Source organism: Myodes glareolus, chromosome 4 (genome assembly GCF_982192425.1).
Source record: "Myodes glareolus chromosome 4, mMyoGla1.1, whole genome shotgun sequence".
Lineage (NCBI taxonomy): Eukaryota > Metazoa > Chordata > Mammalia > Rodentia > Cricetidae > Myodes > Myodes glareolus.
In genome coordinates, this window is record NC_142029.1 from 66484142 (window position 1) to 66556230 (window position 72089).

The following is a 72089-nucleotide window of genomic DNA, read 5'->3' on the forward strand; positions in this document are numbered from 1 at the left end:
AAATTCAACACCCCTTTATGATAAAGGACTTGAAGAGATCAGGGATACCTTCTGACTGGGAGAAGATCTTCACCAAGCCCTCATCAGACAAAGGTCTCATCTCCAAAATATATAAAGGACTCAAGAAACTAGACACTAAAACTCTAATTAACCCAGTTAAAAAATGGGGTGCTGAACTGAACAGAGAATTTTCAACAGAAGAAATTCAAATGCCCAAAAGACACTTAAGGTCATGCTCAACCCCCTTAGTGATCAGGGAAATGCAAATCAAAACAACTTTGAGATACCATCTTACACCTGTAAGAATAGCTAAAATCAAAACACCAATGAAAGCCTATGCTTGAGAGGATGTAGAGTAAGGGGAACACTCATCTATTGTTGGTGGGAATGCAAACTTGTGCAGCCACTGTGGAAATCAGTGTGGCTGTTTCTCAGGAACCTGGGTTTCAGCCTCCCTCAGGACCCAGCAATTCCTCTCCTGGGAATATACCCAAGCGATGTTCTATCATACTACAAAAACATTTGTTCAACTATGTTCATAGCAGCACTATTTGTAATAGCCAGAACCTGGAAACCACCTAGGTGTCCCTCAATAGAAGAATTGATAAAGAAGGTGTGGAACATATACACTTTAGAGTTTTACTCAGCGGTAAAAAAACAATGACATCTTGAATTTTGCATGAAAATGGATGGAAACAGAACATGCTTTACTGAATGAGATAACCCATACCCAAAAAGGTGAATATGATGTGCACTCACTCATAAGTGGCTTCTAGCCATAAATAAAGGACATAGAACCTATAATTTGTGATCCTACAGAAGCTAAATAAGAAGGTGAACCAAAGAAAATCATATAGTTATCCTCCTGAATATTGGAAGTAGGCAAGATTGCCAGGCAAAACTTTGGTGCATGGGGGGGCGTGTAACGGGAGATGGTTAGAAAGAAGGGAGAAGGGGAAGATTGAGGAGAGCTTGCAGGAATGGGATGGGTGGGATGGAGGAAGGGTGGATATGGGAGCAGGGAAGTAAATATCTTAATTAAATGAGCCATTTTAGGGTTGGCAAGAAACTTGACTCTCGAGGGATTCCCAGGTCCAAGGAAATGTCCCCAGTTTGTTCCTTGGGCAGCAGAGGAGAGGGTGCCTGAATTGGCCTTGTCCCATAGCAACATTGATGAATATCTTGCATATCACCATAGAACCTTCATCTGGTGATGAATGGAGATAGAGATAGAGACCCACATTGGAGCACTGGACTGAGCTCCCAAGGTCCAAATGAGGAGCAGAAGGAGGGAGAACATGAGCAAGGATGTCAGGACATGAGGGGTGCATCCATCCATTGAGGTGGTGGGGCTGATCTAATGGGAGCTCACCAAGGCCAGCTGGACTGGGAGTGATGTAGCATGTGATCAAACTGTACTCTCTGAATGTGGCTGTCAATGAGGACTGAGTGAGAAGCCGAGGACAGTGGCACTGGGTTTTGATTCTACTGCGTTTTTGGAGCCTGGTTTGTTTGGATGCTCACCTTTATAGACCTGGATGGAGGGGGAGTATCTTGGACTTCCCATGGGACAGGGAACCCTGACTGCTTTAGGACTGGAGAGGAAGGGGGAGGGGCAGGGTAAAGGGAGGTGGGAAGAAGTGGAAATTTTTAATAAATAAATAATTTTATAAAAATCAATTTCATCTCATAGAACAATTCTCTCTATCAGGGCAGTTGCATGTTTACATAAGGCAAAACAACCTTCTGACAACCTTCATAATTTTATGCAATATGAGATATAAATGCTTAAGAGTATAAATATTCATTACTTCTTCAAAATATGGTACTATTATAACTTACTGTTTTATTACTAACTTTGTATTGTAGTATCTGTGAAGAGGATTTGAAATAACCATTGACATTTGTATAATAATGTCATAAATGTATGTCCAGACAATGTTAAACTACTCTTGGGAATATTTCTGGGAACAGGAATTAGCTCAGGTATGCTTTAGATTACATGAACAGACTCGTAGCTCAGAGTATACAGTGTGGAAAACATTTTTTCTGTAAAATAAATATTTATCATATTGAAAAAAATCTATCCAAATTTTTCTCTAAAATGATAAAGAAAAAATGTTGTGTGTCTATGAATGGAGGCTTTGCTTCTTTTTTATTGTTCTCTTCTAAAAGTTTTGGATTCTTTTGTTTCCCATTCATTCTATTTCTATATTCTATTAAATGTCCTTTAAAATGTCATTTCTTCAGTTAATTTCTTCACTGTTTGCTACTCTGGATCATATTATTTAATGACTCAATAACTATTAAACCTCCAAAGTTTTATGCATTGTTTTCTAGGGTTTCTCATCATGGTTCTCGATAAGGGCATTTGCCAGGTCATACTAGTCAAATTTGTTAAGACATTTTATCTTTTCTAAAATTATTCCTCTTTCCTAATTTATTCCGGCTGGTATCCAATTGTGTTCCTGAGAAGAACATGCTGTTTAATGCAATATTCTATTTTTCTACTGTAATATTTTCTAATTTTATTCTATTTTGTGATCTTTCCTTTCTTGGAAGTGTTTTATTGATCTTTCTATTGCTTTATTCTTTTTCTTTCTCCTCTCATTTCACACTTTTATAGAATTGCCTTATATTTATTTTTCCACCATTACTTGGTTATATATTTATAATTTGTATGAATTTTTTTTCTCCGAGACAAGATTTCTCTGTAGCTTTGGTGCCTGTCTTGGAACTAGGTCTTGTAGACCAGGCTGGCCTCGACCTCACAGTGATAAGTTATAAGAGTTAATAAGAAACATGAGCTACTAGGCCAACCAGTTTATGATTAATGTGACCTCTGTGTGTTTCTTTGAGACTGAATGACTGTGAAACCGAGTGGGACAGAATTCTCGGTCAACATTACAGATTATAGATAACCGTTGGATTTAATTTTACTTGTAATTTATTAGTTTCTATTAGAGTTTTGGGGGTACATTTTATCAGTATTTAGCCCAGAATTTTCTGGAAACTTTTTATGTGCCATGAATTAAATTCTACTTGATAATGCTACAGAACCCTTTCACTAGCCCAGGCCAGTGTACTTTTCATAGGTTTAACTGGATATGCTATGATACTGAAAGATCCTGGATGTCCATATGTAGCCTCTAGACAACTAGGAGTATTCAAATTGAGAAACAAAAATAAATCAAGGTCAAAAGGTAGAAACAATAGTATTGTTAGAAACTATAATATACCAATTATTGTTTCTTCTGAAACTGAAATTATACTACCATATATACGGTCATATTAATATCACCAAAAACATAAAACAAGTATATTCTCTGTTTCAGATAATTATGTTAGGCATTATAAAAAACTGAAATTTGAAATTTACAGCAATTTACACTGGGTCCAGTAAGTTTAGCAAAAGAAATACTGTAGACTATACATTGAATCTAAATATATTTTCATTATATTTTATTTTCAATATATGAAGAATATGGACAAAATCCTTTCAGAAATCCATGAACACTGGAACTTACAGGTGAGACTTTACTATTTTTAGTTTACAATGCTTTCCTTTTTCCATTTCCCTTTTCCTTTTCTTAATTAATCACCAGAAATATCTGACGAAAGTATTCTTTTTTTCTTTGAAAGTAATTTTATTAAATTATAAAAGTTTCCATTTCCGCCCTTCCTGCCAACACCCTCCCACTCCCCCCACTCCCTCTCCTCCTTCCTCTCCATCCCAAAGAGGAGTTAGGGTTTCCTGCCCTGTGGGAAGTTCAAGTTCCTCCCCCCTCCCTCCAGGTCCAGGAAGGTGAGCATCCAAACAGACTGGATCCCAAAAATCCAGTATGTGCAGAGGAAACAAGTCCCAGTGTCATTGTCAATGGCTTTTCAGAAAGACTGCAGGCCAGCCACATTCAGAGAATCTGCTTGGATCGCGTCCTTGTTCAGTCCCAGTCCAACTGGCCTTGGTAAACTCTCATTAGATCCGTCCCCTTGTATCAGTGGGTGATCGCATCCCTCGCAGTCCTTATTTCCTTTTTCATTTTCTTCATCCTTCTGCTCCTCATTTGGACCTTGGGGGGCTCAGTCCGGTGCTCCAATGTGGGTCTCCGTCAGTATCGCCATCCATCGTCGGATGAAGGTTTCCTCTGGTCTTGCCTTCTTTGCTCACGTTCTCTTTACTTCTGCTTCTCGTTTGGACGTAAGGAATTAAGTCCAGTGTTCCGATGTGGGTCTCTGTCTCTATCTCCATCCATCGCCAGATGAAGGTTCTATGGTGATAAGCAAAATATTCATCAGTATGATTATGGGCCCAGGCTGTTTCAGGCACCCTCTCCTCTGTCCAGAGAACAATCTGGGGATCTCTCCTTGGACCTGGGATCCCATTTATAATCAAGTCTCTTGTAAACCCTAAAATGACTCCCTTAGTTGAGATATATTCTTCCCTGATCCCATATCCACCCTTCCTCCCTCCCCCCATCCCAGTTCCTCGAGCTTTCCCCATTCCTCCCCTATTCCCTTCTCTCTAACCTTCTCCCCTTCCAACAACCCTCCCCCGCCACCCCATGCACCCGAGGTTACCTGGGATTCTTGTCTATTTCCAATCTCCAGGAGGATAACTACATGATTTTCTTCAAGTTCACCTTCTTATTTAGCTTCTCTAGGATCACGAATAATAGGCTCAAAGACCTTTAATTATGGCTAGAATCCACTTATGAGTGAATACATACCATATTCCTCTTTTTGGGTTTGGCTTACCTCACTCAGTAAAGCATTTTCTATGTCCATCCATTTGCATGCAAAATTCAAGATGTCATTGTTTTTTACCGCTGAGTAAAACTCTAATGTGTATATGTTCCACACCTTTTTTAACCATTCTTCTATTGAGGGACACCTAGGTTGTTTCCATGTTCTGGCTATTACAAATGATGAATATTTTGCTTATCACCACAGAACCTTCATCTGGCGATGGATGGAGATAGAGACAGAGACCCACATTGGAACACTGGACTTAACTCCGTAGGTCCAAACGAGAAGAAGAAGGAAAGAGAATGTGAGCAAAGAAGGCAAGACCAGAGGGAACCTTCATCTGATGATGGATGACGATACAGACGGAGACCCACATTGGAGCACCGGACTGAGCCCCCAAGGTCCAAATGAGGAGCAGAAGGAGGAAGAACATGAAAAAGGAAATCAGGACCGCGAGGGGTCCGATCACCCACTGATACAAGGGGACTGATCTAATGAGAGTTCACCAAGGCCAGTTGGACTGGGACTGAACGAGCACGTGATCCAACCAGATTCTCTGAATGTGGCCGGATTCTCTGAATGTGGCTGGCACGGGGTCTTTCTGAAAAGCCATTGACAATGACACTGGGACTTCTTTCCTCTGCATATACTGGATGTTTGGGATCCAGTCTGTTTGGATACTCACCTTCCTGGACCTGGAGGGAGGGGGGAGGAACTTGAACTTCCCACAGGGCAGGAGATCCTGACTGCTCTTAGGGATGGAGAGGGAGAAGGAGAGGGAGTGGGGGGAGTGGGAGGGTGTTGGGAGGAGGGGCGGAAATGGAAACTATTATAATTTAATAAATTTCAGACAGTTGAAAAAAATGATTTTGGAGAAGTGTTTCATAAATTATAACAGAATCATTACTATACTCCTTTAAATACTTAAAGAAATAACATGAAAGTCATTGGGTCGCTTCTGCTAAACTTCAGTGTGACAGTGTGGAAGGAGAAAAGGAAACAATGCATTTCTCTGACGAAGGTGATTAGGAGATGGGTGTTTAATTTTGGTTAAAGTACTAAGGATACTCACTCCCTAAAGACCAGGCATTGATTCATTTTCCAAGGCAATAAGGATATACACTGGTCTAGCATGTACAAGCCATCACTTCAGTCCTTTTTGATATCTTCAGGCCCTTGAGAGAGATATCTTGTTCTTTCTATTGATATACATTAGCTATTTTGGCTTTAATCATTCTAACTGTACTGAATTCTCACCTTCACACACTTATGTATTTTTTTCCTTCAGTACTTGTTCCTCATAGACCTCTGTTACTCTTCAGTAATTACATTCAAAATGCTGATGAACTTCTTACTGAAGAATAATGTTGTCTTTTTATGGTGTACATGACCCAGCTCTACTTGATTTGTTTCTTTTTTGGCATTTCTGAATATTACATGCTGGCAGAAATGGCCTATAATCTTTATGTGGCTAACTGTAATCCACTCATGTACAAATTTGCTATGTTACCTAGGATATGTTTCTATTTTATGCTTGCTTTAGATTTGATGAGACTTTCTGGTGCCATGATCCCCACTGGTTGCATGCTTAGACGGAACTTCTGTTGCTGAAAACCCATCAACCACTATTTCTGTGACCTCGTACCTTTGCTGCAGCTCTCCTGTACCTATACTTATGTAAGTGAGATAGAGAGTTCACTGTAGTAGGAAAGGACATTTTTGCTCCTATTTGCATCATTCTTACTTCCTATGGCTTTATTCTTTGCACCATATTCCAGATTCCACTGAGAACAAATGCAAAACCTTTAGTACATGCATTTCCCATTTGTTTGCTCTTTTTCTGTTTTTATTATCAAGCACATTTATGTATCATCAGCTCTCCTCAGCTGGGCCTATGGATGAGGAAAATTTCCTCCATCTTTTATTTTTTTTTACTTTTTTATTTATAAAAGTTTATTAATTTATAAAAGTTTCCATTTCTGCCCCTCCTCCCAACATTCTCCCTCTCCCCCCACTCCTTCTTCTCCTCCCTCTCCATCCCTAAGAGCAGTCAGGGTTTCCTGCACTATGGGAAGTTCAAGTTCCTTCCTCCTCCCTCCAGGTCCAGGAAGGTGAGCATCCAAACAGACTGGATCCCAAACATCCAGTATATGCAGAGGAAACAAGTCCCAGTGTCATTGTCAATGGCTTTTCAGAAAGACCCCGTGCCAGCCACATTCAGAGAATCCGGCCACATTCAGAGAATCTGCTTGGATCACGTGCTCATTCAGTTCCAGTCCAACTGGCCTTGGTGAACTCTCATTAGATCAGTCCCCTGTATCAGTGGGTGAACGCACTCCTCACGGTCCTGCCTTTGACAATAACCCAGACATCTAGCGACGCTTCACAACCACAACTCAAAGAAGAGAAACACACAAACTCTACTACACACACACACACAAATAATAACTGGAATCAACAACCACTGGTCATTAATATCACTTAATATTAATGGACTCAACTCAACTATAAAAAGGCACAGACTAAGAGATTGGATACGAAAACAGGATTTAACATTCTGCTGTTTACAAGAAACATACCTCAACCACAAAGATAGATATCTACTCAGAGTAAAGGGTTGGGAAAAGGTTTTCCAAGCAAACGGACCTAAGAAACAAGCGGGTGTGGCCATTCTAATATCTAACAAAATTGACTTCAAACTAAAATCAATCAGAAGAGATGGAGATGGACATTTCATACTCATAACAGGAACAATTCAGCAGGAGGAAGTCTCAATCCTGAATATCTATGTCCCTAATATAAAAGCACCCACTTATGTAAAAGAAAAACTTTTAGAACTCAAGGCAGTCATCAAACCACACACACTAATAGTAGGAGACTTAAACACACCTCTCTCACCAATGAACAGGTCAATCAGACAGAAACTCAACAGAGAAATAAGAGAATTAATAGAGGTAATGAATCAAATGGACTTAACAGATATCTATAGAACATTCCACCCAAATAGGAAAGAATATACCTTCTTCTCTGCAGCTCATGGAACCTTCTCGAAAATTGACCACATACTTGGTAACAAAGCAAACTTCCACAGATACAAAAAAATATTAGTAACCACCTGTGTCTTGTCGGATCTCCTCCATCTTTTATACTATCTTGGTTCCCATGATGAACCTCTTAATGTACAGCTTGAGGAACAATGATGTTAAAGTTGCCCTAAGAAGAACCCCAATGTATTGATCAAAATTCTATGTAACCTTTGGCAAAGTAAAACTTCAGAGCAATTATCACTGCCTAGTGTTTTTTGGAGTACAGCTTTCTTGTCACATTTCTTTCTACCATAGGTTCATATATTTGAAGTTACATTTTTTGCACGTTCTTCGTTTTTAACGTATACTTTATTAATAATTGCTACAAGCCAAAGAATCATTAAGTAATTAAACCAGTCTCAGTTTACATGATCAACCCATCAGAATCATACACATTGTTGGAGGAATAAACCAGGATACTAGGAATTTTGGAATTGTGTGACTATATGTTTTTGCTATAGATTTTTCATTATAGCTAAACCCTTTCTGATAGAAATTTGAGATTTATCCCCCACAGTTCAGCACTATTTGAGCTACATCTGAAGTGAGTCACACAGTCAAGAAACCTTCTTCCCACTACCAGGTTTTTGCTCTTCTCTCCTTTGTAAATAAAGAGATCTACCTTCCTGTAATTATTTTTATTGACAGGCATTTATTAGTTTTCAGGTTCCAGGTTAAAATATTCTATTTAAGACATTCTCAAATATCCAAGGTCATATAATTACTTCATGTCCAAAACTGTTATATCATAGCTGCTCACACAGATCGAAAAAAGAAAAAAAGCCTGTCATGGCTTTACCTCACTTTTAGTAAGAAATTTGATGAGCTAAACTAACCTCGAATTAAAAGATTACTAACTTCTCACCTCACCTTCACTTCAGTTTACTGGCGACTTTAATTTATAAGATTTACATCTTGTATCTTACTCTCAGGAAAAATATGACTTCTACTTCAGTAAGAATAAGAATCCTAATGGTGCAGAGACAGATTCCTAATGAAATTCTGAATCTGATTAATTGAACTTTTTAAAGTGATTCCCTGCTCAGAGTTAGTGTTGGAATCACCAGCAGTAGTCGCAAGAAGCCTGATTAAGCAAGAAGCAAACAACTTTGGATGCGAGATATAAACTTTTAGGATACTGGCTGCCTTTATGAGACCAGAGTCTTACAGCTTGAAGGAATTGGGACACAACTGACAAAAGACAAAAAAAAGGTGAAGAATAAAAGAAGGAAAGGAAGAAAAAAAAGAATGAATGAAAAGATGGAAGAAAAGAAAAGAGAAAGTTAGTCATGATTTGGGGAAAGGAGAACCCACATAACATGGTTTTCAAATTGCAAACTGACTATTGGTATACTCTGAAGAATTATAAACTTGTCAGACCTTTTCATTATCTAATCTCAAGATTTATCATAATGAATCAGATGAATTCTAGATGAATTTGATGTTATCTCTTAATCTTCTACTCCAATTCTCAACCAACCTGAGGCAAGAATAAATCTTACATAAATGCTATAACATATATTTCCACCCAATTAGAGAATTATTGGATTGCTTCACAAAGAAAAAAATGATAAATGAGAATATATGACGATAGAAACAGTCTTCTCTTATGCAATCTATTACTTTACTTGAGTTCTCCCCACACAATTATAATTGGGGACTGAGGACTTGGCCACTTAAGGCTGGCCATAGATACAAATTTATCTCTGTTAGAGCTGGGAATAATGCTAGGAGATTTTGTTTACTCCCCAACATAACAGAGAAAATCATAAACCTAGAAGAGTAAGCCCTTTCCAAGAAAAGGTGTTCCTGAAACTTAGGTGGTCACTCCAGGTCTTAACATTTTCTGTTCTCTCTAACACATTCATGACCAATTTCACTTGAGTACTTTGATCACACAAGATAAAGAAGAAATGGAATGTTGTAGTCTATCTCATATTTAGAAGGATGCTCATATATGGGAGAATTAGAAAATCTATGAATCACCAAATTTCAGAGATTCCTTATCATTGTTATTCAGTTAGTAGAAAAGAGAAATTTTTGTATTCCTAGGTTTTACATCCTTTGATTCTAGGAAGAGAATGAAATAAAGATTTAATTCCTGATACATTTGAGAAATAGTTCTAAGCTACAAGTGATATTTTGGGATTAGACTTTGATTGGTCTCCAATAACAGAGGAACTAACTTTATTATGATCCTCACACTGACACTAGATAAAACAATGGGTTCTTTAAATTTTATTTAATTAAAATTTTCCCATTAATTTTACAAACTAATCTCAGTGTTCCCTCCTTCCTCTCATCGTCTTCTCTCCCTCTGACTGCACCTACCCCATCCTGCCTCCTCCTCCTCCTTCTCCATTCAGAAAGGAGAAGGCCACCCACTGGCTTGAAAAATGCATGGCACATCAAGTCGAGGAAGGATCTAGTACCTTTCCCTAATCAAGGCATGGCTAAAGTAATCCAGCATGGAGAACAGGTTCTTATTCATTTCAGTGGAACTGAAATGGTTTAATCCACTTGTTCATTAATGGGGTAGAAGTATAGTTACTCCCTTCCCAAGAGGATAGTGTTAGAATATAAAAATGAATTTAGATAGCTGTATTTGCAACTAGGAGCAGGATATGCCTTTATTTCCTTCGAGACTTAAAATTTTTATGCAAGTTTTTCTTCACGGAGAATACTTCTTCTTATAGAGACAGAAATATAACCACTCCCAACTTGTGCAAATCTCTTTTTAAAATGTTTTGTGCACATATACATATATATATATGTATACATACATACACATGTATATATAATTTATATAGTTTTTTTTCTGTTCTTTTCTCTAAAATACATCTTGACAGTAGTCTCCCCTACTTACTCACCTTCTCTCTCATAAGAATGGCATTCATCTGGAATACAAAGGACAACAAATGCTTGGGTGGATGTGGCAAAGGAGAAATCCATACAAACAGTTGATGGGGTTGTTGAATGGCTTAGCCAATGCCAAAACGAATGTGGAGTTTTCTTAGCAAACTAGAAACAGATCTAACATATGACAGTTCATATACTGCCTTGAGAGATGTGCCCAAAGGATTATAACTTTCTGTTGTGATTTTGCATTTTCACATTCATTGATCTTCTAGTCACAAGGGATAGGAAATTGAATGAGCCTCGATGTCCACCATCTAATCAATGGATATTTAAAATGTATTATATTCACAATGGAGTATTACACGGGTATAAAGAAAAATGAAATTTTATTTAACTTTAAGGATAGGAAATAGTTCAATTTTATTTATAATATATTGCTTATCTATTTCTTCTCTATTTTATCTATTGTAAATAATGTTCTTTGTATTCAGATTCAGTCATAGGAGATACATTTTAAATTTTGTAGTGATGGGGATCAAACTTGGGCTCTTAAACTCTCATACATGTGCTCTAACTTTAAGTTATGTCTGTCTTCAGTTCTGGTGTTTAATATTTGTGTAGCTTGTCCTCAGCTTCACAGTGACTGTACAGAATTTATGTTCTTATAAACATTCAGTTGAGGTTCTAAATTATTAAATCTGCACCAACAATTGCTTTGTCTTTTTTTTTGTAGTAAGCAACAGGATATGCAAAATTAGCATCTGGTGGGCCTTTGGTTTTAATGTTCCAGTGGCTAATTAAGGTGAGCGCCTTTAAGCTGCTCATTGCAAATTTGCATGTTTCCTTGTCGACATGCATGAGTATTCCATGGCTCTTTTCATTAGCAGGTTGCCACTGCATGGCTAATAGAGTTATCGATATAATCTATGGTTGTAAAATATTTTCTGCTGCTCGATGCTGCAGCAATTAATTTTCTCATTGCTGTGACAAAATTCCTGGTTATGACAACTTAAAGATAAGAGGTTTATATTTGGCTCACGGACCAAGGTAATGAGTGTCAGGGGAATAAAGGTGGCAGAAGGGATGGGCAGCTGGTCATCCTGTGTCCAGAGTCAGGAATGAGAACTGACTGCTGCTGCTGCTCAGCTGAATTTCTCCTTTTCATTCTCTCTGATGTGCCAGCCAGTGGAAAAGGCAACCTAGATCCAGGATGTGTCTTTTTATCCTGTTTAAAAAAATCTAGAAATTCTTGGACAACATGATGAAGAGGCTTTCTCACACATGATTAAAAACTCGCTCAAGACAATGGTATAAACACTCATAAGTGGACAGTTTTATTTACATCAAGGAAATCTCCCCATACTGAGACCCATCTATTTTTATATGTTTGTGTTTTTCGCATGGTTGTACAGAAGTCATTGCCACATGTGGGTCTGTGAAAATTTGGATATGTGTTTTCCTGCAAACACTTTTGTTTTTAAATCTTTACTCTGGGTATTTGTCCCACTCGAATGAACTGATAAAAAATGTATTTAAGGGTTCAGAGCGATACAGAAGAAAGGTAAGATTCAGACAGCAATATGGCTTTCAGGACCCCATCAGTGAATCTTTGCAGGGAAAGAGACTTAATTTTCTCACTGTCTTCATAGTTCTCAATCTAATGACTTTCTGGCACAGTTTCTGTCCCATAACTACTTTTCTTTAATTACTAAATCCTTAAAACACTCAAATTCTTTCATTTTTAATTTTTCAGCTGAACTACAATTCCTACTGCAAAAACAAAAATAATATTAAAAAAGAATCCAAGATAAGGTAACCATTGCATCAACACTAGAAACATGTGTACTCCACAGACACATCATAATAAAGTTTCAAAGCTGAAATACTCTTCTATTTTCATTTTCCTAAATAATAGCAATACAAATATGCAAAATTATGTGAATAGCATGTTGGAAACCTGGAACTGTTAGATAATTCTTCACCTTTCATTAATATACTGATTTCAATAAGTCAAAACAGCCACATTGACAACTGAGATATATGTTACTTTCCAATGGAATATTTAAAGAATAGAACAGAATCAGATGTTTGAATTACACGTTCAAAGACATATAATCAAAATGAGAGACGCATATACAACCAATAATAACTTCCTAATATTACTTCATTTGACATTTTGAAGACCCATATTAATTTATAAGAGGAAAAATTATATTTGTGTTGAATGAGGGTAATAGGTAAGTTCTTTTAGCTATATTATGTTTAAATAAGAAATAGAATAGAAATATTGGAAGTGACAAAAATGTAGAACACAAGATCTGGAAATATTAAATCAAATACAGAAGATTCATTTTCTTTTTATTATTCAAAAAAGTGTAGGATTTACAAATATTCCAAGGTTTTTTCCTTGTTGAAAAAGTGAAAAAAGGTATAATGTGTTAAAAATAAAAAAGAGATAAGTCATACAGCTGAAGCATTGTTCATGAATAGAAATTATTTCTAGACCCAAAGTAAGAGGAATAAAGACAACCCCGTACAATCAAATGTTCTTGCTAATCAAAGTTTTCCTCAAAGCAAGTTTAATAGCTTTGTTCCTCAAGCTATAGATTAATGGATTCATCATAGGAACCACATTAGTGTAAAATACAGAAGAGATTTTACCTTCATTCATAGATCTTGATGAAGAAGGTTTGAAATATGCAAGTGAGCTTGAACCAAAGAAGAGAGAAACAGCCAGAATGTGGGAACTGCAGGTGCTGAAGGCTTTGGACCTGCCCTCAGAGGAACTTTTGTGGATGATGCTGGAAAGGATGAAACCATAGGAGATAAAGATAGTTGAAACAGAAACAATGAGGTTGATGCTTCCAACAACAAGAATTACCAGTTCATTGACATATGTGCTTGTGCAGGAGAGCTGGAGCAAAGGAGGAACATCACAGAAGTAGTGGTTGATGGTGTTTGAATCGCAGAAACTCAGTCTCAGCATGCATGTAGTGTGAGCTATAGCATTGGAAAATGCAATAAAGTAGGAACCAAACATAAGGTTCAAACATAGTTTAGGAGACATGACAACATTATACATCAATGGATTACAGATGGCCATATAGCGATCATAGGCCATTGAAGTCAAAACATAACACTCAGAAACAGCAAAGAAAATAAAGAAATAGACTTGGGTCATACACTCCATGTAAGAAATGACATTCTCCTGTAATATAAAGTTCATCAGCATTTGGGGAGTGAACACAGAACAATAACAGATGTCTATAAAGGACAAATTAAAGAGAAAAAAGTACATAGGAGTGTGCAGGTGAGAATTCAGCACAGTCAGAATTATTAAACACAAATTTCCCAATGCAGTGACCAGATACATTATTAGGAACAGAAAGAACAAGGGTATTTGGAGTCCAGGCTGCTCTGTTAATCCTACCAGATAGAATTCAGTCACCACAGAGACATTTACTGTGTCCATTATTCTCTAAGGGAATCAGCAGACACAGAAATAGAGTTGGACTAGAAAATAATCTGCACTCTTCATTAGTCCTTCGCTCCACTGAAATGATTGTTCAGAATGTTTCTTCTAGGGTGGACTAATGACATAGAATCACCTGGTGCAGCCACAAACAAACCATCTTAAGTTAGAAAGCAATTGATAATAAATTTCATTATTATTTCTGAAAAAAATCACAAAATAAAGAATACAATAAAACAGCCTTTTCCCATCTCCAGCCTTCCCTCAGTAGGGCCCTCCCTACAACAATAATAGTGCATTGAGATGCCTAGACAGTATATTTTGGTTTCTGTTGCAGATCCACTTTGCTGTGGTGTGAATGAAATACATGTGGCTAAACTAAAACTAAATGAGAAAGAGAGAAGCAGGGCAAGAACATTTCTTGTCCTATTGTCACAGAGTAATTTGAAAGGGTTGAATTCTGACCTAGCAGAAGATCTCCAGTGAAGATGCTGCAAGTCCTGTTGCCAGCATCTCTTAACATTCTCTGATTGCCCAAATGCTTTTGTCAGCCATGTTTACTTGATTGTCATTTTTCTTAGGAAAATGGAAATTTCTTAGGGAGAAATTTATCAATGCACATCACATATTTAGAGAGACATAATAAAGTGTTTGGATTCAGATGCAGGGGCAGTGGGGATGATCTCAGAAGAGTTGGGGTATAGGAAACTTTAGTTAGAATATATTAGGTAAAAAAATCTCTTCAAATAATAAAACAAAAATAAACAAATATTCATTTAAAATATGAAGGCAGAGGAAAGAAGAAGCGTTATTAGTATGCCTGGAACTCAGAACTCACGAATTTTTAGTCTAAACCTTAGAGCAGTCTTTGTTTCCCATTTACCTGTTTATCTGGATATATATTTCAGATTCAAAGGTTTAGGTTTTTAAATTCAAAGAGGTTATACACAAGACTTAAGTTTCCTGTACCAATTTCTGAATTACAGAACATTATTTATGATTAAGGCTCTGAACAGTTTCTGGAATTAGAGAAAGGGCCCTTTAACCTCAAAATGTGTGTTTGTATAAGCAGGCCAGTAGCATGTCCGTCTCTTCCTTAGGAGAACATTTTAATCAAAGAAATAGCTAAGGAAAATGTATTACCTCCTGGATCATGATTCTAATATCCTGAGAGACCCATGATTATAATCATCCTTTCCATACACTCTAGAGAATATACTGTCTGCAGTATGTATATTGGGAAAGACTCTTAACTGTCCAATTATCTTGTTATCTGAAGGGCAATCTGAGTTTGGGGATTTCCCCCTCTTGCCTCCTCAATTAAGTGAAAACTGCCCACAGGTGTAGCTGCAGATTGTAGTCTGTGTGTGAAATTTTTAGAGTTTGTAGTAAGTCACCTCCGTGCTATAGTTCCAGAAACATCACAGATAGTATTTTCCAGAGCTTCTTCCTTATTCCCAGCATCCCTCAGTCATCAATTAACATCATAAAAATTAACCGAATTTATAACCACTTTTTTCCTTTATTTTCGGTGCTGCATATCTATATGTAAAAATTTGTAAATTAATCCAATCTCAGTAAGATAAACACTATTTTCCCTCTTTATTGTTAATAGATTTTATATACAAGTGTGAAATTTATATTTACATAAGCTACAAATATAGAGGATCAAGTTGGGCTAATAAATAAACTTGGGTGCCAATATGAAAGAGATGTGAACACATATGGTAGAAATATAATCAATGAATCAATGGTTTTATATGAAAATCTTGTTATGCCACATATTACTATTTAATATGCAAGTTTTGATATGTAATAATGTGACCTTAAATCATATATTTTCAATATTATATACAATATTCATATATAAAACTTCTTCAAATGCTTTTATCCAATGTAAAACATATAAAATATAAAAAATAAGCCTTTTGAAAATATGAAAAGGTACAATACATATTTAAAAAATATGTGTATTCTATTAGTAAGACTGCAGGCAAACTTTATACACTAGGAAACATATACAAACAGGATGATTACAAATTTGTTTTGATAATACCATGTAATAAAAATTTAATTGGCATACATTAGCTTTTGTATTTTCTAAGCTGAAGGGCATTTTCTTTTGTCCCTAAAGTATTAATAAATCTGTGATACTTAAAGTGAGCTTTTATTCTGGGAGATAAATAATATACAATGAAGAAACAGTTTGACAGATGCCTTGTCTATCAGGAATCATTACAGACATTGTCAAGAACCTCTCAAGTTTTTATTTATTTTATTGGATGTAAATTGTTCCCTAGGTATTGGTTGGCATGTTTAGCTTCAGTTCATCCAATTGAGACTGCATTAGAGTTGAAAAAATAAAACATAAGTTAGACTTCATTCACTTTAAAGAGTATCTAAATATGTTCCAATTTTCATACACATTTGGAGGGAGCATTTCTAATAAAAACTTAAACATTTGTAATTTATTTAGATATACACATATACTGCATTATTACTTTAAGGTACTGTCTTCAAAATTTGTCCCTTCTGATCCAATTATAAATGCCCCACAGTGAATGGTGCTGATTTTAGGTGCACACTAAACACTAAATGTATGTCCTCTTATACTCACTTAAAATCTGTCTGAGACTCTTCTAGGACTGCAAACATTATAGCTGTTCCACACAGAAGTAATGATATAATTATTCTGAAATTATTCAGAAATAATTTCACCTTAAATTGATATGTCCCCATTGAAATGTATGAGTTCCTTTTAAAAACATATGAATCTCAACAGCTATTGTTGAGAAAACTATATTGACCAAATCAAGGTACGACCCTCTTAACTTGAAATCACATAAGCCTACAAATTTTTTGGGATATCTGGAGTACCAAACATTTTGTTCAATGTAGGTGTTTTAATGCCTGGTTAGCAGTCAAAGTCAACATTGACCTTCTCTATGGTGTCAATGTACACATCCTTTCTAGTATAGATAAGCCACCTTGACAAGGTTATGGTTTTCCTACCCTATTTACAAAAGGTCAGGTTTCATGGACCTTTGGAACACTCAGTCTATAATTCCCACCCTTCCCAGTGGGGTGGGAATGTGTCTTCCCTATTATAAAGGAAAAAGCTTTAATATTTACCTTGGTTTCATTGTGTTTTACAGTAACATGAGAGAAAATGTGACACTGGATTATTCTTTTCTTCAATTTTCTTAATTTGATCTTAGTAAATATACTCATGTGTTCACCATACAAATTACAAAGGCCCAGTCACTCTGAGAGTTTCAAAAGCATCACCTTTCATTAGCACTTTATTCCCATTGACAATTATGTGTAAACAGAATCTGAAGTACAGTTGGATAAATTTACAACAAAACTTTACCATTTCCACAGTTCTCATCCAATATGACATGTGAAGTATTTAAGAACAATGTTAGTAAAATCCTTTGGTGGCTGTTTTCTCTCATTTTTATTAAGAAGAAGCACATATTTTTCTCAAATAATGGAAAACAATTCTAAAATAATCAATGTGGGATCCTCACCCCTTATTCTCAAAGGGGCAAGAAGAAATTTTCTAGCAGAATGTTTTCCCAGGAAGATAGTGGTCTTCCCCTCTCCCACCCAGGATATTCTGAGCACAAGGTCACTTAGCTCAGCCCAGCCAGCCACCTGGTACAGGCTGATAAAGATGGCCTAACTCAAGAACAGTGGCCTCTCTAAAAACAAGAAAAAAGCTAACTTAACAGAATGTGAGGGAGCAAAAGTTCTTGTACCCATGCCAAAGCATCTTCAAAGATTCTATTTGTAGTTATGCCTTTAAAAGCTTACCCTACAGAGGAGATACAACTCTTCTCTACCTTGTTGTAACAGGGATGGAGATGAGTTCCAAACATGTTTGTATTATGCTGATTAAACCTTGCTTATTACAGTCTGAGCCTCTCTGGTGGTCTCTCTCTGGGGGTCGTGATCTAGGCACAACAATCAAGTAAATCCACACTAGAATTACATTTTCCCATTGTTCATGAGGTTTCCTATTTTGCACTGGTAATGTGTCTTTGAAAGTGTAACTTAGAACAGTTGGTCTCTTCTCTACATCATCACCTGGAGAGCATAGCATCTCCTTTATTTACCAACATGACAGATATATCAGGTTCATTAAAGACAATCACAAAAATCTCATTTTGTACCTACATGTATTATGTTTCTGTTGGAAAAATTTTTGGTATTTACATATGAACATATCAGTATAAATTGCACTGTTACCATGTACTTACAGTATGTTCAGGACAGCAATGGGATGAGAAATTTAAGATGCAATTAAGAAATGAAGCTACTAAATGATATAAAGACTTCCCATGTTCCTAGATTTTTAGCTTTAATATCGTGAAACTGGACATCATAACAAAGCAATCTCCAGATTCAGTAACATCTCCATCAAAATCCCGCTGCAAATCTTCATAGAAATTGAAATAAGTAAACAAGGAAGCCTATCCTTCAAACAAGATGGAAATGGAATACTGACTGTGAAGTAAAAATAGTGAGAAAGAGGCAGCTCTGCGTGAGCAAGAAATTCATTTACTTCAAATCAAACCAAATCCAAATGCCCATCGTTCGATTGGCAGGAGAGAAAGAACAGCAGGCAGCCTATGCAGACCCCAAACCCACGTGTTTCTCCTCAAGGAGCCCAAATAAACACCCTGTGGGGGTGCTCCTGAAAAATTTATATTTTCTGGTTAGTTTTGCCAACTTGATATAAAATGAGTCACCTTGGAAGAGACAACCTCAGTTGAGGGATTGCTTCCATCAGATTGCTTGCAAACTTGAGTTTAGGAGCAATTCCTTGGTACATGATATGTGTGGGAAGGTGCAGTTAATTGTAGAAAGCAATACTCCTGGGCAGGTGTAAGGTTTGTAAGGCGCCCTGATTAGCCTAGCTTTTGCCGGTGGACACCTTCCTAGTACTTCGGGCGGTGGTGCTGGTGCAACCCTGCTCTGTTCTTGAGGATATGTTTCCTGGGAGGGCGGGAATGGGGAGTGGGGGGAGGAATCGACCTCCTGGCTGCCTTCAGTGACCCTGCAGGGCTTCATCAATGACACTGAACAGGGCAACATGAGCTCACAGAGGGCCTTGACCCAGGGCCCCTAACTGCTAAATGTGAGCTCCATGTCCTTCGCCTAGACCTAGGTCGAGGCCATAGCCCAGACAGAGCAGCGGAGCACCGGCAGCTCTTTCTTCAAGAGAAACAAAAAGAAAACAAAAAAGAAAAGACAAAAAGCTGAGCGGTGGGCTGCAGGCTGGGCGACAGACGGGACAACGGCAGGGCCTTGAGGCCTGACGATTTTGCAACGTGAGGCGCACGGGCCCTGCCTGCAAGGCCTTAAGGAAGGATGAAGATGAGTGGAAAGAATTTTAATGAAAAGAGGTTGATTACAGCGGACTAAGAGTTCAGGCAATACAAATAAGTGACAAGGAAGATAATGAAAAGAGAGAAGATCCAGGAGACAACTGGGAAGAAAGCAAAGGTAGAGCAGAAAAATCTTCATGTTCCAGAATAAAACAGCTCTGGTACAGTGTCTCCTGCTTCAGAAATAGTTACAGAAACCTCGAAGTCACAAATGCCTAGTGGTGTACATCGGCCTCTTGGGGCCAGGCTAACCATAAGGAAAATACCACAAGGACCACCAGAAATATAAGGTGACACACAGTTCTGATCTCTCCAGTCCACTGTCAAGCACCAAGAGAGACAGAAAGATAAAGAAATGGAGAAGAGTTTTGAAGTAGTAAGACCCCAAAATAGAGGTAGGGAGGAGGTTTCAAAAAATCAGGTCCTTAAATTTCAGCTAGACAACCAGTAGCTTGTGCTTGAAAATAAGAAGTACGGCTACACATGGTACAGTAAAGCTGTGGTCTTTGCTAAGCCTTTCAAGACAACTAGACCACAGTTATCCACCACCAACAGGAATTCAGCGTCTCATTTCTGGATCTACAGGGACTGATTGACGAAGACCTCGAATCCAGTGACTGTCCCTGTTGCACTATAAAAGTTCAAGAGTCACAACTGATCTTGATGTGTGTTGAATTTAGGGGCGTTTTTATTGTCTTAAATATTTGTGAATTAGATTCAGCAGTGTTTCCATAGTTATCCTGCGTATAAAACCAAACCTGATTCCAGTGGTCATTTCAACATCTTTATGTTCAGATACCAAGCCTTTGCAAGGTTAACTACCTCAGATTTGCTGCACTTAGTTGTGGATTTCATGTGGGTCACAACTTCTGCATAAGTTACAGCCATGAGTGTCAGTGTGAACGTTGAAAGCAACTCTATTGGATTCCTGTCAGGAAGCCTTCAGAAGTCAGCCATCTGGGTTCAGATCTTCTGAAAATTGTGAAGAGTTAACTGCCTTAACCTGGTCTGTGCCCCACTCTAAGGAATACTCTGTAGGCTGTGGCTATATTAGACTTCCTGAAAAAAAAAACCACTGTCAAAACTGATGTGTTTGGATCATAGGTGTGATGCTATAATTTATAATTTAAGCTTTTAGTCATAGTATGAGGTGACTACAGGTTAAATTCAACGAATATTGGATCCTCCAAATGGGGGTGTTTCCTTCAATACCCCCCCCCCTTTTTTCAGATAGTGCTAGTTCTGTTCCACATGAAGACCTTACTTTGACTTGGAGTAAGTTCTTTGATCATACTGTGTGGTGAAATAGCCTGAATGACACACTGGAACTGGGAAATGCACTGTGAGTTGTCAGTCCCTAGGTGGATCCAGATAGCCTTTGATACAAAGGGCAGCAGGTGCCTGAGGCTCCACTCGAGGTGCTGCTCAAGCCTTCTCTAATCAGGTCTAAACTAAACTGCTGTGCACAAAGTGGTGTCTGCTCAGGTGGGAAGGGGTTCACTGACCTGTCTTAAAAATAAGTACAACAGGTGCAAAACTTTGCCAACACCCTGAGATTGCTAAAGCAACACCTTACAAAGCAAGCCACTGAGAAGCATTCCTTTATTTTCTCTGCCTCATTTCCGCTTCCATGCTCCGCTTTCATTTCCCCACAGAGAGCCTGTGTGGGTCTGACCTGCATTTTCTGCATATGTGTTTGTTGTTGTATAACTTGGTGTTCTTGTGGAACTACTAATAGTGGGAGTGGGGGCTGTCTCTGAACTTTTTGTCTACTTTCTGAACCTCTTTCCTCTTTGTTTGTGGCTTCATTCAGTTTAATGTGAGAGGATGTGCTTGTTATATCATATTTGGTTGATATCCTTGACAGGCTTGATTTTTTTAATGAAGTGAAAGGAGGAGGATTGTATCTGGGGGAGAGGGAATGTGTAGGGGAAGCACTGGGAGGAGAGGAGGAAGGGAAAACTGTTGTTAGGATGCAGTATACCAGAAAAAAAATAAGTAAATCAAACAAACAAATAGCAAAAGAAATAACAAAACCAAAAATGTTTTTATACCCAGTGAGAGACTAATGGGAAAAAACTAATTTCTCATTTGCTAGTTGTTATTAACTATAGGTAGATCCTTAGTTAGGAATGGTGACATGTGTATACCTCTCTCAGTATTAGTGTCTCATCTGGTACAGATGTATTAAGGCCCTGTCTCTGCAGCCGCAGTCTCTGAGTTCATATGCACCTTGCTCCTACAGTGTTTAAAAGAACTTACTTCATTTGTGTTCTCCCATCTCTTCTTCTTCTTAACACCCTTGTACCTTCTCTTTGGTAGGGTTCTCTGATGCCTGAAGTGAAGGGATTGATGGAGAAAGCTGAATGAGAGCCGACTGTTCCAAGGTCTCTCACTCATTGCAGCGTGTTCAGCTCTGAGCCCCGGTATTTATTCCCTGTTTAGGGATGACCATACTACCGGTTGTCCAACAATTCAACTGTATATAACACATTCCTAGAACTGGAGGCTTCTTTGGTGAAAAATGTATATTTTTGACTCTTACCTGTTATATGGTGATTCTGTTTAGACTTCCTATACATACATACACACACACACACACACACACACACACACACACACACACACACTCTATTCCAGTGCCCGCTCAGCCTATCTAACCATCCTGTTTCCTTGTCTTAGGGTGGTCCAGTCCTCTCTCCAGTCCATTACTCCATGCCTAACCACTGTATTTATATGTGTGGGCTGCTTATTGAATACATCTCTAACACTGACATATAGTAAAATGTACTACACATCATTTTGTCTATTGGGGTCTATGGTACCTAAGTTAGAAAAATCAGCAGGCTACAGAAAGGAAAATATTTCTACCAATTTCACGTCTAATAGAGACCATATAACCAAAATATGTAAAGAACCCCAAAAACAAACAAACAAACTGAACATTAAGAAAACAATAGAAAAAAAGAGAAAACAATAGAATTAAAAAACGGAGCACAACCTGTGAGTTGGTGGCACATGACTTTAATTCCAGTACCTGTAAGATAGGCTCAGAGAGATCTCTGTGAGTTTGAGGCCAACCTGGTTTATGAAGAGAGTGCCAGGCAGCCAGGGATACACAGAGAAATACTGACTAGAAAACTTAAAAAGGAAATGAAGAAATAAATAAATAAAAATAGAAAAAGAAAAAGAGAGTGAAAATATTCTCAGGGCATTCTCAAAACAAGTGGCTGAGAGACAAATAAATCTTAAACACCCTTAATCATCATAAAAATGCAAATCAAAACTACATTGATATATTCTTCCCTGATCCCATATCCATCCTTCCTCCCTCCCCCCATCTCAGTCCCCCGAGTTTTCCCCATTCCTCTCCTACCTACTGAAAACACCTTTGACAAAAAGAAAAGAACCTCCATGACAAAGTCATAAAAGGCAAAGAATAGATAGACCATGCCGCACCATAACATCATCTGTATATGACCAGTCTGTAGTACACACAATGCTAAATGGTGTTTTCAGTATATTTGAAGGTGATTGTCTGATTTCTATCTGTGATGACTACATTTTTAATTTTCTGAGCTCAACCAACCATGTCTACATCTTGGGTATAATGCCAAATACCTCCTTATGAATGTTGATATTTGTGTGATCTTTAATTCACCTTTAAAAAAATAAATTGAAAAATCGAATCTTCACTCATACTACACATCCCCTCCCTCCAGTCCCAATATCACAGTTCCATTTCCCTCTCCCACACATCCACTCTCTTTATTTCTTTGGATAAGAGCAGACTTCCAAGAAGGAATATCAAAACAGGGCCATACAGTATACAATAAGGGAAATCAAAAGTCCTCATATTTATGCTAGACAAGGTAACACAATGGGAGAAAAATTGTCTTGTAGTCAAAAGAATGAGAGGAACACCTGCTCCCATTGATAGGAGCCCCACAAAATCTTCAAGATAATAATTATAACATACACACCTGGTCTAGACCACTGAAGGTCCCTCGATTGCTGCCTTCTCATATGCAAATGAAAATTCACTGAGCATAAATTCTGTGCTGGCTAGTTTGTGTCACCTTAACACAATCTACAATTATCTTAAAGGAGGGGACCTCAATTAAAATATAATACCTCCATAATATCTAACTGTAGGTGCATTTTATTAATTAGTTATTGATGGAAGAGAGCCCAGACCATTGTGGTGGTGTCATATCTGGGCTGTTGTTCCAGGGTTCTATAAATAGATCTCATAGTAGTTTTGATTTGCAATTTCCTGATGCCTAAGAGTGATGAACAATTTTTAAGTGTTTCTCTGGCGTTTTTCTTTTCTCTTTTGAGAATACTATATTTATAGCAGTACTCCATGTTTTCTTTTCTTTTCTTTCATTATTTTGGTTTTGCAAACATGTTTTCTCTCTGTATTCCTGGATGTCCTAGAAATAATTTCATAGACCTGACTTCCCTCAAACTCAGAGAGTTTCACCTGCCTCCAGAATGCTGGAATTAAAAGTCTATACCATCACCACCAGAGTTGTACTACATTTAAATTTGATTATTTTGTGATGTTTTAATTTTATGATGTTTTATTTCTTGAGTTCTTTATATATTTTGGCTATGATGTCTCTCCTAGATGTGAAGATGGTTAAAAGTATCTCCTATTATGTAGCTTGATGATTATCATGAGTGAGGTAATATGGACCCAAAAATACAAAATGGTGTTTATTCACTTTTATGTTCATCTTACATCTTCAATAAGTGATCTATAATTAATATGAACACAAGGATTAGGTATCAGATAAGTGAGAGTGGAGAGGATTGTAATACCATAGGAAAGGGAGATAGGATAGATAGTTATGAATGGATGAGGGGGTACTGGAACAAGAGGGTCAAATGGGGAGTGGGAGGAGAGAGGGAGATAGGGAGGGAATAAAGAAAAGAACACTTAAAGCTAGGGCCATTTGAAGTGCGTGTGTGTGTGTGTGTGTGTGTGTGTGTGTGTGTGTATGCAAAGGTGTTCTAAACAGAATCATCATGGAGCATGAGAGCAGTGTAACTATTGGATGCCGTCCATTAAATAGGCATACAATTCCTATAATGGGTTATATCTATTGAATTATGGGCCAATGGGGTACCAAGAGAACTGTTAAATAGAGAAGAAATTCAGAAACTCAGAGCTGGACAAGGTGCAAAGAGTGAGAGACCTTGCAACACTCAGCCCTCATTGGGCTATCTTCATCAATTCCTTCCTTTTAGGCCTCAGGAAACTCTACAAAACAGGAGCCAGAAATGTTTTTTAAAAAAACAAGATGTGATGGGGCTGGAGAGATGGCTCAGCGGTTAAGAGCATTGCCTGCTCTTCCAAAAGTCCTGAGTTCAATTCCCAGCAACCACACGGTGGCTCACAACCATCTGAAATGAGATCTGATGCCCTCTTCTGGCCTGCTGGCAGACAAGAATATTGTATACATAATAAATAAATAAATAAATAAATAAATAAATAAATAAATATTAAAAAAAACAAGATATGATGGAAAATACCAATTAGATAAGTCCTTCTAAACACAGTAGGACCAATGCACATATGAACTCAGAGACCATAGCAGCCAGTGCAGGATCTTGGGAAGTTTGCACCAGATGAGGTTCCAACACTGAGAAAAGAGACAAAATTTCCCAGTCCCAACTTAGAATCTCCCTACAACTGATAACTGCTCACAAATGAGAAATTAATATATTCCTACATAATCTCACTGATACACAAATTTTTTGATTTTTAGGTTTTTCTGCTTGTTTTGTTTTTCTTTTCATTCATTTACTTATTTGCTTGTTTGTTTATTTATCTCTCTTATATTGTATCTTGACAAGTTTACCCTCCCTTCTCTCCTCCAAGTACATTGCCCCCACATGACCTCCCTCAGATACTCTCCCCTTCAGTTTGTATTATAAAACTGCAGTCCGATAGCAAACAATTGTGGCATATCAAATCATATTAAACCTAGGCACATTCTCTCATATTAAGGCTAAATGTAGAAAACTAGTAAAAGGAACAGGATCCCAAAATCAGGCTAAAGAACCAGAGGCAGGCCCCACTCCCACTGTTAGTAGTCCCACAGGAGCACCAAGCTAACACAATCATAACATATATGCAGAGTGTGTACATAAGACCCTTGTCACCTTCCTGATAATCCTTTCAGTTTCTGTGAGCCCATATATGTCCTGGGTAGTTGATTCTGTGGGTCCTTTTCTTTGGTGCCTTGACCCCTAGGTCTCATATAATCCTTCCTTACACTTTTTGCCCAGCTCCACTTCTTTGCCTGTGAGTCAATGTATCTATTCCCATCAGTTGCTGTATGAAGCCTCTTCGATGATAATTATGCTAGACTCCAGTCTTCAAATATAGCAGAGAATCATTAGAAATCACTTAATTGAGGTTGTTTTATTCGGTGTGGTGGTTTATTTGTTTTTTTTTTAAATTTTGTTTTGTTTGTTTGTTGTTTTGTCAGTCATGTTTGGTTTTGTTCTAGGTTTGGGACTATCCATTCTCTGGATCTTTGCCCTCCAGGCAGTGTAAGGTATTGGGTACTTCTCATGGTGTGGGTCTCAGATTGTGCTAGTCATTGGTTGGCAACTCCCATAAGTTTTACACCACTTTTATCTTTTGCAGGTAGTATCAATTGTAGGTCAAAAGTTTTATGGCTAGATTAGTGCCCCAGTCTCTCCACTGGAAGCTTTGCCAGGCTTCAGAAAATGGTTGGTTTAGGTTTCATATCATTTTGTAAGGTAAAGGACACTACCAACAGAAAAAACTTACTTATCAAGAAACTAGACTAAAAAGACACAAATCATCTAATTAAAAAATTAAGTATAGATCTAAATAGACAATTATTAACAGAGGTATTTCAAATGACCAGAAACACTTAAAGAAATGTTCTACATCTTTAGCCATCGGGAAATTGAAAATCAAAATTTCTGGTGGTAGTAAAAGGTTGTACAGTAACTTTGTAAATCAATATGGTTTTTCTTTGGAAAACTAGGAGTCAGTCTATCTCAAGACTCAGCTATACAACTCATGGGCATATATCTAAAGGACTCTCCACCATACCACAAGGACATTTGTTCAACTATGTTCATAGTAATAAGTTCAAGAAACTAGAAACTACCTTGATGTTTCTAAACCAAAGAATATAGAAAGAAATTGTGGTACATTACACAATAGAGTATTACTTAGCTGATAAAAAATAACATTCTGAAATTTATAGGTAAATGAATGAAACTATAAAGATCATCTTGAATGAGGTAACCCAGACCCAGAATGATCATCATGGCATGTAATCAGGTATAAATGGATATTAGCTGTAAAGGATAACTATGCTTCAATCCACAAACCCTGAGAGACTAACTAAAAAGGAGGTCTCAAGGTGGAACACATGGATCTCCCTGGGAAGGGGAAATAGAGTAGATTTCATGGTTTGACTGGAAGCAGGTGGAGTTGGGAACAGGATGGTCTAGGTATGGGGTGTAGAGGGAGAGATTACTATGAGACTTGACAGGAATTGTTGGCATTTCAGGGTTGCGGTAGAAACCTAAGACAATAGAAACTTCCAAGAATCTATGAATGCGACCATAATGAACACAAACATTCTTAAGGCTAAGACCAATGCCTAGAAGTATATGACAAACACAAAACAAACTCAGTGCTTTTATTTGTTTGTTTGTTTGTTTGTTTTTAGTCTCATAATTCTGTCTGGACAATTTTTTTTTGCTTCCAGTGGTATATTTGGAAGTATTTTTAAAACTTTCCTCTGCCATACAAACATTTTGCATATATATTATGGTTTCTGAGTTTGTTTTCTTCAGGGATGTCTGTGTGTTCCAGTGTTTGTGTCTGTGTGTGCTTATGTGTCTCTCTTTGCATCTGTACATTTATTGTGGGGTTTTTTGGCTTTGTTTTACTTGTCATTTTCATTTGTGCTGCACTAGTCAGATTTATTTTTATTTTATCTTATTATTTTCTTGAGATGTTGTTTTGTTTTCTATTGGAAAAGAACAAGAAAGGATGTAGATTTGAGTGAGTGGGCAGGAAATATCTGTGAAGAGTTGGGGAATGGGAAACTATGATCAGAATATATTTTATGAAACACTATTTTCAATTAAAAAGAAAAGAAAGAACACATCTTGATAAATGCTGCTTTTGATGTTGAGAAAGAGGACCACAATGTAGTTTGTGTGCAAAAATAGTCAATCACTTTGTAAACCAGTTTACAATTGGGAACCGTAAATAGAATGATGGGGAATCTCAGCCAATCACATTCTGCCTAAGGTGTGGCCATTTTGGGCTATAAAAGATCAAAGTGCCTTGCCTCCTGGCCCTTTGGTTTTTCGGCTCCATTGATGTTCATGGGATCTCGGGTCTTGTAAGTTTTCCCCTTTTGATTAAAAGCTAAATCTTTTATATAGTATTGGTCTGTTTATTCTGTTGATCAACCACACCCACTACATTGTGGCGCCCAATGTGGGGCTTCTTTTTTTTTTATTCCTGTGGAGCCTCCTGGTAGCCACACAGCTACTGGGAGCCAGAGGCCCCTCCCCCCTCATGATTCTGTCCAGAAGGCAGAAGTATATGCCATTCTTATGGTGCTTAGGGATTTTAAAGAACCTCTTAATATAGTTACCGACTTGCAATATGCAGAAAGAGTTATCTTGCATGTTGAAACTTCTGAATTTATACCTGATGATACAGAACTGACCTCATTGTTTATCCAGGTACAAGACATGATCAGGAACAGGTTTTGCCCTATGTATATAACACACATCCGATCACATATGGGTCTGCCAGGTCCTCTAGTACAAGGTAATGCAGATATGATCAATTATTGATTGGTAGTGTGCTGCAGGCATCTGATTTTCATAAAAAACATCACGTCAATAGCAAAGGCTTGAAGAAAGAGAGATCGTAAAGAAATGCCCTACTTGCTCTTTCTATAACCAAACACCACTGCCTGCAGGGACTAATCCAAAGGGTACTCAAAGGAATGAAATCTGGCAGATGGATGTGTTCCACTTTGCAGAATTTGGCAAATTAAAATATGTACACAACACCATTGACACGTATTCAGGTTTCCAATGGGCAACTGCTTTAAGCTCAGAAAAAGCTGATTCAGTAAACACTCATTTATTAGAAGTTATGGCCATCATGGGTATACCTACACAAATAAAGACGGATAATGGTCCAGCTTATGTTTCTAGGAAAATGAAATGTTTTTTTTGCTTATTACAATATTAAGCATGTTACAGGTATACCATACAATCCTACAGGTCAAGCAGTTATAGAAAGATCAAATCGAACTATAAAAGATATGTTGAACAAACAGAAAGGGGTGGAAAATACCCCCAGAAATAGGTTACATAATGCTTTATTAACCTTGAATTTTCTCAATGCTAATGAGAAGGAGACAACAGCTGCAGAAAGGCATTGCATAATGGAAAAGTCTGCTGAATTAAATCAACCAATTTATTTCAAGGATGTGCTGACCTCAAAATGGAAGCCAGGAGATGTGGTGCATTGGGGAAGGGATTTTGCTCTTGTTTCCACAGGAGAGGAAAAATTGTGGATACCATCAAAATTAATTAAGGTTCGGTTTGAAGAGGAGAAGCCTCTTGGAAGAGATAAATAACATCTCATTCACAAGGATAATAATCACACCAAAGGTAAGAAAAATATATAGGTTGGGGGCAGGGTTCTCTTCTTATCTCCACAGGAAAACACTCATTTTTAAAGAATTCAAGGGACCCTGGATATTTGAATACAGATGACTAGAAACCATCTACAACCCAAAGAGGATCAGTAATAAAACCAAATAGTTTAGGTAAGTATTACTATTTTTTAATATGTACTAATGTGCATTTATTTATAAATATGTAGAGCTGGTTTTGGAGTTGGACTATGGCTCAGTCCCTCTTCATTTTCAAGCCTGTTGATTGGAGATATCCCAGAGTTTCTACCTCATGTCAAGAGCCAAGATATGGGACAGAATAATAATAATCTATAAATTTTCTTTGCCTTTCCCCTCATCTGTTTCTGTCTTTATTAATATATATGTCTGTATATGTCTTCATAGATAATGTTTAACTTTCCCGTAACAAACAAAAAATTTTCCTGCAGTAATCTTTAAAGTTTCTAGGATGAAGATGGGGCCCCACAACATCAACTCCACCTGGTTACTATAATGTCATAATGTTGATAGCACTACTTTTAGACCTGTTTTTTGGTACCAGCTGCACAAGACAGTTCCAAATAATGCACAATTTTAGACAACACTCTGGCCAGACCTCCTCAAAACACTCAGAGACTATTTGCAACTTTCTCACACCAAATGTTAATACTGGGATTTTACCATCATTTATTTTCACAGGACCTCCTAAGAAAAACGTCGCCCCTATGACAGCTGGAAGCAATTTTAGAGGACGACGTCCCTTCTCCCAGTAGAGTTTGCCCTTAGGTTTAGGGACATCATTTAGGGGTTGGTTATAATTGATATAGGGATGAGGGGATGGGGGAGGTATCTTATAGGCTCAGGGGTGTTTATCATTATTTTTGCATAAAAAAGGGGGGATTGATTGGTGAAAGGATAATAATATATTGGTATTTGTGAGTTATTGTTTTTAGAAAATTGTATTGGTGTTGATTTTTGTATATTGATATATTGAATATTGTATGTGAGTATGCTTCTACCTCTATTTGTATTGATATATATATATACATATATTTACATTTCTACCTCTGATTAAGATATTTATATATTGTTTATGTAATGATATACATTGTTTACATTTGGAGGTCATTGTCCTCATTCATTACACAGTTGTTTATTCACTTAGTCATCAAATTAGAAAGATATCGAGAATTATACATCAATAGTCATATATGTTTGTCATATTTATATTTAGGCTAATCAGGTTTGTTAGACATTAAGTATAGATAGTATAATCTTCAACCTCTTTGAAGAGCTTTGAAAAAATGGCGTTTAATTTAACTTAGAATCTCGTGCTAGCAAGACACATCACTCCTGGCATCACCGCTCTACTCCTGAGAGAACATTGAGCACCAAAGACACTTCACTTGGAGCTTGTCTTCTTCCTGGCAGAACTGGCCTTTGGGCAAAGAAAAAGCCCATACCTCAACCACTGACAGAATTACAGAATATCTGTAAATGGATAAAAACACGATTGTCATATCTTGCCAAGACAGGGTAAGAGATTTCTAAAAGGTTCCTTGCCTTTAAAAAATGGCATGTCAGTTAGGTTAGGCCTTAGCCAAAGTTGGGTGACTCAACATTGCAAACGAGACTTTGGGTGATTGCCCAGGTAATCAGTTGTCTCTTTCATTTGTTGCACATTTTGGAAGTTTCTCGCTTGTACTTCCTGGCTGCTTGAGTAAAATTATTTCCCTTCTCAGATCTTTGATGAAGTTGAAGATTAGATAGTTGTAATTACCCTCTACTTTATTTAGACTCCTTGAAATAGAATGTTTAGTAAAACTTTTGTTATATGTTTCTTGCTTTATATTATTTGTTGTTTGTAATTTTTTTATATTTGATATCTGTTCCTACTATATATAATTGTATTGGGTTTAGTTCAATCTTGTTTAGACAAAGGGGAAGATGATGGGAAATCTCGGCCAATCACATTCCGCCTAAGGTGTGGCCATTTTGGGCTATAAAATATCGAATTGCCTTGCCCCCTGGTCCTTCGGTTTTCTGGCTCCATTGGTGTTCATGGGATCTCGGGTCTTGTAAGTTTTCCCCTTTAGATTAAAAGCTAAATCTTTTATATAGTATTGGTCTGTTTATTCTATCAATCAACCACTCCCGCTACAATAGAATCATAAGATTTAGGTATGCCACATAGGTATATGCAGAAAGAATTTTATTCCTAACACATACATTCTAGCAGCCCATGTGCATTTCCTCTATTGTCAATACATGGTAAAATTTAATAATCTAGATATCCATGAGGCAATAATTATATAATGAAAATGAGTTTCTTATAGATAATTGAATATTATTCAAAAATTAAGAAATATTAAATTATTTAATATGTATAAAATGGATGTTACTTATTATACTAAAATGTGATATAGCATATGGTCCAGGATCAAATGTTATAATGGTTATATTATAGGGATGGGAGTAGGGGCAGAGGAAAAACTAGGATAAGGGGTGAGAGCTAGTAAAAACCAAGGATATATGAAGAAACCACATGGAAGCCCTCAACTTTTAAAGGTACTTTTAACACAAAATTTTATAAATATTTACATGAAGGTTCAAGCACAAGTGGATAAATGACAGTCCTAGAATCCTTGATTTGTCAAATAAAATTCCAATGAATGTTATGGAATTCTTCCCTAAAAATGTCTACAAGGAAGGATCTATAGGCTTCAAACAATACAGATTCCATCCTTTGCATAATTCCCAATAGCTTAAGACTCTCTGTACCTTTGTTTATAGAATACAGATAAACTGTCTTTGGACAGAACTGGACGCATCTTTTATGGTGACTAATTTTCATAGTATTGAAAGCTGCAATGTATGCAAGTGTCATAGAAAAAGACAAATAATAAATTAATGATAGTCTTAAACTTGAGGGAAAGAACAATTGGGAGTTGAATGTGCAAAGAGACATAATTGAAAGATTTTCCTACTTCATTAGTAGTGGAAGTTAAATAATGGTATAGTGCTCTATTATGAAGACATTCAGTATCAATGAAGTATTTACACACACACACGTTAAGAAGATAAACTCAAATATTTTTGGATCATAAGTGAAACCTTTAAAGATAATACTACTTTTAAAATAGTAATACAGTTTTCTGAATAGCTAAATAAACCACAAATAGTTAAGGTTTTACTAAAAATGATTTCTCCAAATGTGTATACGCATGTGGGTACATTTAAATACTCTTTAGAATGAATGAAGCCTAATATATATATTGTATCCTTTAAAGTTTATTACAGTCTTGGTTGGATGAACTGAAGCTAAGCAGTCAAACCAATAGGCAGGAAGCAAATTTTATTTAAAAAATGAAAGTTCTGTGAAGAATTATGGAATAATTCACAAAATAAACAAGCCTCTATCAATCTATTTTATTATTGTTGTGTATAATTTACCTCACAGTAGAAAGGCCAAGTTTAAGCGTCACAGTATCCTGGATTCTGCAGAATCAAAAGAGAATGTCCTTCAGCTTAGAACACACAAGATTGTGTATCCTAATTAATGTACATTTTATTGTATGGTATGAGCTATATAAATTTGTAAGACATCCTATTTGTATCTGTTTCCAAGTATATAATGTCTGTCTGCAGTGTCAACTTCAATATTATTAATGTTCAAAATATACATTTTATATATTTATTGTAAATATTATTATGTGATATAAGAAGATTTTCATTGACAAAAAGATCTACTTCCTCCTTACCCGCTCACATCTCATTTTACAGTACCATACTTCTTTGCTTATTAGACCTTCTTGTTCTTCTACATTCATGTCATATTTACATATAAAATTGGATGTATGTATATAGGATCTGTTAAAAACAATTTCCTGAGACTGGATTGATTTCTATATTATTGCATATGTAGAAGATCACTTCCCGACACCCACCTGGCTAGATTTACCCGAAATAATTGCACGGAAACTGTATTCTTTTAAATACTGCCTGGCCCATTAGTTTCAGCCTCTTACTGACTAATTCTCACATCTTGCTTTAACTCATATTTAGTAATCTGTGTAGCACCACGAGGTCGTGGCTTACTGGGAAAGATCCTAACCTGCATTTGTCTCGGAGGGGAGAATCATGGCGACTGCTTCACTTCCCTTCTTCCCAGCATTCTGTTCTGTCTACTCCGCCTATCCAAGCTGCTCTCCTATCAAAGGCCAAGGCAGTCTCTTTATTAACCAATGAAAGTAACACATAGATAGATGACCCTTCTCCATCATGCATATATATGTGTCAATTAAAATAAAAGAGGTCATGAACTTAGGGAATTTAGAGGGAGTTAGTTTATGAATAGAGTAATGCTTTCAGTAAAGGAAGGGAACTGACAAAATGATCCATTTATATTTTATTTTATTCTTCATTATTGTAAGTCTTCAGTTTTTATTTATTTAATATTTTCATCTTTTAAAATTAAAATATAATTACATAAATTTTCTACTTTCCTTTTCCTGACCCCAACCCCTCCCATGCACAGCCCCTTGCTCTCTCTTAAATTTAGGGCTTATATTTCCATAATTGTTGTGACATATATTTATGTTATTGCTAAATACATTAAATACAATCTCTGGGCCCATATAATATTACTTCTTTATATGAGTTCACAGCAAACAATTTGATACTTGATAGTCAATTGATGAATGTTTCTTCTCTAAAAGAGACAATTTGTAACACTCTCAGTGTTCTTGGGCTGTCTTCAGTTCTTCATCATGGCTTGAGACCCCCTTAAGACTTTCCCCCATGTTAATGTGTCTCCTCATGTTATCATTGTCAAGAATGCACTTTTTCACTGGCATCTGTGATGATTCTGGTTGCAAAACACTGTTAGTGACTTGTACAGTATTCTACAACTTAAAGACACAGAATTTATTAAGTCAGGAGCAGGAACTAGGGGCAATTCTCACTCAACTGTAGGAAACAAGAGAAGAAAAGTGCCAAACTCAGATTTCCCTTTAGATCTCAAGATAATTGGGGAAACTAAAGTTTGTCTTTCTATCTATACTGGGAGTTGCATGTTCTCTAGAGTGAAAGGAACAGATAAGTGTAATTGTGAGTCTCTGAGGAATTTAGGATCATGTCTCAGAGTGTAATATAATTTCTTCTTTGATTTAAATGTTCTCATTTGTAGAAGAGCCAGGATATTCTTCTGCCCTAATTATAAGCACATACGTCTTGAGGTTAAAGTGACTTTTCTCTGCTTCCAGAAAAGACTCAAAACCTTAATCACAAATAATGTTCTGCAATTCAGAAATAGGTCGACGAAAATTAAGTCATGTGTATATCTACTTTAAATTAAAGTATCTGGAACCTTCAAACAAATGTGTATAAATTAATTATTTATACACATGAAACTGAAATAAATTGGAAAGTAAGAGGTTTGGAATAAAAATTGTGAGATTCTGAAATTAAGGTATAGCAACAAATCTCTCTCTCTCTCTCTCTCTCTCTCTCTCTCTCTCTTGAATATTTGTTTTAATTTTCATTTTGTTGAAAATATAATTTTTCATATAATATATTCTGATTACAGTTTCCTCTCACTCAATTCCTCATAAATCCTCCCCATCTTCTCTCCCTTCTTATTCCATACCCTTAAATCTCTTTTAATATATAATGGGCTTCAGCAAGTGTATTCTTTTTCCTGTACCAAATGAGACACAGGTAAAACATCCAGAAGAAAGAATTCAGGAACATCAGATGGTGTTAAGAGGCACTTATTGCCAGTAACTTGCAGCATCTCCACTGCAGCTCTACATGGTCAGAATTCAGGTCTTCCAGATTTATGACTTTGTGACATGAGAACAGGCAACATATTTCCTCTGTCCTATTCTTGTTCTTTTCATTTTAAATTAAGCACATGTTTTACATTCACACCACAGCAATGGTGAATATGTAGCAGCAGCCAGCACTGTACTTTCCAGGCATATTCTACCAATTTTAATGTTGTAGTCAAGGAAAACAGGAGACGGTGAAAGGTTGAGCCCTTCTAACTACAGTTTTCTTCTTTTTCAAAACTACTAAAATTTGGTACTACTGGATTTCAGACTTGGGATTTTTTCTGGCTGCAGAAGATGATTCTATATGATTAGTCTGGGCTAGAAGAAACATTTCCACCATATAACTCATAGGTGGGAAGGATCCATGACTGAGTATGGATCATCCTCTAAGGCAGCTCTATTTTCTGTTTCCACAGTTTGACTTACAGAAGAATGGACGCAGTAAATGTCTCTTTGGTGACTGAATTCATTCTGGTAGGATTAACAGGAAAGCCTGAACTCCAAATACCCTTGTTCTTTCTGTTCCTAGCAATGTATCTCGTCACCGAATTGGGAAATTTGTGTATGATAATTCTGATTGTGCTGAATTCTCACCTCCATACGCCTATGTACTTTTTTCTCTTTAACTTGTCCTTTGTAGATATTTGCTATTGTTCTGTGTTCACTCCCCAAATGCTGATGAACTTTATATTAAGGAAAAATGTAATTACATACACAGAATGTATGACCCAACTCTATTTCTTTATCTTTTTTGCTACTTCTGAGTGCTATGTGTTGACTTCAATGGCCTATGATCGCTACATGGCTATCTGCAATCCACTGTTGTATAATAGTGTTATGTCTCCTAAACTATGTTTGATCCTTATGTTTGGTTCCTACATTATTGCGTTTTCTAGTGCTGTGGCTCACACTGCATGCATGCTGAGACTGACCTTCTGTGATGCCAACACCATCAACCACTACTTCTGTGATATTCTTCCTTTGCTCCAACTCTCCTGCACAAGCATATATGCCAACAATCTTGTAATATTTGTTGTTGGGACCATCCATGTAATTGTTCCTACTTCAACTATCTTTACCTCCTATGGTTTCATCCTCTCCAGTATCTTTCGCATCAGTTCCTCTGAGGGCAGGTCCAAAGCCTTCAGCACGTGCAGCTCTCACATCCTTGCTGTTTCTCTGTTCTTTGGTTCAGCTACGCTCGTGTATTTCAAGCCTTCCTCAGCTGGGTCTATGAATGAAGGAAAAATCTATTCTATCCTTTACACCAATGTGGTTCCCATGATGAATCCCTTAATCTACAGCTTAAGGAACAAAGATATTAAAGTTGCCTTTAGGAAAACCCTAAGCAGCAGGAACATTTGACTGGTCAGGGTGTATTTAATTTCTTATTCTGGGCACAAAAATTGTTTCTACTTATGGGCAATATTTCAGATGTAGAATTTACCTCTTTTTTCTTTTCTAGACAATATGCTACCTTTTTTCCAGTTCTTGAACAGCCTGAGACTCTTGGAATAATTATGAATTCTAGGCTTTTTTGTATCATAAAAAGAAATGAGTCTTTTAAATTTGATTTAATATTGTGATAGCTTGTCTTCTTAATTCTTTGTCATTTCTTCCATTTTATATTGTATTTCTTATTCAAAATAACGACATGAAACAACTTATTAATTTCCCTCCGTTCATTGCAAGCTTTTCATTTTTATTATCATAATATAAAATGGCTTCTCAATTTATCAAATGAAGAAACACTATTATGCTAATTTCCACTCTATGTAGGGGTGCCTCATTTTGAAGTTGTTTTTTCTGAAAATTTAATTCAAACTACTGATTCTGATCTTGTCTGTCTTTCTTCCATTGGCAAGCAACATATCCCTTCAACTGACAATGTGATCATTAAGATTTATTGGTGATCAATAGCTTAATGAAAGTGTATAATTTCCTGGTTTCAAGCAAGATAATTTTTTGCAATAAGTTTAGTTCATATGCAAAACTAAAAATAGAAAATTTTGAACGTTTTAATGGTCTAGTGATTCAAGAAATGATCTAGAAAGAAAAGGTGCCAATCACAGGCTTTACACGACAAGGCACAACGACAGATAATGAGTAAATAGGACACTTTTCCTGCTAAGAATCATGGAGAGGTTCTGAAAATCATGTTATTATTTAAATCTCAACTTTCTTAAGTAGAGCATTGCAAATATTTACTGTGCTTTTTTCATTTTACATTATTCTTAACACTTACAATGACAGCACATTAAAACATTTCAAATGATGGTGATTGTTTTATACCGAAATGAAGACAGAATGTATTTGTTGATTTCAAGTAGAGTGAGTACAGGTAAGTCAAGGAATAGAATGAGTGGTTATTGAGACACTAAATAGGAAAAAGACTTGAGACAGTAAAGGGTGGGCAGATGAAATGGATTCTTTCTATGGATTCTTTTTCATTTCTGGAAATTTCTTGAAATATTGAGTACTGAAACATCTCTCTGGATAGGTTGAAAAGCTTAAGATAATTGACAAAAAGAAAAGTTTAACATGAAGGAAGATCCATAGACAAATAAATCGTTTCATTGTGGTTGATTTTATATGGGATTCCCATATGGAATTTCTTTACAAGATAACCAATATATGACAAAATGGATTGTGCAGATATTATTTCCACATATCTCCTGAAGAGCTCAATTTTTCTCTTCTGTGAATCAACGTGAGTAGATAAAGTATTTATAGTCAAGCACCATTTTAAATTATTCACCTGAAACATTAAAAATTGCAATAACTATTGCAAGATTTTTCATTCTAAATAGAGGTTGTTCTATACAGTGTATGGGAGTTTAGTAAAAATTGTGATTATTAAAAAAACTCTCTCCATATAAGGAGAATGATATCATCTCATATATCAATGAAGCATCATAAACAGAAATAAAACATGCACATGGTCATATAGGTGCCTATGACATCAGGCAGACATGACTATACTCTTCTGGAGGATAGACATTTGCCACTGTTTATTGAGGTGAGCTGTCCCAGGATTGTCAGGAATAAACAAACATTATATTTTGTACTTTTCACTTTTTCTTTTTTATTACTTGGCCATTGTGATGATAACAAAACCTCACATAGCTTTGAAATTATAAATCTAAAGGAACAAAGCCAGGAAATTATTTTAAAATTGTCACAAAAAGAGATTGGTCCGCAGAACAATCATCAAAACACATGTGTAACCATGCTTGATGGAGAAAGTACTCTGTTGACATGGGATTCCCCTTTGTATGCTGTGAACATCATTGGTTAATAAAGAAACTGTCTATGACCTGCACAGGGCAGAGTAGAATTAGGTGTGGAAAACTAAATTGAATGCTGAGAGATAAAAAGGCAGAGTCAAGGAGATGCCACAGAGCTGCCAGAGGGGAAAGACATGATCTGCCGGCAGGAACCTTGCCAGTAGGCCATGAGCCTTATGGTAAAATATAAAATAATGGAAATTGGTTATTTCTAGATGTAAGAGCTAGCTAGCAATAAACTTAAGTTATTGGCCAAACGGTTTTGCAAATAATATAGATTTTGTGTCATTATTTCGGATTAGGGAAGCCGGGAAATGAACTAAAGGTATCTTACTACACTCAGTAGGTCAATGCCAGCATGGTTAAGTTAGCAAGCTATATAAGAAAAAAAGCTGAGGAAATATGTCATTGAGTCCTTGCTTATTATGTGTTAATCCTTGGATTAAAAGCTAAGTACCACAGGAATCTCTAAGAAGGAATGATAAGATGTGCACTAGCCATATTTATCTACATATGCACATGACCATTATAAACTTTCTTAATCAAAATTTTGCTATAGTACTTGCTTTATATACCCATATATTATGTTTATATACTCATGTAAATATCCTGATTTCCACTATTATATGTTCTTATAAAACTTTGACTAGAGTGTTATTTATGTGAATAATGAAAAGAACTTAAGCAACCATGAAGAATAAAAACCCAAGTATATGTAATTAACATTTATAGTAGAAAATTGGATCTCACAGAAGCAAATAAAGATGTCAAGTAACACTGTAGAGAAATATAGACTTGTTCATGGCAGAGACAACTAGTTCATCACACCTGAGGATTAATTTTCACTTACATCTATTTAAGGAAGGAAGGCAGGCAATGTTCAGTTCAGTTGAACAGATTTGCAAAGTACAATAAATATATTATTTTATATTAATACTGTTTTAAGAAGAGTATGTTCTATTACAATTTATAGAACTTCATTTTAACCTCTTTTTTATAAGGTTTTCCTTCAGTGAAATTCTTCAAATATTTCTTAGAAGAATTACTTTAATTATTGCATGCAAGGTTCAGACCTAGGGCCTCACATGGGCTACTTTAATATGCTATTCCATTTGTTAACGATATAATGAAAAACTTAAGAAGTCCATATTCCAAAATTGTATAAGATACTATTATCATAATCAAAGGCCTCAAAGTATATATGCTGAAAACTGACTAACATTGATAAAATAGTTGGTGTATAAATAAACAAAAACATCATAGCTTAGGCATGCATTGGTTGATGTCTTGTGCTCAGATACACGAAAGTACAGTTGCACATGCCCTTGCAAACTTGTATTTGCACATATATTTATGCACCCACAAACACATATAACTAACACAAAACAGTAAATACTAAAAAAGTAACCAAATTTCTTAAAAGTTTGTAGAAGAAAACCACAAAATTCTGGTTAATGAAATTAATGGGATATGACCATCTGGAAGCATAGGTTTTGTACATCCGTCAGAAAACTTACTACTATTATGGTGTCAGTACATTCCAAAGACATCTGTAGAGTCATTGCTATCCCTAGCATATCACAATGACATTGTCAATCTTAATATTCATAGACAATCTCAAAGGATTATGAATATGCCAGGCCATTTTGGAAAATAACAAAACTAGATTACTATCACATCTACATTTTAAAACTTGTCAGAAACCCTAAACCAAAACAGTGCAGAATGGAAATAAGGGCAGGTAATCAGAGAAATGGTATAACACAGACAGCTCAGAAACAAGATCTTAGATGAAGGGTTAAGGAATGTTTGAAGAAGTTTTCTAGACTATGTGTCATGGGGGATGGGCAGTTTCTTTAACTGAGAAAACTGAATTCAGACAAGCAAGAAAATTATATTGAACCCTAACAGACACTGTATATTACTCCAAGTGAGTAAAATACCCAGAGTCAATATTTAAAATTGAAGTGTTTATAAGAAAATTCACTGCCAAAAATTCACAACCTTACTTGTAGTGATCACTTTTGTACAATAACATGAAAGCAGAGGCAGCACAAAAAACAGAGGAGTCTCACCATGAGCAGACTTCTTTCATGTGAGTAAAACTGCCCATTTACGAGGGTTTATAACATCAGCTTGAGTGGGTTGGTAATCACTTGGTCACTTGGGGGACAACCTCCTGGTCATGTTGTCCAGTAGTTTCTAGAGTAGTGAACAGAGGTGGAAAAATAAACTGTGAATCTAAGTTGCATTATTTCATGAACTGACTTTCCAAACTGAATAAGAAGGATAAATGAAGCAAAAACAATGACAATCTCTTCACTTTACTGACTGGCGACAGTGCGACCGGCTGGTCATTACTTCTGCCACCTTGATTTCTCCTTCACGATTCTCTTTATCTTGGTCTGTGAGCCATATAACCCCTACCTTTCCTTTAAGTTGTTATTACCATGTATTTTGTCATGGCAATAACAGAAGTAACTGCTATGGTACTGAGCAGAAAAAAATATTTTGCAACCATAGAATATACAGATAATCCATTTAACTCCACAATTGCAACCTACTAATGAAAAGAGATATGAATTACATGTACATGTCTATAAAAAACATGCAAATATGTAATTAGTTCATTAACAGTGCTTACCATCATTAGTCAGGAGGAATATTAAACCAAAGTGCCAACAGATGCTAATTGTACATATCTTGTTGACTACTATTAAAAAAGAAAACAGAAAAAATAAATTTGGTGAAGATACAGTAATTTAGAATCTCATGTCAATGTTTACAAAAATATTAATGCAGTATAGTCACTGAAAAGCTGAAGAGAAACTAAAAGATTAAACACTAGTGCTGAAGATGCAACTTGAAGATAGAGCACATGTGTGAGAGTTTAAGACCCCATCTATGATCACCAGCACTACTAATATTAAAATATAATTCTTCTATGATTGATTGTTAATATATTTAATAGCATATTATTTATAATATATAAAAACATGGGAGGAAATTGAACATCCTTAATAAATAAACAAAATAAGGTAAAGTTGGACTATTTTTGATCCTTATAAATAAATGAAATTTCAATATTTTAAACCTGAAAAATATTTCATTTTATGTATATAACACATTTTCAGTATCTACTTAGCAGATGATGGACATCTAGACTGATTCTGTTTTCTATCTTTTGTTACTAGAAAAACAATGAATGTGGGTGTGTGTGTATCAAAATAGAAAGATGTAAGCTCCTTTGGGGACATCTCTCAAGGCAGGATATGAACAATCATATGGTAGATTGGTTTCTAGTTTGTTGAGAAAGCACCAGAATAGCTTACACATTGATTGCCTATTCTACATCCCCATCAACAGATTATAAGTGTTCTCAATATCTATCCAAGCATTTGTTTTCCTTTGTATTCCAGAAGAATACCATTCTGACTGGAGAGAATAGGGGTTTTCTGACTAGGAGAGGAAGCAGTGGAGGCTATAGTCAAGATGTGTTGTATGAGAGAAGAATAAAAAATTGTATACATACATTTATACATGTATGTATACATATGTATATATATATTTAAAAGATAATTTATGAATTTGTGGAGGTATGTTTTCATCTACATAAGAGCAAGCATATTCTCTATAGAGAAACTTGCAAGAAATTCAGAATTTCTAGAGAACTAAAGGCAAAACATGATCCAAGTTGTAAATAAAAGCACCTCAATACCTTTATATATTCAAATGCTATCTTTTTGGAAAAAGAGTAACTATATTAACCATGAAAACTGATATTTTATATATTTTTTATGTAGTACTGTATGTCATAAGATGATTTTCATATAAAAGCACTCACTGATCATATTTCCACCATATGTGCTCATATGTCTTTTTTCATCTCTGCACCCCAATGTTAGAACCACTTTTCCCCTACATTCATGTTATATGTACATATAATGTTCATGCATGTACATGAAATTTGTTAGGCACAAGGAATAAAAACTGTTTTTCTTAATGAGAATAAATTAATTATAGATTTTTTTACATTATAAATGTAAAAAAAGAGGACATTAATTTGGTTTATTTTAAATGGGTTAGTTGGTGAATAGGGGATGTTTGGAATAAGGAAAAAGAATTGAGAAATAATCATATATATTTTCTTATATTCTTTTGGTTAAAACATTTGGAGTCTTTTTAATGTTTCTATCATTTAAAGTTAACATAAAATTAATAACATAATTTTCCATTTTTCTTTTTCTTCCTTCATACCCAATGCTCTCTCTAATCTTCAATGCTCTATTTTCTTAATTGTTGTTACACATTCACATACATGCACACGCACACACACATACACACACACCTTTCAGTTCGTATAATGTTACTTTGTATGAGTTCATACCTGACCACTTGACACTGGATAAGAAATTGGGATTTGTTTCTTTCAAAAAAAGGGACTATTTTTGTTGTTGTTGTTTTGTTTTTCAGGACAGGGTTTCTCTGTGTAATAGCCTGGGCTGTCCTGGAAGTAGCTCTTGTAGACGAGACTTGCTTTAAACTCAAAGAGATACCTCCTGTCTCTGCTTCCTGAGTGCTGGGATTAAAAGAGTGCTCCATCACCACACAGCCCAAAAAGATGATTTTTATCCATCCCAACATTCTTTTTTTATATGCATGAATATTTTACTTTGTTTTTTTTTAAAGTAATTTTATTAAATTATAAAAAGTTTCCATTTACGCCCCTCCTCCCAACGCCCTCCCACTCCCCCACTCCCTCTCCTCCTCCCTCTTTGTCCCCAAGGGAAGTCAGGGTCTCCTGCCCTGTGGGAAGTCCAAGTTCCTCCCCCCTCCCTCCAGGTCCAGGAAGGTGAGCATCCAAACAGACTGGATCCCAAAAATCCAGTATATGCAGAGGAAACCAGTCCCAGTGTCATTGTCAATGGCTTCTCAGAAAGACTGCAGGCCAGCCACATTCAGAAAAACCGGCCACATTCAGAGAATCTGGTTGGATCACATGCTCGTTCAGTCACGGTCCATCTGGCCTTGGTAAACTCTCATTAGATCCGACCCCTTGTATCAGTGGGTGATAGTATCCCTCGCAGTCCTTCGTCATTTTCTTCCTCCTTCTGCTCCTCATTTGGATCTTGGGGGGCTCAGTTCGGTGCTCCAACGCGGGCCTCCATCTGTATCGTCATCCAACGCCAGATGAGGGATCTATGGTGATAGGCAAAATATTCATCAGTATGGTCACGGGCCAAGGCCGGTTCAGGCACCCCCTCCTCTGTGTTTTTTTTTTATCTGTTAAAAATTTCCACCTCCTCCCTGCCTCCCTTTTCCCTCTCCCTCCCCACCTCCTCCTCCCTCTCGAGTCCAAGGTCCTCCCCACTTCATCCAGGTCTATAAAGGTGAACATCCAAACAAACCAGGCTCCCAGAAAGTCAGTCCATGCAGTAGAATCAAAACCCAGTGCCATTGTCCCTGGCCTCTCAGTCAGCTTTCATTGCCAGTTACATTCAGAGTGTCCAGTTTGATCACATGCTCCATAACTCCTAGTCCAGCTGACCTTGGTGAGCTTTGCTCTGCGGTCAGATTGATGACTATCTTAGATGTCACCATAGAACCTTCATCCAGAAGCTGATGGAAGCAGAGGCAGAGAGCCACAGTAGAGCACTGGGCTGAGCTCTCAGAGTCCTGTTGAAGAGTGGGAGGAATGAGAATATGTGCAAGGAGATCAAGAACATGTTGGGGATACCCACTGAAACGGCTTATCTGAGCTAATAGGAGCTCATAAATTCCAGTCAGAGAGGAAAGGAGATAGCATAGAAGCAAACTAGGCCTTCTGAATGTGGGTAACAGTTATATGGCTGGGGCAGACTCTAAAGCCACTGGTAGTGGGACCAGAATTTAGCCCTATTGTTTGCACTGGCATTATAAAATCCATTCCCTTTGTAAGGATATCTTGCTCAGGCTAGATATAGTAGAGAGGACTTTTGCCCTTCCTCAAAGCAATGTGCCTTACCCTCTCTGAGAAGCAGATGGGGTATGAGGTAGGGGAGAAGTTGGAGAGAATGGGAGGAGGGGATGGAGTGGGATCTGGAATTGGTATGTAAAATAAAAAAATATAATTTGTTTTCTTTTATAAAAATAATACAATAAAAAGAATTTAAGAAAATAATTTGAATAATTTAATTGACAGATGATTTTTATAAAAGGAATAAAAATACTCTCCTTAAACAGTATCAATATAAAATAATTTTATTACACCTCACAAATACATACAAATGAACTGAGCATTCATTGTCTTCCCTCTTTTAACAGACATAAGCAAAAATTCCTTCTTAGGTGTGGTGAGCACGTTTAAGAGTCTAAATTTCTCTGCAGTTTTACATTGCCTCTGTAGGCTAGCTTCCATGAGACCCATTATTATACTATGAAGGCTAACTACATACACTTGGGACTTTATTCTCATGAGTTCTTAAGTTTGTTCACTGTTCATATAAATAATAATCTGATCATAACCTTATGTCAATATTTAATTGGGAAAATCAGTACATATACAGGAGTATATAAATATAAGATTATATAGAACATTCTGGTGAAATGGGAAATCTGTAATGATCATGTGCTTATGCGAATAAAATATGATTAATACCCCTGAGCCTAGATTCTTCTTAGGGTTTTTTTTTGTTTCCAGTTTTATGTTTTACCTCAAGGATTAACACTAAGCAAGCACTCAGCACCGATATATTTCATCAGTTTTTTTCTTATGCGAGAGTTTTCTAAATTACATATGGTGTTCTTTACCTACTGAGGACTTGCCCCATTAAGTGCAGATACTCATACCTTCTAATGAATATTCTATATATCAATTCCTTATCCTATGTTGAAAGAACTCCCTACCTTCCTTTGCAGTTGCAGGTCATAAGTGAGGCCTCAATATCTCCCAATTTCCCAAGTAAGGACAAAGAGCAAGTGGAAAGTGGACAATCTTGTGTTACAATGGTGTTTGTTTGTCTTGCTCTATCCTTGGACAATGAACACTGGCAAATGTCTATTCTGCAGAAGTGTACACAGTCATCCCTGCCTGATGCCACAGGCATTTGGACCATGAATATGTTTTACTACTATTCATAAGGTTATATTGATATGAAATGTCATCATTCCCCTTAGACAGAGATTTATTTTTGAACATACATAAGATTCCACTGTCTTCCCACACAGTATGAAGGACATCTTCTATCTAGATTGGAAAGTTTTGCCACTTTAATGCAAGTTTTATGTTTCATGTGAATATTTTAAAATGAGTTCTGAGTATAAACACTTCATCGACTATGTTAATTTACAGAAGAGAATGCTCTTTACAAAAGCACATTTTTCAAGAGTTATGTAGAAATAATGTCTGCCCTTAATATCTTCATTGTACCAACACAGTCCATTTGGTGATGTTTTGTTTATTTTGTAGAAAAATTCCATATGGGAAGATCACATGAAAGTCAACTTTGATGGAATGATTTACTTGTCTCCTAACCTTCCTTCAGGTTAAACTTTTCTTTACTGTCAATTAAACTGAACATTTTAAACTATCCAGAGAGATAGTTTCCACAATATTTCCAAGAAGTTCCAGAAAAGATAAAAGAAGCCATAGAAAGAGGATTCCATTGTCTGCTCTGCACTGTCTGGAACCTTCTTCCTAACTAGTGTCTCAATAACCACTTGCTCTTTTTTCCTTGACTTAGCTGTCCTCACTCTACTTGGACTCAACAAATACAGTATGTCTTCATTTATCAATAAAGCAGTCTTTATTAGCCAAAATATTACTGATACACAGTCATTGTGGGTGTTAAGAGTAATGTGAGATGAATAAAACAAGTGATATGCGTAAGAAAGTTGCAATGATATGCACAGAAATTTAAGATTCATATAATAATATGATTTTTCAGAACCTTGAATGATTCTTTGCAGGGAAATACTCTTATTTACTCACTGTCTGTCTTCTTGGCTCCCTGTTTAATGACTTTGTTGGCACAGTTTCTGCCCTATAACTACTTTTCTATAATTACTAGGCCCTTAAATATTCAAATTGTTACAATTTTAATTTGGTAGATTAACTCAAATCCCTACCACAAAAAGAAAAACAATAATAAGAAAAATAATCTAAAATAAATTAACCACAGCAACACTAGACACATGTGTACCCCAAAGGAAAATCATAATGAAGTTTCAAACTAAAATATTCTCTTATGCTCTCTTATTTTCTAAGTAATGACACATATATGCCAAAATAATTTGAATTAATAACATGCTGAAAACCTGGAACCATTAAGTAATTTTCATTAAGTTACTAATTACCAATAAGTCAAACCTCTCACATTGGCAGTTTAAAGAGTTCGGTTACTTTCTAAGGAAGATTTAAAGAGAAGAACAGAATTAAATGTTTGAATTAAACATTCAATGACATGCATTCAAAATGAGAAAACCACATAGAGTGTATAATGGCATCCTAATATTAATTCATTTTGGAATTTTGAAGATCTATTTTAATTTATAAGAGGAAATAATAGGTTTGTAATGATAGGAGGTAATAGGTAGTCCTTTTAGTAGTATTATGTTTAAGTAAAAAAAATAGAAAATGATGGAAGTGACAAAAATGAAGACAGTAAACTCTGAAAATATTAAATCAAATCCAAAAGTCTCAAATATATTTTTATGATAAAAAACAGCCTATGTTTTATAAATATTTCAAATGTTTCTACTTGTTGAAAAACTGAAAAAAAGTAAAAATATGTTAAAAAATTAAAAGAGGTAAAGTTTTCTACTGAAACTTTGTCCATGAATAGAAACTTTCTCTGTGCCAAAAATAAGAAGAATAAATACAACCCTGTACAGTCAAAAGTTCCTGCTGATCATGGTTTTCTTAAGGGCAAATTTAATGTCTTTGTTTCTCAAGCTGTAGATTAAGGGATTTGTCATGGGAACGACATTAGTATAAAAGACAGAAGAAAATTTCCCCTCTTCCATAGACCTTCCTGAAGAGGGTTTGAAATACTCAAATGCACTTGAACCAAAGAACAGAGAAACAGTAAGGATGTGAGAACTGCAGGCGCTGAAGGCTTTGGACCTTCCCTCAGATGAACTGATTTGAAAGATGCTGAAAAGGATGAAACCATAGGAGATAAAGATAGTTGAAGTGGGAACAATGACATTGATGGTTCCAACAACAAGAAGTACAAGCTCATTCATATCTGTGCTTGTGCAGGAGAGCTGGAGCAAAGGAGGAACATCACAGAAGTAGTGGTTGATGATGTTGGCATCACAGAAGGTCAGTCTCAGCATGCATGCAGTGTTAGCTACAGCATTAGAAAGCGCAATAAAGTAGGAACCAAACATAAGGCTCAAACATAACTTAGGAGACATGACAACATTATACAACAGTGGATTACAGATGGCCATATAGCGATCATAGGCCATTGAAGTCAGCACATAGCATTCAGATACAGCAAAGAAAATAAAGAAATAGACTTGGGTCATACATCCCATGTAAGAAATGTCATTCTTCTTTAATAAGAAGTTCATCAGCATTTGGGGAGTGAACACAGAACAATAACAGATGTCTATTAAAGACAAGTTAAAGAGAAAAAAGTACATAGGAGTGTGCAGGTGAGAGTTCAGCACAGTCAGAATTATCAAACAGAAATTTCCCAATGCAGTGACAAGATACATTACTAGGAAAAGAAAGAATAAAAGCATTTGGAGTTCAGGCTGGTCTGTTAATCCTACCAGAATGAATTCAGTCACCACAGAGACATTTCTTGCATCCATTCTTCTCTAAGGGAATCTGTGGACACAGAAAATAGAGCTGTATTAGAGGATAATTCACTCTCTTCATGATCCTGCCCACTTATGACTTGTTTGTTAAGATTGTTTATTCTAGACCGGACTAATGACCTAGAATACCTGGCAGAGCCAAAAAAAACTATCTTAAGTCAGACAGCAATTGATAATGAATTTCCTTATGAATTCTGAAAAGCATCACAAGCTAAAGAATACACAAAGGATTCAACCTTACCCCATCTCCAGTCTTCCCTCACTAGAGCCCTACCTACAACAATAACATTGCATTGAGATGCCTGGACCAGTACATTGATGGTTTCTCCTGAGGATTCCCTTTGCTGTGGTGCAAGTGAAAAACATGTGCCTAAACTAAAACTGGAAGAAAAAGAGAGAAGCCAGGCAAGAACATTCCCTGTCCCCTTGTCACAGAGTCATGAATCTGGAAAGTCTGAATTTTGACCATGCAGAACCCCAGTGAAGTTGTTGCAAAGTGGGCAACATCTTTTAACACACTCTGGTTGCCCTGAATGCTTTTGTCTGCTTGTTTTACTTTATTCTCTTTGTGCTCAGCCAAAGAAAGAAATTTGCCAAAGCCCATCATGTATTTAGAGAGAAATAAAGATCTAGGAATCAAATAGAAGGGAAGATCTCAGATGAGTTAGCGAAAAATCAACTGTAATCAGAATATATCAGATGAATAAAATGTCTTCAAAATAAAAGAAAAATGAGCAAAAATTTATTTTATAAAAAGAAGACAGAGGAGAAAAAGGAGAGTTATTAATATATCTGGAATTCAGAACTCACAGTTTTCAGACCATTTCTTAGAGCAGTCTTATTTTCTCATTTCTCTGTTTATATAGATAAAGATTTCAGATCTTTCAATTTAAAGAAGTTACACATAAGACTTAATTTTTCCTGGACCAATTTCTGAATTACAAAACGGCATTTGTTGTTAAGACTTGAATCTTTTCTGGAAACAGAGAAAGTGGCCCTCTAAACTCAGGATGTGTGTGCTTATAAGCAGGGCAGAAGTATGTCCAGGCTTTTCCTCAGAGGAGAGCATTTATATTGAAAAAGGAACTGAGAAAAATGTAAGCCACCCTTGAACATGACCCTAAGAGACCCACAATTACACTCATCCTTTCCATTCACTCTAGAGAATGTACAGTCCATAGTGTAGATATTGAGATACATTCTTGCCTCTCCAATTATCTTGATATCTGAAGGGAAATCTGTGCTTGGGGTTTCTTTTCTCTTCCTGCAATTAAGTGAGAATTATTCATAGATCTTGCGCCTGACAGTAGTCTGTGTCTAAAATTTGTAGAGAGTTGTAGGAAGTTACCTCCAGTGCTGTGGAACTAGAGACATCACAGGTGCTATTTAAAAAAAAAACCTATATTTCAGAAAAACACTGATACCAGGAGACATGCTAACATGGAAAGGGAAAATCTCAAGGGGCCTCAACCTAAGAATGAAAACTAGTTAAAGAATCTTGAGATGGCTAAAAATCATCTTTTTGGGCCATGTGGTGGTGGAGCACTCCTTTAATCTCAGCACTCGGGAAGCAGAGACAGGGAAATCTCTGTGAGTTCGAAGCAAGTCTGGTCTACAAGAGCTAGTTCCCAGACAGTCTGAGCTGTTACACAGAGAAACCCTGTTCTGAAAAACAAAAACAACAACAAAAAGGAATAGTCTTTTTTTTTTTTTGGAATGAAACATATTCCAATTAGTTCTCCAGTGTCAAGTGGTCAGGTATGAACTCATACAAAGTAACTGACATTCCTTGGCTTCATTCTCTTCTATACTAACTTGAAAGAAAATATAACATTGGAGCATGTTTTCTTTAATTTTCTTTGTGTTTGATAAATATACTAAAGTGTTCCCTGTACAACTTACAAAGGCTCACTCTAAAGAGTTTCGAATGAATCAGTTTTCATTAGCACTTTATTCATATTGACAAATATGCAGAAGCTGAATTTGCAGTACAGCTGGATACATTTTCAGCAGAACTTTACCATTTCTACAAATTCTTATCCTATGTGGCATTTTTAGTATCTTAGAATAATGTTAGTAAAATCCTTGGCTGGCTGGTTTCCATTATTTTCATAAAAAACATGCACAATTTTTTTTATCAAATAATGGGACATAATTTTCCAAATAATCAAGTAAATTCACAGTAGAGTTGCATTTTTCTATTGTTGAAAAGGTTTTTATTTTGCAAAAGTATCTTGTCTTTGAAAGTATAACTTAAAACAAATACTCTCTTCTCTGCATCTCAACTGTGGAGTAAAGTATCTCCTTTATTTGCCAATGTGACATATACAGAAGGCTGCTTAACAATGATAACAAATATCTCATTTTGCATCTGCGTGCTGCGTGAAATGTATTATGTTTCTGATGTATCTATATGCAAGTAGTTCAGCAAAAAAACACTGTAACCATCTGCTGACTGCTTGTTAAGGACACCAGTGTTATGAGGAAATTAAAATACAATTAAGAACTGAAGATACTAAGTGATCTAAAGGCTTCTGATATTCATGGATTGGTAATTTTAATACTGTGAAAGTGGTCATCATAACAAAAACTATCTATAGATTTATTAAGAATTCCATCAAAATCCCATTGCCATTCTTCATAGAAATTGAAAATCCATGATTACCATTTTTATATACATATTTACATAAAATAACTTAAACAATTGTTGGCTTGCATTTTGCATATAATTATACCAATTTCTGAAGTGACCCTAAAAACTTTTTTGACAATTTTGTGTAATTTACAAAAAGAGGTAATTATTATAAAATAAAAATATTTATAAGCTCTAAAATTTGAATATTGTCTATCATGGAATAGTAAACATTTAGTTAATATATAACAGGTTACATGAATATAAATAAGTACACCTTTGTCATAAATATTGAAGTTTTCCTTTACAAATTGAGAAGAATAATATACATTTCAGGAAACTGCTTTAGTGGCTGAGAGATTGGATCATTGGATCGCTTGCTGCAAAAGGGTGAGGGCCTGAGTTTACATCACCAGAATTCATATAAAGCTGGATATGATAGTTCAAATCTGTCATCTCAATATTTCTAAGGGTAGAGGAGGGGAGAGGAAGAAGAGAAAAGGAGAGGAAAAGTTTGGAGACGAAAGGAGGGGAGGGAAATTCTTGAAATTGAATGACCCATTAGTCAGAGAAACCGTGGAACTCTATCCCAAAAGAAGATGTATTGACACCCATATCCACAGATTTCAAGGGGTTCTTTATCTCTCTCTCTCTCTCTCTCTCTCTCTCTCTCTCCCTCTCTCTCTGTCTTTTTCTATCTTTCTCAATGCCCACATATCACCAACACACAAAAATGAGAAACTTAATTGTATTAAGATAAATTTCTTTAAATTATCAGTAACTCCATTGTATGACTTGTCATGTGTTTTATATTCCTTTATGTATGGTTTTGTAAAAGATTTTTCAGTTGAAAAGGGATTGCAAAAAGACAAAGTTAAAGAATCTCTGATCTAGTGCATGGTTGGGTGAATAGAGTCTATAATTATGTATTTCAAATTTTCTGGTTAGTTTTGCCAAATTGACCCAAACTAAGTCACCTAGAAAGAGAGAACCTCAGTTGAGGGATTGCTACTGTCAGATTGGCTTGTGAACTTGAATTTGGGGCAATTTCTTGGTACATGATTTATGCAGGAGGGTCCCGCCCATTATCAGGAGCAACACTCGTAAGATGATGTAAACAGAGCAATCCTTAAAAAGCAGGCCGCTATGAAGCATTCCTCTATTTTCTCTGTTTCATTTCAACTTCCATATTCTTGACTTTGCTTCCCTCACCGATGGACTGTAACCTATATGCCAAGAAACCATTACCTACACCAAGTTTTCCTTAGCAAGTATTTTATCACTATTTTATAGTTTGCGACCAAGAGACACTTCCCTTCCGTGGTTTCTATTCATTACTTTCAGTCTCATAATATGATGGAAAAAAGGAATTTTTTCACCGTATCATATACACACATTTCAGCACATTATTCTGTATCTTAAACTTTCTGTCTGATAACATTTTCTGTCAATTTCACATACTTAAAGCAAATAAGTCAAGCATATACCATTTTATAAGAATAAAATAGAGAATGATAGCTTGGCTGGGTATAGTAGTCTGGGTTTGCATCCATGGTCTCTGATCACCCACTGATACAAGGGGACTGATCTAATGAGAGTTTACCAAGGCCAGTTGGACTGGGACTGAACGAGGACACGATCCAACCAGATTCTCTGCATGTGGCCGGATTCTCTGAATGTGGCTGGCCCGGAGTCTTTCTGAAAAGCGATTGACAATGACACTGGGACTTGTTTCCTCTGCATATACTGGGTTTTGCGGATCCAGTCTGTCTGGACACTCACCTTCTTGGACCTGGAGGGAGGGGGGAGGAACTTGAACTTCCTACAGGGCAGGAAACCCTGACTGCTCTTAGGGATGGAGAGGGAGGAGGAGAGGGAGTGGGGGGAATGGGAGGGTATTGGGAGGAGGGGCGGAAATGTAAACTCTTATAATTTAATAAAATTACTTTAAAAAAAAGAATAAAATAGAGAATACAGAGCTGCCAATAAAATGCATTAACAAAATAGAGATTAAACTTGTACCCAAAACTACAAGAATGAAGACCCATGTGTTCATTCAAACCTTTCACATTGTCAAGGCTTTTTCTGGACAATTTTATCATCCATGGCTTTTGACTATACTCTCACTAAGGTGGGTCATAGCATCTCTTGATACTGTATCTGGAATTTATATTCTTGATTTGTCCTAATAAAAATTTCTTGTGTGTGTGTGTGTGTGTGTGTGTGTTTCATAATTCTGTGAACAAGGCACCACAAATCTGCAAACGCCCTGACCTACAGACAACCAGTAAACCTTGAAGAAGACAAAATGATGGACTTGACTTATACAAGGTTAAACATGATTTAACTCTGGTGTCTTTGCAAAAATAATTCTCCTTTCTTCTTTCCTTTCTTCATTCCTTGCTTCTCCCCGCCCCCCTCTCTCTCTGCCCTGCATCAGAGATTGAAGATTTTCTGTAAGGTAATAAAGTAGTAAAACATTGTTCACCATATTCTTTTTCATAGCACTTCTCTAACTTTTAGATACTGTACTGGATATTTTCTTGTTACTGTGATATAATGACTGAGAAAGCAAGTTGAGTGATTATTCCTTTGGGTTCATAGTTAAAAGATATATCCCAACATGCTAGGGAAGCTATGTTAGTAGGAACATGAGGTAGCTTGGAATATTGAATCCATGGCCAGGAAACAGAAATATGAAGTCCACTGCTAGCTGGGTTCTTTGTCAATTTTAAGGACAAATTGTTTCTTTTCTTTTCTTTCCTTTTCTTTTCTTTTTATTTACTCTTTGTGTCTTTCACATCATATATTCTGATTACTCCCCCAAGAATAATACAAAATAAAATTTAGTAGAATAAAGGGGAGGGGGAAAGAGAAAAGAAAAGCATTGTCATGCAAGCTGCAGTGTGACATAGTGAGTCACATAGTAAACCTCTCTATCCATACCTTCTTACATGTAGGCATTCATCACAAAAATTATTAGTCTGGCTTGATGCCCCTGGTCTATGTTACATCATAAATACTGTGCCATCATTGAGTATTGTCTTGCCACCTGTGTCCTGGATATCCTACAGTCCTAGATCTGCAGGACAGACCCACAGTCTCATTCCCTTGTCTCAGCTAATCTCAGATGAGTTGGATGTTGAGGTAGACCAAAACATAATCTTGATTTTGGGCCTCAGAAGTTGCAGGGTTAGTCAGTCTGAGAGCTGGATAGGTTAAGAGCATACCTTTTCAAGTCCTCATCCTTAAGAACCAAACTCTTTATGAAAAGTTATCTCTTTAGTCCCAGTATTTTACTTTTTTAGTATTCTGGTATACAGAATTATTTTCTTAATTTTATTTAAGACTGTTCATTGCTAATTCATGGAAATTCCATTTTTTAGTGTTGACTCTTATTTGTGAAATTCCCTGTCTAATTTCATGTACTCTAGTTATTATGATTTTCTATTTAATACCACATGCTTTGTGAAGAAATATTTATCCTTTATACTTTCTAATTTGATATATTTTGTTTATTTTTCTTCCCCAATGACTTCATCTAGAACTTTTTATACTGTGTTAAATAAAAACAGTAAATTGGAGCATCAAGAGGCAGTTCAGTGGCTAAGCACACTTACAGAACATGTAGAGGTTCATGGTTTCGTTTCCAGCTCCAAAGTCAAGTGACTCACAATTCTTTATAACTCTGGATTCAGGCAATATTATGTGATATTCTGGACTCTGTTAGCAATTTCTAAGACCTGATCATCGATGCACAGGCACACAGGCATACGCAAATTTCAAGGAAAGTGAGAAGGGCATTAGATTGTTTGGACAGAGAAGAGGAAATGGAGAAATGGTATTATCATAACATCAAAACCCTGGAATAAAGTTTAAAAAAGTATGAATGTACAATCCTGAGAGTATGGTGGTGTTGTTAATATCTTTGTGGCAAATTACAGTTCTCTAATTGAACTTAAGACCCATTCATCAAGACAGGAATGATGCCTGGTACTGGAAATTTAGCTAAGTGCCCAGGGATAGTGAAGTCATAGATCAAGGAGAAGAACCTGCAGCTATCCCTTTACTAGACCAGCATAATCCCTAGTTACATTATAAATAATTTTTCTTATACCCACAGGTAAGTGCAGTCCTCACCCTTCATCGAGGAAACATTTCCTTTCAACAAGTGCACATGATTAGAGAAAACCACAACCAACCACTATACAGAATTATATAGCCCAGTCCCTACAGATACGTCATCATAACATACTTAAGGTTCAAGAAATCATTGGGAAAAAAGTGGAGAAAATATTGTGAGAGCCAGAGAAACAAGAAGTTTACTGTGAGATCGTGTCCTCAGAATATCAGAAGCTATACCATAATGTTTCTCCAGCATAACCACATTTCTAAACATGAGGATAACAAGGGCAACAATAAACATCCTACAAGATGCCTTCAAACCTCTACAAAGAACTATAGGCAATCAACGATGGTTTGAATGGGAGAAATAGTCTTTCCCATTCAATGGCATGCCAACTGGTCATCCAGTACCACATGATCAGTCCTGAAAAACATATACAAGTAACATTATACAGATTAATCAGGTTTTAAGTACCATACATGTATATAACAACAATTAATTAAAAAAGAGGTCATGAATTTGAAATTGAGCAAACAGGGACATATAGGGGGTTTTTAGAGAAAATAAAGTGAAAGGGAAATAATGAAATCATATTATAATATGAAAAATAATTTTTAAAACAGAGTCTGCTTATGTGTGACAATGAAATTGAAGGGTGTATATTGACTTCTATAGATGGTGTGCAGATACAAAGAACATCAGTTCTGATCAATGCTGTAAACATATATTGCAAACAAAATAAGAAACCACACAAAAAACAGCAAATGTCACAGTAGTGTTGTTTTCCCTGGCCATTTTCAGGACTTATTGTCATTACTGGAGAAAGAAACAGAAGTTTACAGTTGTAGTAGAAAAGCAATCAAGCCTTTCTTCAGAATTGTTCTTAATATGTTATATTTTAGGCATAGAGTTTTATGTAAATGGTCAAGAAGAAAAAAGCTGTACTCCAGAAGGATCATAAGAGAGGTTTTACAAGACTAGAGTTTTCCTCTACTGTTATGAAGAAGATGTAAGGTTAGTTTTCATTAACTCATGTAATAGTATCTCAGAATATAACATTTTGTATTTTAAATGTTCCCACCACTAGTACTATTAATTCTATAACTTGAAAATATTGAGAATTTTAAAATTTGGAAATTTTTGTATATTCCTCTTATCAGTTTCATGTTATCAACTCTTAATCTGAAGTCCTTATTGTTTTACTATACCTTTACTATAACTTTATGATAAGTAGTATTAACTGTATTATTTTTATTATTTTTCAAAATTTTGTTTTATTTGACTGTTATAATCTAAATTCTATCTAAGTTCCACCCTATCAACTAGGCCAAGGCAGTTTCTTTATTAATTAACCAATGAAAACAATACACAAACAGAAGGAACTCCTATACCACCCTTTTATTTGTGTTTTCACTTTGTGTTTGATTTTCAGTGTTAGAGTATAATGTTCAGGCTGCATGTGTTCTAGATACATGTATACTCTTATTGTATCTAAATTTAACAGTGAAATTTTTATACACTTATAATTGGACCAAAACATCTTCACAATCAGCAATAAAATTCTATTGTTCACTCAGTCCAAATTACACAATTTCAGTATTTGTGCACATATACTTTAGCAATTCTTATTACAATATAAAGACAACAACTTGATTTGATTTATACTTTTTTCTTTTTTAAATTTTTTTTTATTAAAAATTTCTGCCTCCTCCCCTCCTCCCACTTCCCTCCCCTCCCCTACCCCAACTCCTCCTCATTCTCCTACTTCTCCAGGCCAAAGAACAGTCAGGGTTCCCTACCCTAATTGGGAAGTCCAAGGTCCTCCCCACTTCCCCCAGATCCAGGAAGGTTAGCATCCAAACAGACAAGGGTCCCACAAATCCTGTCCATGAAGTAGAATCAAAGCCCTGCACCATTGTCCTTGGCTTCTCAGTCAGCCTCCACCATCAGCCACATTCAGAGAGTCTGGTTGGGATAGTATTTCATGAAATGAGAAAAGTGACTATGATATGTTAATGGTTTTCGTATTTTATGCAGTATGAACTTGTAATTACTTACCATCACTTCATACTGTTTTCTTAAAGAGGTTATCTGTGTTCATAATAGATTAGTTTATGATTTTCATTACAAAGGTTAGTGTGCTTAACTGTTCTGCTAAATGGATTTCTCTATTGCTTCTGGTAGATAGTATTGCTGTAGTGTCATTTGCTGGATAGATGACGTTCTGAAATTGTCTCCTGAGCTATGATGCCTGGCACTGTTTATGGGTCTACTGGAATCGAAAATGAAACTTTTGGTAATATTAATGAATCTGGAAATTATTATATTTAGTGAGGTAACCCAGTCTCAGAAAGAAAGGGTCCATGAGAGGGGAGAAAAGAATTTTTTAAAGAAAAATAAAGAAGAATTTTTAAAAAACAATGTATTAAAATATAATAACAAAAATTACTTTGTATGATAATTAAAAACAAAAAGCAGCTGCAGAGTATAAGTTGAAGGTGAAAGAATGAAACATCTCGCTGGAGAGATGGCTCAGTGATGAAGAGCACTGACTGCTCTTCCAGAGGACTTAGGTTAAATTCCCAGCACTCACATGATGGTTTAAAATCACCTGTAACTCCAGTTCTTGGGGATCTGATGCCCTCTTCTGGCCTCCACAAGACCCAGGCATGTACATGTATATGGTACAGGCAAAAACCCCAAACACAACAAATAAAGAAATGAATAAAAAGAAGAATTAAACATCTAGTGGTTTTATTAATTACGATCATCCACTGTGATCACAGATGACAAAGGACAGGAAGGTTTTAAATTTTGTTTGCATTTCTTTACTATAGTGATTTTCTTTGGATTTAACATTAGAAATTCAAGTGTCTTCATGATTTATACTTTTAGTTTATTCTTCCCATTTGAGTTTTGTGGTATATTTTATCAGCATCTAGCCCAGGATTTGACTGGAATTAAAATCCCACTTGCTAACCCTAAAGCAATCTGTAACACCTTCTGTCATGGTGTAACTTTTGAAAGATTTTTCTGAGTAGACTGAGATATTGAAAAAGATTAATTCACATATACAGTCCCTAAGCATCACAGGATCATTCAGATTTTGGAACAAAAACAAATCAAGGTCATAAGATAGAATGACAAAATACCAATTATTATTTCTTCTGAAACCAACTATATGTTCAAATTAATTTCACAAACATTAAACAAGGGTATTCTATATTTCAGAAAATGATGATTATGTATAATGAAAAACTGAAGTTGGTACATTTTCAGCATTTTGTTCTGGGTCCAGTAACTTAAAAAATAGTAATACTCTAATCTATATATGTAATTTAGAGGCACTATCAATTTGTTTTTCTTTCAATATATTAAGAATTAATGTGGAATTAATGGGCCAATCTTTTTATATATCTATGATAACTGATTCTTAGGTGGGATATTACTGTTTCTTGGTTTATAGGGCTTTACTTTTTCAATTTTCCTATTTCATTCCTAAATTAATCACCACAAATGCCTGATAAAGGTTATACCTTATTTTTCATCTCTGATTTATAATAAGTAGAACCTGGATAGAGAAATATTAACTAATTTCTTCATCTACTGTATTAATGATTCAATTTCAGAGACTCCAACTCTTTTACTTTCTTTTTTTTAAAGTAATTTTATTAAATTATAAAAGTTTCCATTTACGCCCCTCTTCCCAACACCCTCCCACTTCTCCCCTCCCTCTCCTCCTCCCTCTTTGTCCCTAAGGGCAGTCAGGGTTTCAAGCCCTGTGGGAAGTTCAAGTTCGTCCCCCCTCCCTCCAGGTCCAGGAAGGTGAGTATCCAAACAGACTGGATCCCAAAAATCCAGTATATGCAGAGGAAACTAGTCCCAGTGTCATTGTCAATGGCTTCTCAGAAAGACTCCGGGCCAGCCACATTCAGAGAATCCGGCCACATTCAGAGAATCTGGTTGGATCACGTGCTGGTTCAGTCGCAGTCCAACTGCCCTTGGGAAACTCTCATTAGATCCGACCCCTTGTATCAGTGGGTGATAGCATCCCTCGCAGTCCTTCATCATTTTCTTCGTCCTTCTGCTCCTCATTTGGACCTTGGGGGGCTCAGTCCGGTGCTCCAATGTGGGTCTCCGTCTGTATCGCCATCCATCGCCAGATGAAGGATCTATGGTGATAAGCAAAATATTCATCAGTATGGTTATGGGCCAAGGCCGGTTCAGGCACCCTCTCCTCTGTCCAGAGAACAATCTGGGGATCTCTCCTTGGACCTGGGATCCCATATATAATTAAGTTTCCTATAAACCCTAAAATGACTCCCTTAGTTGAAATATATTCTTCCCTGATCCCATATTCATCCTTCCTCCCTTCCCCCCATCCCGGTCAACCGAACTTTCTTCATTCCTCCCCTACTCCCTTCTCTCTAACCCTCTCCCCTTCCAACAACCCTCCCAACCCTCCCCCATGCAACCAAGGTTACCTGGGACTCTTGACTATTTCCTACCTTCTGGCGGATAGCTAAATAATCTTCATCAGGTTCGTCTTCTTATTTAGCTTCTCTAGGATCACGAATAATAGGCTCAAAGACCTTTAAATTATGGATAGAATCCACTTATGAGTGAATACATACCGTGTTCCTCTTTTTGGGTCTGGCTTACTTCACTCAGTAAAGCGTTTTCTATGTCCATCCATTTGCATGCAAAATTCAAGATGTCGTTATTTTTTACCGCTGAGTAAAACTCTAATGTGTATATGTTCCACACCTTTTTAAACCATTCTTCTATTGAGGGGCACCTAGGCTGTTTCCAGGTTCTGGCTATTACAAATAGTGCTGCTATGAACATAGTAGAACAAATGCTTTTGTAGTATGTTAGGGAATCTTTAGGGTATATTCCCAAGAGTGGAATTGCTGGGTCCTGAGGGAGATTGACTCCCAGTTTCCTGAGAAACCGCCACACTGATTTCCACAGTGGCTGCACAAGCTTGCATTCCAACCAACAATGGACGAGTGTTCCCCTCACCCCACATCCTCCCCAGCATAGGCTATCATTGGTGTTTTTGAGTTTAGCTATTCTGAAAGGTGTAAGATGGTATCTCAAAGTGGTTTTGATTTGCATTTCCCTGATCGCTAAGGAGGTTGAGCATGACCTTAAGTGTCTTCTGGCCATTCGAAGTTCATCTGTTGTGAATTCTCTGTTCAGATCAGTACCCCCATTTTTTAATTGGGTTAATTAGAGTTTTAGTGTCTAGTTTCTTGAGTTCTTTGTATATTTTGGAGATCAGACCTTTGTCTGATGAGGGGTTGGTGAAGATCTTCTCCCAGTCAGAAGGCAGCCTTTTTGTCTTACTGACAGTGTCCTTTGCTTTACAGAAGCTTCTCAGTTTCAATAGGTCCCATTTATTCATTGTTTCTCTTATTGTCTGTGCAGCTGCGATCCTGCTTAGGAAGAGGCCTCCTGTGCCTATATCTTGTAGACTACTTCCCACTTTCTCTTCTATCAGGTTCAAAGTGGACGGATTAATGTTGATGTCTTTAATCCATTTGGACCTGAGTTTTGTGCATGGTGATAGGTATAGATCTACTTTCATCCTTCTACAGGTTGACATCCAGTTATGCCAGCACCATTTGTTAAAGATGCTTTCCTTCTTCCATTGTATACCTTTAGCTCCCTTGTCAAAAATTAGGTGCTCATAGGTTTGTGGGTTAATATCCGGGTCTTCTATTCGATTCCAAAGGTCGATTTCTCTGTTCTTATGCCAATACCAAGCTGTTTTCAATACTGTAGCTCTGTAATAGAGTTTGAAGTCAGGGATGGTAATGCCTCCTGAAGTTCCTTTATTGTATAAGATTGTTTTGGCTATCCTGGGTTTTTTGTTTTGCCATATAAACTTGATTATTGTTTTCTCAAGGTCTGTGAAGAAGTTTGATGGGATTTTGATGGGGATTGCATTGAATCTATAGATTGCTTTTGGTAGAATTGCCATTTTTACTATGTTGATCCTCCCAATCCAAGAACAAGGGAGATCTTTCCATTTTCTGGTATCCTCCTCAATTTCTTTCTTAAATTACTTAAAGTTCTTGTCAAATAGGTCTTTCACTTCCTTGGTTAGAGTAACCCCAAGATATTTTATGCTATTTGTGACTATCGTGAAAGGTGATGTTTCTCTGATTTCCCTCTCAGCTTTTTATCCTTTGTGTATAGGAGGGCCACTGATTTTTTGGAGTTGATCTTGTATCCTGCCACGTTACTAAAGGTGTTTATCAGCTGTAGGAGTTCTTTGGTAGAGTTTTTGGGGTCACTTATGTACACTATCATATCGTCAGCAAATAACGAAAGTTTAACTTCATCCTTTCCAATTCGAATCCCCTTGATCTCCTTATGTTGTCTTATTGCTATTGCTAGAACTTCAAGCACTATATTGAAGAGGTATGGAGAGAGTGGACAGCCTTGTCGTGTTCCTGATTTTAGTGGAATAGCTTTGAGTTTCTCTCCATTCAATTTGATGTTAGCTGTCGGCTTGCTGTATATTGCTTTTATTATATTTTGGTATGATCCTTGTATCCCCAGTCTCTCCAACACCTTTATCATAAATGGGTGTTGAATTTTGTCAAATGCTTTTTCAGCATCCAATGAAATGATCATATGGTTTTTTTCTTTCACTTTATTTATATGATGGATTACATTGACAGATTTGCGTATGTTTTACCAGCCCTGCATCTCTGGGATGAAGCCTACTTGATCATAATGGATAATTTTTCTAATGTGTTCCTGGATTCGGTTTGCCAGGATTTTATTGAGAATTTTCGCGTCGATGTTCATGAGTGAGATTGGCCTGTAATTCTCTTTCTTGGTTGTGTCTTTATGCGGTTTTGATATTAAGGTAAATGTAGCTTCATAAAAGGAGTTTGGCAATGACTCTTCTGTTTCTATATTATGGAATACATTAAGGAGTATAGGAATTAGCTCTTCCTGGAAGTTCTGGTAGAATTCTGCATTGAAACCATCTGGTCCTGGGCTTTTTTTGGCAGGGAGATTTCTGATAACAGCTACTAATTCTTCACGACTAACAGGTCTATTTAGATTGTTCACCTGTTCTTGGTTCAACTTTGGTATATGGTACTTATCTAAAAAAATGTCCATTTCTTTTACATTTTCCAACTTCTTGGCATATAAACTTTCGTAGTAAGATCTAATGAGTCTCTGAATTTCCTCTGTGTCTGTGGTTATATCCCCCTTTTCATTTCTGATCCTATTAATTTGCATGTGCTCTCTCTGCTGTTTGATTAGTTTGGATAAGGGTTTGTCAATCTTGTTGATTTTCTCCAAGAACCAGCTTTTTGATTCATTGATTCTTTGGATTGTTTTCTCTGTTTCTATTTTGTTGATTTCAGCCCTCAGTTTGATTATTTCCAGTCTTCTACTCCTCCTGGGTGAATCAGCTTCTTTTTTTTCGAGAGCTTTCAAGTGTGCTGTTAGGTCTCCAATGTGTGCTTTCTCAGTTTTCTTTAGTTGGGCACCTATTGCTATGAACTTTCCTCTTAGCACTGCTTTCATAGTGTCCCATAGGTTTGAGTATGTTGTGTCATTGTTTTCATTAAATTCAAGGAAGAGTTTAATTTCTTTCTTTATTTCTTCCTTGACCCAGGGGTGATTTAGTAGTTGACTGTTCAGCTTCCATGAGTTTGTTGGCTTCCTGGGGGAAGCATTGTTGTTGAATTCTAATTTTAATCCATGGTGATCTGACAAGACACAGGTGGTTACTAATATTTTTTTGTATCTGTGGGAGTTTGCTTTGTTACCGAGTATGTGGTCTATCTTCGAGAAGGTTCCATGCACTGCAGAGAAGAAGGTATATTCTTTCCTATTTGGGTGGAGTGTTCTATAGATGTCTGTTAAGTCCATTTGATTCAATACCTCCAATAAATCTCTTAATTCTCTGTTTGGTTTCTGTCTGATTGACCTGTCCATTGGTGAGAGAAGAGTGTTGAAGTCTCCTACTATTAGTGTGTGTGGTTTGATGACTGCCTTGAGTTCTAGAAGAGTTTCTTTTACATATGTGGGTGCCTTTACATTAGGGGCATAGATATTCAGGATTGAGACTTCTTCCTGATGAGTTGTTCCTGTTATGAGTATGAAATGTCCATCTCCATCTCTTTTGATTGATTTTAGTTTGAAGTCGATTTTGTTAGATATTAGAATGGCCACACCCGCTTGTTTCTTAGGTCCATTTGCTTGGAAAACCTTTTCCCAACCCTTTACTCTGAGTAGGTGTCTGTCTTTGTGGTTGAGGTGTGTTTCTTGTAAACAGCAGAATGTTGGATCCTGTTTTCATAACCAATCTCTAAGTCTGTGCCTCTTTATAGGTGAATTGAGTCCATTGATATTAAGAGATATTAATGACCATTGGTTGTTGACTCCAGTCATTTTTTTGGGGGGGTAATAGAGTGTATGTGTTTTCCTTCTTTGAATTGTGCTAGTGAAGGGTCGCTAGATGTCTGAATTATTGTAGTCAGTGTTGGCAATGTTGGATTCCTTGGGATGTAATTTTCCTTCTAGTATTCTCTGTAAGGCTGGATTAGTAGTTACGTATTGTTTAAATTTGTTTTTATCCTGGAATATTTTGTTTTCTCCGTTGATAGTGAACGAAAGCTTGGCTGGGTAAAGTAGTCTGGGCTTGCATCCATGGTCCCTTAATTTCTGCAGTACCTCTATCCAGGACCTTCTGGCTTTCATGGTTTCTATAGAGAAGTCTAGTGTAAGTCTGATAGGTTTACCTTTATAGGTTACTTGACCTTTTTCCTTTGCAGCTCTTAATATCCTTTCTTTAATCTGACTGCTTTGTGTTTTGATTATTATATGGCGAGGGGATGTTTTTTTCTGATCCAATCTATTCGGTGTTCTGTATGCTTCTTGAACCTTCATAGGAATATCCCTCTTTAGGATGGGAAAGTTTTCTTCTATAATTTTGTTGAATGTATCTTCTGAACCTTTGATCTGCAATTCTTCTCCTTCTTCTACTCCTATTATTCTTAGATTTGGTTTTTTTTATTATGTCTCATATTTCCTGAATGTTTTGTGATGAGAATTTGTTGCATTTGCTGTTTTCTTTGGTCAGGGCGTTTATTTTCTCTATGGTGTCTTCATAATCTGTGATTCGTTCTTCTATCTCTTGTATTCTATTGGTTAAGCTTGATTCTGTAGTCTCCATTCGTTTACCTAGATTTTCCATATCCAGCCGGCCCTCAGATTGTGTTTTCCTCACTGCCTCCATTTCACTTTTCGATATTTGAACTGATTCCATTACCTGTTTGATTGCTTTTTCTTGGTTTCCCAGGGTGTCATTTACGAATTTACTCATTTCTTCAACCTTTTTGTTATATTTGTCTTCCATTTCTTTACTCATTTCTTCCATCTTTTTGTTATATTTGTCTTCTATTTCTTTAAGTGAGTTATTCATACCCTGTTTAAGAGACTCTATTGCTTTCATAATGACACTATTTTCCACTTCTTCCGGAATAGGGCGTTCAAGTCCTTCTGTCGTAAGATCGCTGGGATTTGGTATTTTCATGTTGTTTTTCAGATTGTTGGAGGAAATCTTGCCTTGGCGCCTGCCCATCTCTTCCTTCAGATGCTCTCCAATGGCTCTTCCCTCCGCTCGGTCTTCTTCTACTGGATTAGTGTCCCTTGCTATCCAGGAATCACTTTGCCTGCAGTCTTAGCTTGCTGCAGGCTGGCTATCAGAACAAAGGGACTCCCGTCCCTTTGCACTCACCGCCTGCCCCGGCCCGCGGTGCCCACCCTGGCTGAGATGGAGGAATTTAAGCCCCGAAAAAGGGAGAGGGGAGGGGAGGGGTTCGAGGCCAAAAGCTGGGATGGCGTAGCAGGAGAGAGGGATTAGCTGGGGGAAGCTGCCCCTTTGGAGCAGCCAGGGAGATAAGGATGGCGGGAATACCGTGTGTACCTAACTGGACTTGTATGGCGGTCAACACACTCACCCCTCCACAGGATCAGAGCCCCTCGCTGGTCAGAAGACTCCCTGCCTGCGGTCTTAGCTTGCTGCAGGCCGGCTATCAGAACAAAGGGACTCCTGTCCCTTTGCACTCACCGCCTGCCCCGGGCCGTGGTGCCCACCCCAGCTGAGATGGAGGAATTAAGCCCCGAAAAAGGGAGAGAGGAGGGGAGGGGTTCGAGGTCAAAAGCTGGGATCAACTCTTTTACTTTCATAATTTTCTATGAAAAGTATAAAAAAGTGCTGGCCTACATTGTCAAAAATTTGGGTTTAATAACTAGAGAGTTTGCTATTTTAGTGGTAATTTAAAAATTGTTAAAAGCAAAATATATGCAATATGTAAAAATAATTAAAGAGCACTGAGAAAAATAATCATATGTTTAAATCCTCTTATAATATTGATTAATATTTATTATCCATGCTCAAATTATCAAAAAATGTGACAAATTAAAGATCATTTGGAACAAGTATTAGGGGAGATTATCAGTGAAGTCTTATAATATTTCTTAACAACTTTTCTGAAATATTAAGAAAGTCATTGGGTGAATTCTGTGCAATTGTAATGTGACAATATGGGAAGAGAGAAAGAAGCAAACAATGGATTTTTATGAAGAAGGTGATTAGGAGATGGGAGTTTGGTTTTGGCTCAAGTCCTTAGCATACACAGTCCCCAAAGACCAGGACAGTCACCGATTGACTCTCCAAGGTATTAAGAATAAATATTGGTCTAGCATGTACAAGTCATGAGTTCAGTCCTTTTTAAACTTTGTCTTCAGGACCCTGCAAGAGCCCAAGAAAGTTCCTGTTGTGTTCTAAATACATTATGGAATGAAACCCTAAAAAGAGAAATTTCAATTGGCAGATATAAAATGAATATCGGTATTTTTTACCCACTTGTCATTCTACTGAATTAAGAAATAGTACCACAGCCTTTCTCAGAAAGTTGTCTGGGAAATTCATGAAAATAATTTTGTTCAGCATTCTCATATGCTCAAAGCAATCAAAGATTTAGGACCTGGTGTAGGCTTTCAAAGACAAAAAGAGTAAGTAATCATGAAAATGACTACATTGTCTTCTAATAGATTAAGGTTGAAAATCTATTTATAGTAATATTTTAAGTTTTAGTTAACATATTTGTTGAATTACCAAAAATATGAAAAATAGTATGCATGTCATTTAAGTCTTGGTGCTTTGACTAAGCAACAAGAAATGCATTTTGAAGTGACCAAACAATAAAACTAATCATCTATAACCATTCTATATCTTTGGTTTTGTTGTTGTTTTTGATTTTTGAAAGAGGGTTTCTCTGTCCTTTATGTCCTGGAACTGGTGCTTGTTTGATCAAGCCTTGCCTGTTTTATTCTCCTACAGGTTCCAACAAACAACATCCTCTTTTCTCATGTTAATATGAAGACTGCAAATTTCACATGAAAGGACGATTTTACAGGCTTTTCCTTGGCTATGTTGTCTTTTCTGTTTTCATGGTAGCTTAAACTTAGTCTGAGAATCTGTGTTGTACCGCTTTATCTCTGTTTTAAAAAGGATGATGATTCAAGTGAAATTTAAAGAAGAATGTCTGAGAATGGTGAATTGACCATATCCAGAGATCAGTAGATACTTATGTTGCAGTATCTTGTTTAGTAACCTATTTATCCATTAAAGATTTAAAATTCCTCCAGATCACAAATATTCCTGAATATCTTAACTATTCTTATATTATATTTCTTTTGATTTGATTGGAACTAATGTTCATGATTTTTACTCTGCAGAGCACAGGCTGGTGTCAGTTCCTGGTTGTTGTACCTTCTCTCCATATTCCAGAGGGATAAAAAATTGAAGAACAAGAAGAGAAATGAGAAAGTCAGTCTTGTTCCATTTCAGTCTAGTATTTTCTCTTGATTTTTCTAGTATTTATGTTAGAATTACAGTACTTAACTCAGTTGTATAGACTAGTTGTGGTTTTTTTGAGTGTGTATGTGGGGGTGTTCACAGAGGTTTATCTGCCATTTTTTCTAAGTGTTAGCACTAATGGCATGTATTATGTTTATTTAGTAGGGAAGAATGTCACTTTATATGATGGTAATATCAAAGTTGATTCTAATGTATTCAAGAGGGTCCATGTATTCCCATTACACTAGTCAGGATTATCAGGGATAGTTGTCAGTTGTGCTTTTCTCTATAATTTTCACTTCCACCACCCAGATTTTCTTGAAGAGCAATGACTGTGGCAAATGGCTCTTTGGTGATGGAATTTATTCTCCTGGGTATAACAGAAGAGCCTGACATCCAAATACCCCTCTTCTTCCTCTTTCTAGTAATTTATCTGGCAACCACATTAGGAAATTTCACATTGATCCTTCTAATTGCGCTGAATTCTCACCTTCACACCCCTATGTACATTTTCCTCCTTAACTTGTCCCTCATAGACCTCTGTTATTCTTCAGTGATTACACCCAAAATGCTGATGAACTTTTTACAGATGAAAAATGCTATCTCTTACATGGGGTGCATGACCCAGTTCTACTTGTTTTGCTTCTTTGGCATTTCTGAATGCTACATGCTGACAGTGATGGCCTATGATCGTTATGTGGCTATCTGTAATCCACTCTTGTATAACATTGCTATGTCGCCTAAGGTGTGCTTCTATCTGATGCTTGGTACATATTTTATGGGACTTTCTGGTGCCACAATTCATACTAGTTCCATGCTTCAACTAATCTTTTGTGATAGAAACACCATCAACCACTTTTTCTGTGATATTCTCCCTTTGCTGCAGCTCTCCTGTACCAGCACTTATGTCAATGAGATAGAGCTGTTCATTGTAGGAGGTAAAGACATCATTGTACCCACTGTAATTGTCTTTACCTCTTATGGCTTCATTCTCTCCAGCATCCTCAAAATACAGTCCACTGCAGGCAGGTCCAAAGCCTTCAGCACTTGCAGTTCCCACATAATAGCAGTTTCCATGTTCTTTGGATCAAGTGCATTCATGTATCTTCATCCATCCTCAGCTGGGTCTATGGATGAGGGGAAAATTTCTTCTATCTTTTATACTATCGTGATTCCGATGATGAATCCCTTAATCTACAGCTTGAGGAACAAAGATGTTAAACTTGCTCTGAGAAGAACCCTGAGTAAGACAATCTATTAATCAAAGTTTGATTTAACCATTGTCGGTTGTTAATCCTCCAAACAATTATCAGTGTCTAGTGCTTCTTCTTACATTTATTTCTACCATAGTTTCAGAAGTTTTAAGTTGCATTGTTTGCATGCTCTTAATTTTAATGTATGCTTTATTAATTATTATTGTATACTTTATCTTATAATATAATGAATATTCCTCAATCTTTGAAAATAATGCTAGGTTGATAGAATGCCTTTGTCAAACAACAGTCATACCATCTGAAATGAAATATGAATCTGGCATGTACTTGTGTTTTTTCCTTCCTCTCATGAGCATGAATATATCACTTTCAAATGTTAATGATTCATACATACTGCTATTATAGCTTTGACTCTTGAAGGCATAAAGTGTGTATCATACATTCATTTCTCAATGTCTGAAAAGTTTTAAAAGAAGCTATTTAGTTGAATCAATTAGCAGTTCTATTTTATATATTTAGGTTCCTTTTAAAAGCAGAGAGTCAAGTATGGGACACTTCTCAGTTGGGAATTTCATAATCCTTTTGTTGTTTTGTTGTCTGAGAAACAAGATAGAAAATAATTTGCAGAAAATATACTGAAGTTCTTACAGCAGGGAGTTGTATTAGAATTACAATTCACTATTGGCCAGTTTATTAGGAAATAGACCCAATCTGCCTGTCAGAAATGCTAGAGAGAATTACTAAAACAGACTTAAGAATTCCAAGCCACCCTCTGAATGAATTCTAAACTGATACCTGTGCCTATTTCTTTAACTATTACAATTTTGAAAGGGAAGATCACAAAGATTGTTTGTTTCTCTAGGTATCTCTTTCTGGGAGAAAAGATTTGTCTGTCAGAAGAGGAACTCGTCTCATGTAGAAAGATGAACTACTGTCAGATCATTTTGTAAGAAGAAAGACTGATATATCAGGAGAGATTTAGAATTGAGACAGTGATGGATAGGACCACAACTTAGCCAGGTCACTTACTTATACAACATTTTGCTTTGTATTTAAACTGTATCATCAAGTCAGTTTTCCCTGAAAATGGACTAGGGGAGCAAGTGTTACTGAAACTATTCCCACATTTGCTTCACTGGGTAATTTCCACATTCTGTTTTTAACTATTAATTTGACTTTTATTTGCTTATTTTCAAGATAGTATTTTAAATATAACATCTCTACTGTCCCTTTCCTCCCTCTAAATCTTCCCATAACACTGATCTGAGCTCCTTCATATTCACAGACTCTTCATCCTTCAATTCTTATAAAATGTATATAAGTGTTTGCATATACTTAGATATTAATTGGCTCTTTTAATTACATTTGGAGAATTGGTGGTTGAACCAGTGCATAATATGTGAAGACAAGTTCATTAACAGAGATGAATGTTTCTACTTATTGAGAAAATTTTCTTTTCACTTCTATTTCAAGAATATCTGTTCTAAATATGCAAAGACAGTTTTCTAATGAAATCCTGAATTTGATTAGTTGATCTTTTAGAAGTGATTCTCTGCTCATATTTAGTGTTGGAACAACCAAGTATAGTCTGCAAGAAGGTTGATTAAGTAAGAGGTAAATAGTTTTGTATGTTAGACGAGGTCTTTTAAGACAATGGCCGCTCTTAAAAGACCAGAATCTTACAGTTTGAAGGACTTGGGCAATAACTGACAAAAAAGAAAGAGTGAAAGAAAGAAAAATATTAGAGAAATAGAAAGTAAAGAAAAATATGAAAAAAATGTTAACTGTGATGTGGCAAAAGGAGAATCTTCATTTTCCCTTGATCAAATTGCAAACTGAATATTAGAATATTTTGAATTCTTACAAACTTGTCAAACCTTATCATTTTATATTTTCAGAATTAATCATCACCAATAATATGCATTCTAGATTAATTAGAAGTCAAATATTATTCTTCTACTTTAATCAATCTACTACCAACATGTAATAAAATAAATATAATAAAGTATAAATTTTACTATTGTTCTATTTTATTTCAATGTATTTTCTTATTGTGAGAAATGTATTAAGTTTAATGACACATGATGGATTTTCTCATACATAGCAATATATTTTTAAAATTTATTCACTCTGAACAGTAATTCAATACTTATTTTAAAGCAAGAATAAAATTCTTTTAAAGGATTTTACAACAATTTGTTTATTCATTCATTAAAACATGCATATTTGGATTAATTTTACTCTTTATGCATTAGGAATGATCTGATTGTCTTTTTAAAACTATTGAATTTGTATTCCTATATGTTTATTTTCTATATGTTTATCTATAGTTATGTGTATGTATAATTGCTATATAATGTGTTAACTCCGTTTCTACATATATTCAGAATTCCTAGATGCTTTTCCAAAAATCATACCAACATTAGGTGCTTTGAAAAGTGGCTATTTTTGATTCCCATATCTTATCAACAAAGAGTGTAATCCACCCTATAATTTGTACTGAGATAGAATTGGTAGTTAAAATTCTCCCAATGAACAAGCCTAGAACCAGGTAAATACAATACAGAATTCCACCAGGCACCTTATTCCACAAAAAAGAATTTGAAGCAACATTTACAAATGCTTTTTCTGAAGCCACTTTATTACACTGATACCAAAATACCCAAAGGCTGAAGAAAATATGATATTAGATGCCAATATTCTTCATGAGCATAGATTAAAAGAATTCTAAGTAAAATTTGTTCAAACAAAATTTAAGAACAAATAAAAAAATTATTCACTGTGACCAAGTTGGCTTCATCCCAGATATTCAGGGAACATTCAATATACACTAAATCAATAATCATAATGTATACACACACCAAAAAGGATAAGAGCAAAGCAAAATAAAAACCCAATAAAACAAACAAGAATTACAAGATCATCTCTTTATATGTAGACAAGATTTTTGACAAAATCCAACATTCATTCATTATAAAAGTCCTGGAAAGACTAGTAATATAATGCACATATTTCAACAAGATAAAGAAAATTTACAGGAAGTCCACAACCAGCATCTTCCCAAGTGCAGAAAAATTCAAAGAATATCCACTAAAAGTAAGGAGCAAGACAAGAATAGCTAACTACTCTCTTTATACCTATTCAATATGGTACTTCAAATAATAGCACTAAGACAACTGAAGGAGAGTGTGGTGATAAAATTGGAAAAAGGAGGCCACAATATCTTTAATTGCAGACAATATTTTATGAATAGAAGACCCCTGAAGATTCAACAAAGAAATTACTGAGTCTCATAAACAATCTCTGAATACAAAATTGACACATAAACTGTAGTTTTCATATATACAAATGACAAAAGAACCAAAAAGCAATTCAAGTTTAAGTGGATCAAAGACATCAACATAAAACTAGATACATTCAACCTGGAAAAGGAAAAATGGGGGGAATGCCTTGAACACATCAGTAGAGGAGACAACTTTCTGAGCAGGACACCCATAGTGCAGGTACTAAGATCAACAATTAATAAATGGAACCTCATGAAACTGAAAGTCTTATATAAGACAAAGGACACCATCAATAGGATAAAAAGGCAGCCTATAAAATGGGAAATAATCTTCACCAACCCAACATCTGACAGAAGGCTAATATCCCAAAGGGATCAAAAAACTAGAAACTAACAAATAAATAATCCAATTTTAAAAACGGAGTTCAGATTTAAACAGAATTCTATACAGAAGAAACTGAAATGGCTAGCAACCCTTAAAGAAAAGTTCAATATTCTTAGTTATCAGGGAAATGCAAATCAAAATGACTCTGAGATTACATATAACATCTGTCAGAATGACTGAGATCAAAAACACAAGTAGCTGTGCGGTGATGGTGCACGCCTTTAATCCCAGCACTCAAGAGGCAGAGGCAGGCATATCTTTGTGAGTTTGAGACCAGCCTGGTCTAGAACTAGTTTCAGAGCAGGCACCAAAGCTACAGAGAAACCCTGTCTCAAAAATAA

General features: G+C 36.2%; 4 protein-coding genes and 1 pseudogene across 4 annotated transcripts; 3 read left to right on the forward strand and 2 right to left on the reverse strand.

The window, feature by feature from the left end:
• Positions 1–13230: 13230 nt before the first annotated feature.
• LOC125389064 (olfactory receptor 8B3-like) lies at positions 13231–14163 on the reverse strand. Its single transcript, XM_048417471.1, has one exon. It carries the CDS (start codon positions 14161–14163, stop codon positions 13231–13233), a length of 933 nt encoding a protein of 310 aa, XP_048273428.1.
• A 4591-nt stretch (positions 14164–18754) lies between these two features.
• LOC125388771 (protein CDV3 homolog pseudogene) lies at positions 18755–20151 on the forward strand (annotated as a pseudogene).
• A 15384-nt stretch (positions 20152–35535) lies between these two features.
• LOC148122297 (olfactory receptor 8B3-like) lies at positions 35536–36471 on the forward strand. The gene has a single exon (XM_087905047.1). It carries the CDS (start codon positions 35539–35541, stop codon positions 36469–36471), a length of 933 nt encoding a protein of 310 aa, XP_087761173.1. The 5' UTR covers positions 35536–35538.
• A 10793-nt stretch (positions 36472–47264) lies between these two features.
• Positions 47265–48197, reverse strand: LOC125389112 (olfactory receptor 8B3-like). The gene has a single exon (XM_048417524.3). The coding sequence runs from the start codon at positions 48195–48197 to the stop codon at positions 47265–47267; it is 933 nt and encodes a 310-aa protein (XP_048273481.3).
• An 18997-nt stretch (positions 48198–67194) lies between these two features.
• Positions 67195–68127, forward strand: LOC125389044 (olfactory receptor 8B3-like). The gene has a single exon (XM_048417450.2). The coding sequence runs from the start codon at positions 67195–67197 to the stop codon at positions 68125–68127; it is 933 nt and encodes a 310-aa protein (XP_048273407.2).
• Positions 68128–72089: the final 3962 nt, after the last annotated feature.

Coding starts and splice junctions, on each gene's coding strand:
- LOC148122297 (XM_087905047.1), top strand. CDS start 35,539: ATGGACGCAGTAAATGTCTCTTTGGTGACTGAATTCATTCTGGTAGGA.
- LOC125389044 (XM_048417450.2), top strand. CDS start 67,195: ATGACTGTGGCAAATGGCTCTTTGGTGATGGAATTTATTCTCCTGGGT.
- LOC125389112 (XM_048417524.3), bottom strand. CDS start 48,197: ATGGATGCAAGAAATGTCTCTGTGGTGACTGAATTCATTCTGGTAGGA.
- LOC125389064 (XM_048417471.1), bottom strand. CDS start 14,163: ATGGACACAGTAAATGTCTCTGTGGTGACTGAATTCTATCTGGTAGGA.